At 39.5% G+C, this 69,697-nt stretch overlaps 2 protein-coding genes across 2 annotated transcripts; one reads left to right on the top strand and one right to left on the bottom strand.

The window, feature by feature from the left end:
- The first annotated feature begins 13,066 nt into the window (after window positions 1-13,066).
- Window positions 13,067-27,975, top strand: LOC131223053 (peroxisomal fatty acid beta-oxidation multifunctional protein-like). The gene is made up of 10 exons (XM_058218335.1): window positions 13,067-13,304; window positions 16,214-16,285; window positions 21,724-21,786; window positions 21,881-21,937; window positions 22,144-22,211; window positions 22,308-22,389; window positions 22,484-22,539; window positions 25,457-25,759; window positions 26,115-26,201; window positions 27,847-27,975. Exons 1-10 carry the CDS (start codon window positions 13,211-13,213, stop codon window positions 27,883-27,885), a joined length of 921 nt encoding a protein of 306 aa, XP_058074318.1. The 5' UTR covers window positions 13,067-13,210; the 3' UTR covers window positions 27,886-27,975.
- A 3,088-nt stretch (window positions 27,976-31,063) lies between these two features.
- On the bottom strand, window positions 31,064-56,154 carry LOC131223052 (protein tesmin/TSO1-like CXC 5). The gene is made up of 8 exons (XM_058218334.1): window positions 55,495-56,154; window positions 53,576-53,683; window positions 47,593-47,770; window positions 37,276-37,635; window positions 36,321-36,424; window positions 36,101-36,195; window positions 33,872-34,294; window positions 31,064-31,598 (listed from the first exon to the last, which is right to left on the bottom strand). The coding sequence occupies exons 1-8, from the start codon at window positions 55,701-55,703 to the stop codon at window positions 31,357-31,359; spliced, it is 1,719 nt and encodes a 572-aa protein (XP_058074317.1). The 5' UTR covers window positions 55,704-56,154; the 3' UTR covers window positions 31,064-31,356.
- Window positions 56,155-69,697: the final 13,543 nt, after the last annotated feature.

Genomic DNA, 69,697 nt, shown 5'->3' with positions numbered 1-69,697 from the left:
ACAGTTTTATATGGGATTAAGTGGGATGGGACTGCATTTGGTACTATGCAAATTCAATCATACTTTTGGAGAGAATGGAAAAAGACCGAGATTAAGTTAGATGGATTTTTATTTGATCCCCTTTATCTTAAGTTGGTTTTCAACTGTTTTGTGTTGTGTGCCCACTTGAGTTTGTATTACTTCGTTTTTAATCTCATATTCTAAAAATGAAGTACTAAATGCATTTACATAATAAATTTCTCGCAAATATCTATGTGGGCCCTTCCTGTGGTGGGGCCAGGCAATTGAGGAGTGGAGTCTTGCTTCTCTAGACCATTTTTCTGTTCTTTTTTCTTTTTTGGGGTTAGCTTGTTAGTACACACACTCTATGTTAGCCACCCCCGCTAGGATCCATACCAAGACCTCAAGTGTTGAAACGAGGTATCCCCACTCAGTCTTCCAGTTGAGCTATGGATCTGGGCGTCATTTTTCTGTTCATTGTCACTGTGAATAAGACCCAAAAGAATTACTAGATAGAATAGATGTAACCATTTGATTTGTGGCCCACAAATAAATGGTTCTGAAAACAAATACATCAAACCTTCCATTTGACCCCTACACTCCATTTGGCACTTTAGATTTGGTGGTAAATGCTCAAATTCAAATAACTGCTTTTCGTGTTTTGCAGCTTTGGATTTGGAGGAAGATGGAATAAGAAATACTCATAGATATACTAATTTGATATATAAAAACTAGTTTAGTTAATAAAGTCTAGGTTATGTGAATATACCCAAGAATTCTAAATTTGAATTTTAATGCATTTCAACCAAATGCAAATGATGATTTAGAATCATAAGTGATTTCAATGTATTTGTAATTTGAATTCCAATGCATTTTAAATCCAATCTCTCAAACGGCCCCTTAGAATCCAGACATTTTGATTTATTCAACTATAGGAGTACAACATCTCTACTTGAGTTTTTGATCTCCCTCATTTGTAGGTTTATACCTTAAGCCAAAATGAATAAAGAGCATGGACAAAGCACATACACCACTGAGCTCGGTGATGAGTCAACGTCACCAAATTTTGTGGGCCCCACCATAATGTATGTGTTATGTCCACATTGTCCATCCATTTTGCGAGATCATTTTAGGATGAGTCCAAAAATGACGTAGATTCAAAACTCAAGTGAACCACACAACAAAATGATACAAATCCATCTTCTTCTCTGATAAAGCTATTTGCACATATTTGTACCATGTGGGCTCCACCCGTCCAATTACTCAAATTGAAAATCTATGTCAGTTGTGCATAATTCCTTTTAAATATTTGTCATTACCAGGTAGTTGTCATAGTCATAACACGACAATATAGATCACTTCATATTCGCAACAAAAAAGTGGGCCCACTCTAAAGTAGATATAACAATTTTGATGCACGGAAGGACGTGAGGTCGAGTATCGTCTTCCTCAAGAGGATAACTATTCTGAATCCACGGAATTTCTCTGAACTCCTCACAGAGACTTCTCGAATCCACGAGGAAAGAAAGCAGAAAATAGAAATAAATTCTAATAAATTCGAAATTGATTAATGAATGAATAAAATGAGTTCACAACCCTTTAAATAGAGGTACCAAGCAATGGGACAGAAATCAGAATCAAACTACAGCTAAAACTCTTAGAATTCGTGACTTGCTATAAATAGTAAACTTACTATTTATAGACGGTCGTGATGTTTACTAGTGTGCAAGGTTTTCGGCCAAAAATAGTAAGTGTCCTATTTGGCTTCACCAAACTGTTCTCCTAATTTTTCTAAGATCTTTTCATGTTGGACGCAACTCCTAAGCCCAACGAATGAAGGTTATAATCAAACTAAAACTTACTATTTATAGTAAAAATGAAATTCAAATAGGGAAACAACCATTGATCTGGTGGTATTTCGCAAATCCAGCTTGGGTAACCCGGCGTAGCGGGGTTGGTTGGCTAAAGTAACTCGTTCTACCCCAAAATCATATATTTTACATTAGATAACTCATTCTGGATTGTGAGATACGCCCAATTTAAGGTCCGATGGTCTGGATCACTTCTGTCATCGATTGGATCTTTTCTGATCCATCTTGGCCATCTAACTATCTGCGACCTACTCTACATCAAATTTCCACCGTGTGAACCTATCTTCGTGGAGGGAAAGCTAAACTAAGTTTTGCATGTTCAATGTGTGCTGCATATGAAGGGGAGGAAAATAAATGACTGCAATGGTAAAATAATAAATTCTAAAAATCATATTTTATTTAATTTGTAATTAAATCTTATAATTAGTAGACAACCATAAATTTATATTGTATGATAAAAAAAACATAGAACGTCAAATCAATAGGAAAATAAAATCCACCTAATCAAATAAGCTTAGGGCCTATTTTGGAGCGTGGATTTGGAACCGCTTGGATTTGAAATCCTCCGGTTGTGTGGATTTGGGAATCAACCAAAAGTAGCTATGCATGGTATATTCACGAGGGGGGGGGGGGGGGGGGGGGGTTAAATTTAATTACTAAATCAAATTTAATTATGCATGTAATGTTTGACACAATGGTTGTAATAAGCCTATTGAAATATATGCTTTGCCCAAAAATAATGAAATTCCAAGTCTTAGATGAGCCACAAGTACAAGATCATGTCCGAGTGACTAACCAACAATTTTTAGCCATTGATTTACATAGACAATGTTTGGAAGGTGTTGATCATCATATTAAAGTAATTATAGTGATGCAATTGATAATCTAATTGTTTTTTTTTTTTATATATATATCATTAGTGGGCCATGTGCCCAATAGAATAATATTATCATAACACACATGTTACACATGCAACTATTGAAATGATTTTAGGTATAATCCAAGCTCTCTGTGTATTTCAAACCCCCTCTTAGGGGGGATTTGAAACTCTCAATTACTTTATATTGCCAAACAACCAAGGGATTTGAAATCCCCTCAAATCCCTCCAAATCCATGCTGCCAAACAATCCCCTTTTGGATTCATGGAAAAGAAAAGAAGGGAAACATTGTTTCCTATGAAAATTGTTCTTCATTATTTGCCAAGCTTTTTTATTTTGGAAAGCATTTGTGGGAAATATAATTTTCCACTTTCTGTCTTTGTTTGAAGATATACGAAGTTAGTTTTCCACTTCTACTTTTAAGAAAGTCATTTTTTTTAAAAAAAAAATTTTGCAAGTTTTTCAACAATTAAACTCAAATGTATCACCATCCATCCTCAATTGCCTGCCAATATGCAAAATGAGCCATTATCCATCTTTGGCTATTACCCCACACATGCCACTATACAAATGTGTCATCATCAATTTTCTCTTGTGCCCCCCCATGAGTGTAAAGTACACCACGTGTACTTAATGTACCACTTTCAACACCATTCATCTTCTCTTGTGCTTCACATGTGCTAATGTACCATCATTCATTTTTTCTGCACAACATGCAAAGGATTCCACGTGTTCATGTGCCACATATGACATCATTCATATTTAATTAGTCCAAATATACCATATGTGCTAATCATGTTAATGTGCACAAGTGCTACTATCTAGCTTCAAGTGCTCATGTGTCAAATATACCAATACATTTCTTGTACCACATATGCCCCCCATGGCTTCAAACACATCACACGTGCTATTATCAATCTTCAAGTAGCCCACGTCCTAATCTAGCACATGCTAGTAGCTATTTAGTTTTTTTTTTTTTTTCCATGAAACTTTTTTATTTTATCAAACAACAAATTTGAAAATAGATTTTTTTTTTTTTTTTTTAAATCCCATTAGAACAAATAAGAAAAATAATATTTCATTTCCTATAGTTTGTGGAAATAAGGTTTCTCAAGAAATATTATTTCATTTCCCACACTCTCCATAAATCCAAACAGGCCTTAAGAGAAATTCAAAAGCATCATGCACATGCAAGATCCATACCATTGATACATACCAAGATCCATACCACTGATACATACGATGGACCGGCTTTTTGCGTGTGTGAATGAGAGAGAGAATCTAGCCAATTATCTTAGTCTCAAAATTTGTTTAGGTGGGTTTTTTTAATAGCTTTTCCTATCGGTTGGATGAGCATGCATTTTTCTCTAGCACTGAGATCTAATCCCCAGTGGTTGTGATAATCTAATATGTGATGTTGGAATATACTCCATCCATGATAGGCCCAACAAAGTTCAAGATCTAGCACATGCATGTATGAATATTGAGATTATATCCTACATAAGCGGGCACAACAAGGTTTTGACACAGACATTTTGGTGAGCCCTACAGTTTCCTAAATTGAGTGATAGTATGCGGCTCATCATCGGCTTGGACCTATGACCAGATTAGTCAATCTACGTCACCAAGTCTTAAAACCATGATGAGATCGGAACCATTCATTCCTTTGATCCACTTTGTAATGCTCACCGCACAAGTTCCACATATTGGAATGATTGAGCAATCTTCCAACGATTTTGATTAAATGGAGGGAAGTTTTCGATAAGATTCTCAAGATATAGAATATTGTATGGAATGGCCTTGATCTTTGCCAAGGCGATCAAGATTGTTTCCTACCTAATGGACAGCTATGATCTCCAAGTGTTAATTAACCAGTATAAGGTTTTTGGGTGTGTGATTTATGATGGTCCCACTAACTATTAAACAGAGCTGGATTCAGTTAGCTTGGAAAACCCCAAGTTCAGTGAGGCATTGATGTGGTGAGATTTGATTGGACCATGTGCCCCCGTTGGAGATGGAGCCATGCCAATGGGGATTGTCAAAGACTAGGTCACCTGACTATGGACAGCCTACCGTGATGCATGTGTTTTGTCCATGCAGTAATCCATTTTGCGAGCTCATTTTAAGGCATGAGTTAAAAAAAAATTGAAGCAGATAAGAAGCTCAAAGTAGACCAGACCACAGGAAATAGTGTGGATAATTATGCCTACATTGAAACCTTCGTGGGACCCGCCATGATGTTTAGTTGCCGTCGAACTTGCTCACAAGGCCACATAGACCTGGATGAAGGGGAAACACAAATATCAACTTAATCTAAGACTTTCATGGTCGGTAAGAAGTTTTCAGTGGTAGGCATCCAATCCCCTTTGTTTTCTTGTGGTGTGGTCCACTTGAGCTTTGGATCCGCCTCATTATTTTAGTTCATGCTCTTAGCAAGCTAGCAAAATGAATGGACAAAGTGGATATACACACACATCATAGTGGCCCCATGGTATGGAGTCATATCCCTGGCCACATGGTCTCCAGGCACGTCTTCATGCAACCCGCATAGGGAATATGTTTGAAAGTGATTTGATTGAGTATATTGTGTTGGGGTTGTGTCCTGAAAACCGATGTTAGACCTGGATTGATTGACTTGATGCATTTCATTATTTTTAATTAATTTTTACAGAACATGTTTGTGTGGGGTTTTTAAAAGGTGGCGTAATAGGGATCAGACACATCAGCTTGATAGCCAAGGAAGAGAGGAATGATGACGTCCCCTTAATTCCCATTCACTTTTGATAATTTGCTAATATTACTAATTTTTCTTTTTGTTTCTCTTGTGTAGTACTAAAGTAATCTACAGCTTTAAATATTTCTTAAACTTTTTGTACATATTAAATTGTTAAAGTAATCTACATGAGTCATATATATATATATATATATATATATATAGAGAGAGAGAGAGAGAGAGAGAGAGAGAGAGAGAGAGAGTCATGCTCCCCTGCGCACCTACGCACGTGCGCACCTTTGCACACGTGTCATGGGTGTCTAATTTGAACGTCCATGTGATGCGGAATCCCATAAAACCTCACGTGGGAAATTTTCACCCTGATATAAAATTTTGGTGGGCCATAGCAAAGAAAAATGCAAATCAAGGGAGGAAACTGTTTTAATTTTTCATGGCCCATCAAAGTTCTAGATCAAAGTAAAACTTGGTCCTGGGTTCGCACCAGTTAGTACAGAACTGGTGTGCAGGTGACCATTTCTCTATATATATGTGCACGTTTGCAGATATATTACTAGAATTCACTTAAATTTCTAGTGTGACAAGATCCGGATATCCTATGCCTTTTATAAACCTAAAATATCGCATGCTCAGTTGATACGAGTAATAACATGGGAAGGCCTAGATATAAAGTCTATTAAGATCTAGTGAAACTCATAGCGAAGACCTTTATGCCTGAACCTCGTAGATGAGTGAAGAAGAAAAGTTAATGATTTTGAGTAATTGGTTGATATAGGCATTACTGTATGAAAGTCTATATCCAAATTCTATCCAAATTCATAAGAACCCATAAATAAGACCTTCATACTTAAACGTCATGGAAAAGTTGAGAAGAGAAGCTAATAATTATACTTATACTGATTGTAACCTCTTATGCAGTATGCTTGTGTCCTCGGACATTGGGCCCTAAGGAGGGTGTGTACTTTGTTTGCAATAATCTAGTATAATTCTGGGTTGTACACTACCTTTCACAATATTGGTAGAATGGCTTGACTAAGTATTGTTTTGAAGTTGCCACTAGCCAACATAAATGTTCTAAAATCCACAATATGCTAGAATTCATGGAATTGCCTTGAGATTGGAAAAACCAAAGAATTTCTTACTCAAGTGATTCCCACTTTGATTTGTACCATGGATTCTGAGTAAGCGCTTTGATTTTGTAAAATAAAGATGTTAGGTACCCTTTTTACCGTTTGTGTCAAACACGATCTCTACTTTACCAAGTTGTACGCTTTTAAAGGGGATTTATAAAAAACTTATAGTAAAATACCAAGCTTTAGATGTCTAAATTATAAAAGATAAATTGAAAATGAAATAGTATAAGTACGAAAAAGAAAAAGAACACGGAGTTTTCAATTACCCCTTGAAGGCACATATTTTGATACAGAATATCCTTAAGTGAGGCGACTGTAGAGTATAGTTCACATGATGCCATAGTAGAGCCTACTACCTTAGGTGTTCAAAACATGAGGGTTAGAATATACAAAATGGAAAATGATAGATTGAGATACGACGTTGACTTTGAAGTTGAAATAGAATAGAAAAGATCGAAAAACTATAATAAATCGAAGAACAAAAGCATGTCTCAACTATCTCAGGACTCTTAGGCTCTCTCTCTCCTCTTGGGTCTCTCCTCCATTTGTGAGGGTGAAACCCTCTTTTATAAGCATTTGAAGCAAGGGCACATAAGGTTGAATGGATAAGGTTGAGCAGGTTTGGTCCTCCCTAGCTTTGGGCTGTAGCATCAATGCCAAGGACGGGCAAGTCAAGTAAAGTTGAAGAGATAAGAGCAACCGAGCTTTAGACGGAGCCTAGTGAGCAACTAAGCTTGAGATGAACGCTGGCGAGCCAAAAAAGACCGCGGTCGGTGTTGGTAGCACCGGTTTTGCACAAAGCCGATGCTGGCAGCACCGACTATATGCAAAAAGTTGGCACTTCGACAAAGCTGGCACTCAAGGCCCAATTCTGGCTCAATTGGGACTGTTGGTTTGCCCTCTTGTTGTGATTCTAGCCGCGTACCTGCTTGGATCAATGGACCACCAAAGATATCAAGCCACGTGATCATGTTTTGATTGTGGGGTATCTACAAGAATATATTAATTAAATTAATTAGCCCAGGTGCCCATTATGTGATCATGACCGTTCATTTTAATGATGTAATGATGACCCACTTGAGTGGGTAATTTTATTGGCCGTTCATGCATGGTGGAGCATATGGGGCCCACCCACGGTTGATGGGTGACAACCCCACTTGTTTAGCTCCTTGTGAGAGTGTGTCTTCCCCATTTTATGAGCAGGCCTTCACGATCTAGATTATCGATCATTCAACCATATTGATAAAATACACATTATGGTTAGGCCACAGCATTGACCAATAGCGACTCGGTGCTAGTTGTTCTGAATGCAATCCGCCTCCCCAGTCTGGCGAGCAGATTAGGTGTTGGCCAAGCAACATGTTTGTGGCTGTGTTGCTGATGTGGGCTCAACTTGATATATATGTTTTATATCAATGCCGTCTATGACTTTCTCTAGCTCATTTTAAGGCGTCTCAAAAAATGAGCTAGAATCAATTCACAAGTGGACTACATAATGGAGATTGAATGCCCACCGTTAAAAACTCTCTCAAGGCTATAAATGTTTTGCATGGATCTAATTTGTGTTTTACCTTCAACTAGGTCCTCAGGACCTTATCAATAGACTGGATGACAAATAAACATTACGGTGGGCCCTTGGAAGCTTTTAATGGTGGGACACTGACCTTGGCCATAGAGGTGGGCATTAAGTCAAGTCGGACTGGATTGGGTCCAACTCGACTCGATTCAATTTTTTCAAGAACTTAACCCGAACTCAATCCGATCTGGGACCGAGTCTAGGAAAGCTAACTCGATCCGATCTGAATCCTTACTGGCCTGACCCGAACCAAGTCCAACTCGATCCAATCCGAATCCTTGCTGGCCTGACCCGAACCAAGTCCGACTTGGTCTGAGAAACCGAATCGAGTCGGATCGAGTTGAGTTTGTCCAGTCGATTTGGACTGGGCTGAATCAAGATCGAGAGAGAAAGGAGGAGAGAAAGAAGGAGAGAAATGAGGAGAGAAAGAATGAGAGGACGAAAATCAGGAGAGAAAGGAGGAGAGATGGGTGGGTGCGGCACCGCTCGTTTGGGTAGAGAAAAAAAAATAGAGGGATTAGGGCTTCGTTCGAGTGAGGCAAGTAATAAAAAAACGAAAATAAAAAAGTAAATATTAATTATATAGTACCCGATTGAATCAAATCGGATCGAATCGGTCCGGATTGGCCACTGATCCGAACTCGACTCGATGTACATTTGAATCTGAGTAGACCTACTTAAACCGACTCGATCCTGGCCTTCGGTTCGGATCGGATCGGGTTAGATTTTGCCCATCTTTACTTGGCGGTGTGTTGACGTGGTAAAGTTTTTTGGCCCCGTTATGATGCATGTGTTATATCTACACCGTCCATCCATTATGCTAGAGTATGAGCCAAAAAATGAGACAGATCCAATGCTCAAGTAAACTACACCACCGAAAGCAATGGGGATAATGATGCCCACAAAAAATGAGACATATCCAATGCTCAAGTAAACCACACCACTGAAAGCAATGGGGATAATGATGCCTACCACTCAAACTTTATTAGGAACTACGGATGTTAGTTGGCATCAACATCTTCATAAGGTCACGTGGACCCTGATGAAGGGAAATACAAATATCAGCTTGATCCAAAACTTCTATGGCCTTCAAAAAGTGTGCAGTGCTAGGGGTTTAATCCCTACTACTTTTTGTGTTGTGGTTCACTTGAGTTTTGGATCTATTATATTTTGGGCTCATGCCGTAAAACAATCTTGCAAAATGGATGGACGGTGTGTATATAACACATACATTATGGTGAGGCCCACAAAACTTTGCCACATCAACACACCACCTACCCTGGGACACACCACGGCTTCCAAAATGGGGGGCGTTCAGTGACCACTCTTTTTATACCATGGTCCACTTGAGATTTGGATTGGCTTCATTTTCAGGACCATGCCCTAAACTGAGCCAGAAAAATTGATGAATAGCCTGGATTCACAACACATACATTAAGGTGGGTCCCATGTTAATGAGTTACCTTAGGAAGTGTTTTAGTGGTGGGTATTTAATCACCATGGTTTCCTGTGGTGTGGTCCACTTTAGATTTGGATATGCTTCATTTTTGCACTTATGCCCTAAAATGAGGTAGCAAAATGAACATGGTGTTGATATAAAACACATACATCACAATAGGCCCTCCAATCATGGCACCACCGGATCCATCGAATCCGTGCCCGCCTCCCCGCATTCCAAGTGGATTGCGTGTTACACCCCGACACGTTGGTGGACGTTGGTGGGTGTTGCCCTCACCATGGGCCCACCTTGATGTATTTGTTCTATACCCATGCAATCCAATCTTTCCATATCATTCTAGGGCATGGTTTATATACTCACCGTTAAAAATTTATAGGGAGGCCATAAAGTTTTAGATCAATCTTATATTTGAACCTAGATGAGTTTTATCCCAGCCGTCCCTAGCTGGGAAGGGACAAGGGATGCTTGATTATGAGTTTTATCTGCACAGTTCATTTATTTTGTCATATTATTTTAGTTGTGCAAGCTCAAAAATATGTAAAACTAAGACTCAAGTAGACCACAAAACAAGTAGCAGTGGTGATGACGACACCCAACATTGAAATCTTTCCAAGGCACACCTTGATGTTAATTGCCATCCACCTTATTCATTAGTTTATATAGATGAAAGAAAAACACAAATATCAGCTTCATATAAAACTTCTGGGTTGCTGACTGCTTACATTAGTAAACTGGCTACTAGAGAGTAATCGGTCATCTCCACTATAATATATGTGTTTTATCTAGGTTGCCTTATCTATTTTTACCTATCATTTTATGACATGAGCCAAAAATTAAGACAGATCCCAATCTCAAGTGGACCACACCATAAGAAAATATTGGTAATTGAATGTCCATCATTAAAAACTTCATAGGGACCATTGTAATGTTTTTTTGTTATCTAACATGTTGATTGACTCACGCAGCCCTGAATGAAGGAAAACCACATACCACTTCATTCATGATAAATTTTTAATGGTTTCCATTCAATCACCATTTTTTCGTATGTTATGGTCAACATGAGATTTAGATCTGCCTCATTTTCTGGATCATGTCTTAAAATGATCCAGAAAAATAGATGAATGGCATAAAGGATAAAACACATGCATCATTGTAAGGCTACAGAGTACCCTTGGATAGCTACTGGTAGTAAGCCTCGTCCAAAATTCTGTGGCTCAACAAAGTTTTTAAGGGAGGTGTTTAATCCCCACTGTGTGGTCCACTTGAACTTTGAAAATGTCTATTTTTGAGTTTGTACCTAAAATGATATGGAAAATGGATGGACGGTGTAGATAAAACCCATATATTGGGTGGCCCATCAAGCCCTGCCTGTTTCTAGCTTAAGAAATAAACATTAGGGTGGGTCCTACAAAGTTTTTAATGATAGATGACCACGGTCTCCTGTGTAGTACCCTTTAGATTTGGATTGTTTCATTTTTGTGGGAGGCGGATTAGCCACTGACAGACTTTGCTACTAAAGTGACGTCACCAAGTTATATGGGCCCCACCATGATGTATGTTTTGTATCCACACCGTTCATACATTTTGAGAGATCATTTTAGGGCATGATACAAAGAATGAGGCAGATCCAAGGCTGGAATAGACCCCACCATAGAAAACAGTGGAGAGAGTGACGCCCACTATTGAAACCTTTTGAAGGTCCACCATGATGTTTATTTGAGATCTAACCTGTTCATGTGTTAAAGCAGACATGAAATATTAGCTTGATTGAAAACTTTTGTGGCCCTTAGAACTTTTTAATGGTGAATGTCACTCTCCCTACTGTTTTTTGTAGGTTCACTCGAGCTTTGGATTGACTCATTCTTTGGATTCTGCCCTAATAAGTTCTCTCCAAATGGATGGACGGTGTAGATACAAAACATACATCATGGTGGGGCTCACAGAAGTTGGTGAGTTCACTTCGACAGTGAGTCTCGCTAATCAACCCGTCGGTATCTAATCCGCGTCCTTACCTTAGATTTGGATTGTTTCGTTTTGGACCGTGACGTAAAAGGAGGCGGACTGCGTCCTACCCGAAATCGGATTGCGTACTGAGTTACTCAGTACGCTTTTACCGTACTGAGCAAACTCAGTTGGCCCCACTGTGAATGTATATGGTTTATCCACACCGTCCATCCATTTTTTCTGCTAATTTTAAGGGTTGGATCCCAAAATTGAAATAAATCCAAAGATCAAGTGGATCATGCCATAGGAAACAGTGTGGAATAATGATTTCCACTGTTGAAACCTTCCGAGGGCCTACATTAATATTTATTTGTCATTCTCCTGTTCATGTTCATGAGAACACAAAGACATGGATGAAGAGAAGCCACAAACATCAGCTTGATCCAAAACTTGTGGCCTCTAAGAATTTTTCAATGGCAGAGGTTCAATCATACTATTTCCTGTGGTGTGGTCTACTTGAGATTTGTACATACTTCCGTTTTGGCTTAAAGCCCTAAAATCATCTGTTAATGTGGATGAATCGGAGTGGATAAAATAAATGAGTCTGGATCCTTTTTATCAGGTCAACAGAGAATTCCTGTTATCATAATGGTTTGGCGTCCGAAGCTGTCTTTTTATTTATTTTTATTATTTTAATGATTAGTGACGTGGACTAATGAGGATTAGGATATCAGGAATTATCTGTTGACCTGATAACGGAGGATCCGGAATAAATAAGTAACGGAACTGAGTTACTCAGCACGCAATCCGCTTCCGGGGGTATGGGCAATCCGCGTCCGCCGTAGCAACACGCAGTCACGTGTTCCCCGCCACGTCGGTGACTCGAGTCAGCGAACTGGACGATTCCCATTCTCACTAAATCGTAAGCGGATTGCTTACTGTAAACTCCGTGGGGTCCATCGTAATGTATGTGTCTTATCCACGCCCTCCATCTGTTTTATTAGCTCATTTTAGGCTATAATCTCAAAATTCAAACATGTCCAAACCTAAAGTCGACCATACGAAAGGAATCAGTGTAATTGAACTTCCACCGTTGAAAAATTATCAGGGGCCACAGAAGTTCTGGATTGAGCTGATACTTGTGGTTTCCCTTCATCAAGACCTGTGTAACCTTATGAACAGGTTGGATGACAAATAAACATCACTGTAGGCCCATGGACGGTTTCAACGGTGGATGTCATTATCCCCAATATTTCCTGCGGTGTGGTCCACTTAAACTTCGTATATGCTTTATTTTTTGGTTAATACCCTTAAATTATCTGGTAAAACGGATGTATGGTGTGGATAAGACACATACAACCAAAGTGGGCCCTACAGATGTACTCTGTACGGAATGTACGTCCCACTAATCCGGTTTGTTGCTAAACCGTCCCGAGAGGTCGTGAGCTTGCTCGAAAACGACCGATCGATTCTCATTTTCTTCGCCATAACCATTTCTCCATCTCTCCCTCTCTCTCTCTCTCTCTCTCTCTCTCTGTGGCGAGCAAGAGCTGCAAAAACCCTAGAATTCTGTTTCAGGAAACGAGAGAAAACTGTTTCCTGTAAAAATCTAAAGCAGATGGAGAAGATGGGAGTCTCGATCGATGTCGGATTGGACGGAGTAGCAGTCATCCGCATCCGTAATCCTCCAGTCAATGCATTAGCTCCTCTCAGTAAGCTCTGTTTCTCCCTTCTCTCTCCAATTACACTGGATTACTCTGCTGTTCGCCAATTTGCATTTGGTTTGGTTTGTGTTTGGTGTTTGGATTTCGTCTTTAATTGATCCATGATAGAATTGCATAAGCGTTTTTCGTTTTTTGTCTTTTTCTTTCTATTTTTTCCCAGTTGGTGGAGCAAATGTCTTTTCCTTTGTCATTACCAAGATTACAAATTCACATGTGCAATAAACTAATAATTAAGCAGAATGATCACGTACACCCTACCGTCGACCACATAACGCATGCCTGCTTGTCATGTTTGTATGACGCTGGAGCCATGCAAGAGGTGGGCCCCACCATGCAGATGTGAGAATCAGACCAGTTCATTCATGAGGCAGAGGTCGTGTGTATGTTGAATAGGACTGTTGGAAAGTTTGATCTAAAGCATCTACATTACTTTTGCATGGCGTGGACCGCCTTGTTGACACCCATTTTCCGCGCACAGACATGGACCACCTTGTTTCCATGTGTCGACACTACGGGTTTGATGCTGTACAATCGTACTCGCATCCAAAGATATATTTCACTGCCTTTTCTTCGGCGATACATCTTCTATTATTAATGAGAGCACAAAACCGTACGCATGCCTTTAGGAGATCGAAACGTCGAATGATACGTGGTCATGATTCGTGTGGCATTTGAATGAGGCAACGTACCCAACATGTCTATAAAAGACCTATCGAGGCAAGGATCTTATCATGGATATACTAAAAAAAGGTCGTCTCTCTCAATCCTTCTAAAATGGGAGATCTTCCCAGAGACATCTGGAGCCCTCATTGCGATTATGAAGATTCTGAATATCCGAAGATCAAACCAATATCTGAACGGATGGATATCAATGGATTGCACCCACATTGGAACAGACCGGAATCAAAAGAATGGGAGAACTCGATCGGGTGGATCTAGTTCCACCAGTTCCACAATCAGAAGGGATAAACGGTGGAGATGGCTCTGATTGAGCTATCTTTAGATGTAGCATCGTCCTTAAGATCCTATAGGAGAGCATCTACGTAAAAGTGGAAACTTGAAAACCAACGGTTTTAGATTTATAGAGAGCCCCCTATTCGGAAAATTACAAGCCGTAGATGTAAAGGATCATGGGCCATTAAGGAAACCGATCGAAGGTTTTACCGCCTCGACAACCTATAAAAGGAGCACATGATGAAAAGCTTGAGGCCCATGCCAAATACAATTTATCTTCTTTTATCTATATGTTTATCTTAGCATAGCCTAATCTTAGCATAGATCCCATCACTACAGTACCGTAGGATAAGATTAAACATCCACAACCCTAGGTTGCTGGATCCCAATCAACCGAGCCCTTACTTGGCCAATCAATCTTTCCAGTCACATCCTGCTGACCATTCGCCTAGATCATCTATTCACATAGACGTGTTATGTATTTGTCTTTTTCATTGCCTCTAATTGTTTTTTATTCTATCGATTGTAATGAGCCACATCTACATATTAACAAAATCGGCATTGTTTTAGCCCTTTTTAGTTTATCTGTTCATCTTCGTACTTTTGAAAAATACATTCGTCGTAAGTAACGGTGAAAGAAAAGTTATTAACACAAGGCAAAAAGAATCCATCAGGAAGGACTCACCCCTACCCTTTTGCAAATCGCTTGATCATTGTTACAACCAGTAGTTGAGACGATAGCTGGATTTCCGAATCCAGTCTTACTTAGTCTTTTCAGTGCAGGATTCACCAATGTTCAATCAAACATTGAGGTGAGTACAACTCTAGCACACCCGCTCTTTCTAATCGCACACGTAAACCGAATACAAGCCCTCGATCACATGTGTGGCCTTGTGTTTGATTGAATTGCGCAAACACACCTGATTCATGACCAGCGTGATTTCTTCACAGGTTAGATTCCACAGGTTGAATGTTTTACCCACTCATCATGTTGGCAAATGCGCGAGCAGTGGGTGGTAACCGGCCACTGAGGTGAACGTGATGATTCCTCAGCATTAATTTTAATTATAATTTTGTGTGAATCTAACCTGCACACAGTCTGCCGATCTCCTTATCTGAACAGTATGTGATCTGGACCATTAGATAGGTGGGTCCCATCATGGATTGACCTGTAAGAATAATAGGATCATGTTTGCTGCAGTGGGCAGGTCTTGGATGTAAACTGATGGCATGAGTAGAACCTGTCAGCCAGATTGTCTTCACAATAGCAAGTGTCAAGCATGTTTAAAATATCTTTGTTTTTCTTTCTTTCTTTATTGTTGTTATTATTATTATTTGGTGCGTTTTCCTGGTTCATAGAAATGTTCTTATAGACCTACAGGACCAACAGTGGGGTGATTAAACACTGAATATTCTCGTCGATTATTCTGCCAAGGTATCACACATCCTTCCTGCAAGGCTTTCAGTCATGAGACCAATTACAGACTGCCATCTGGAACAAACCATTTAGATTAAAATGCCTTTCATGTTTAAACAAGAATAGAAGATGGGATTCATTTTGAAGTTTCGCAACATGGTATAAACTCCACTGGACCATTGTCCAAAATATGCATGAATCTTTGGATCCTACCCATTAAAATGTGGCACCTTTCTCGTTCAATGCTAACCATTTGGCAGTAAAATTTCCTACCATCCATTTGGAGGTTGGGTTGGATGGGTAAGATCGTCTGATCAGTGATGTTTTGTACCATAGCCCAAGCCGGAACTCACCGAATGAGTGATCTGGGTCATGGATCTTTGTGCCACATGTCCATCTTTTGTGGGATTTGCAATAAGGAGCATGAGCTCAAGTTGCACCAAATAGATAATTTCTTTGCTCCAGCGCATTACCATTGTTAGATTTTGTTTCACTCTAAACTGAAGTTTGTTTTGTTTGAGTGTAGTTATTGCTGGATTGAAGGAGAAATACATTGAAGCAATGGAAAGAGTCGATGTTAAAGCTATCGTAGTAACCGGTAATCTTGAGTCACTAAACTATTAATTCTTTGTTTGATGCTGTTTTTCATTCAGCGATCTAGAAATGATGCATGTGAAGATGTGGGAGACATCAATTGGCTCGAGATGATATATTCAATTGGTAGATCTGTTGGATGTGGGCTGAAAAATTACTCCGGTTGCTAAATTAGGAAAAACATAAGAAAGATTGAGTAGTGTAGAAAATATGAACTTCAATTCAACACAAACTATACCATTACAAGGAAATCAGATGGTGATTCATATTACATATCCTGGTCTCAATTATATAGAGCTTTGTTTCTAATCAACCATTCGGTTCCCTAAAGGATAACAAAAGCTAACAAAAACCTTTATTAAAAATTGAAGAGTGTTTAACTGAGTTAAAAAGGAAGAACTCCTAATAAAATGGGCATCCTCGTCATTGACAACGCCTTGGAAGTTGCCTCTTGTTATTTTGGAGATTAGAGCTCTCTTTGCTGATAGAAGGATTGTATGTTTCAATTTCTTGACGGATGCATGCGATGTAGCTCTCTTTCTTACAAAAGATGGTGACAGGAGGGTCACTCATGATTGGCTCCTTTATGCTCTATTCCTAGCATAAACCCTTCTTCTGAACTCTAATGAAGTTTAGATTATGATTTAAAATGTTTACAATAAAGAGATCAAGTCCTAATACAAATCACAGAGCACCTTACCCCTTTTTAGCTATAGGGTGGGCTTCTTTTTTTTTCCACACGTGGGCTAATACATTGGCTTTGCCCAAAAACAGGGAATATGAACTGTTTAACCTTCCAAGTAGGAGACAAAATCAGACCAATAATAAGTGCTAGAGCTTTGCGAAGCCCACAAGCATCTGTAAGGCAGCTGATCTACACTCCAAAGCTTTGCTGAGCCCACACGTGCACATGGCACATGTCCCAACATGGCAAATAGGTACAGATCCATTCCATCCATCAGAAGTGTACCAGTATGTAAATCTGTGGCCCAGAGTCAGTTGGGTCCCAGTCAGGTGGGCCATAGTTCATGAAAAATTGTGCAACTGAGGACTTGACTGGAGTTTTCTAACCCTTCCACCTATTTCTTATACTGTGACCTGCCTGCTTGGTGAAGTAGCTCTATTTTTAGGCAATAATATCTAGACTATTGGACCCACTTGATTGATGGCTCGGCTATTTCACGTCTGCCACACTGGAACCTGCGATGGTGTGTTAATGGCATGCATCATACACGTGAATGGGCTTAGCAAAGCTCAGGAGCTAAATATCAAGTCTATATAAATTCTTTGAATGCACAAGCAATATATATTTTAAAGCAACGCAGGGAATTCATTAAAAGGGAAACAGATACAAAAGAAAAAAAGGACCGCTGAGATAGCAGACGACTCCTAACTACCTAAACAGAAAAGATCAGCCCTATTTAGATCTTTTACATTGACTGCCCATTCTAGGACCAACGATTTGGCCCTAGCTCCCACCCTTTTCGCAGAAGATGATCAATCGTTAAAACATCTGTCGTTTCTTTCCTCCCAAACAGCCCACCAAACGGCAAGAATGGCCAAGCGCCAGATGATCGATTTGGATTTCCCAAGCTTGGCCCCATTCCACGCAATCAACAGATTGTCAGTCGACTCCGGCATACACCAGGACACGGAGAAAATTTGACAGAACTCCATCAAAATGCCCCAAATAAAGGAACAGTGAACCAACAGATGGTTCACGGATTCTGCCTGATGCATACAACAAAGACAAATGTTCACCAGCTGCATGCCTCGCTTGGCTAGATTATCAATAGTAAGAATTCTGTTACGAGCCGCAAGCCACCCAAAACATTTGATCTTTGGCGGGGCATAATATTTCCAGATAAAAGGGATTGTCTGAAATTGAGGTTGGGCCGCAGGGTAAATAGCTGCATATAGGGACCGAACTGAGAAGACTGCACCCTTTTCAAGCAGCCACTCAATGGAATCATGTTGCGAAGGAATAGGCTTGAAATTAGAGATGAGATTGAGAAGAGCCGTGTATTCGTCAGCCTCGTTGTCAGCGAGATGTCTGAAGCACTTAATGTCCCTTACAAACTGGTCGGAAGAGAAAGACCCGCAGCTTTTGATGAAGGTCCCTCTGACAGGGGAGAGGCGATAATTGTGCGGGAAGAGGACATTGAGAGGCTTCTCTCCAATGCAAACATCTTCCCAAAAACGAATCACTGAACCATTGCCCAACGCATACCTGCTGTTAGCTATCACGGGATTTTTGGCTTTGAGAATTCCTTTCCAGATATGAGAGGCTTTGTAGGGTACCTTCTATAATTGAAGGATCATTGAAGGATTATTGTAATTGAAGGATCATTGCAAGAATTCATAAAGATATTTGAAGGGTACCTTCTACAATTGAAGGATCATTGCAAGAATTCATAAAGATCAAAGGCCCTCCTGAAAGGCCTTAACTTCTGCTTCCACATGGCTGAACTCCCCAATAGGGCTGTAAAATGATAATTTGGCATTGTCACCCTTATATCAAAGAATTCCTCCTATGCTAGCATCCACCAAGTTCACATTGGCCATGCTGTCAAAATCAAAGGTGTGCTGTAACGGTAGTTACCGTTATGACACAAGCTGTTACGGTCTCTCTCTCGAAAAAAAATAAATAAATAATAATAATAATAATAATAATAATAATAATAATAAAAATAAATAAATAAATAAACCTGTATCAGCCCACAGTTGTTATGGGGCTGATATGGGTCACTTTTTCTGTAACGACCGTTACGGCCATCACGACCCCGTAACACGTAGCGGTTGGCACTGTTACCATTACTTAATAGCTGTTACGAAACACCATGGTCAAATTTCAAATTTGATATTCCCATTAGGGGGCCCACCCAATGAGAGATCACTTGTGTTATATTGCCATTTTCTTGAGATCAGGCACTTTGATGATTACAAGATCTCTAAAACTGAGATTTGAATAAACTCTTTAGATGAAAGAGAACACTGACGAAGGATCCTCCGGTGCAATAGAACATATGGGTGGAAATGGCCCAGTTTGTCCCAGGCTTGACACTCAACGCTAAAGGCCTAAGCCCGACATGGGCCTAATATAATAAGGGCAAGTCCAAGCCCAGTTTGGCTCAAAAGTGAAATCCTTATTTCCCATTTGAATGTTCTTAATCCATCCGTTGAGTAAGTGGGCCACACGTGCACAAAGAAATAGAAATTTAGAGGAACTAAACAAACATTTTACATTCAAGATGCATGTGTGTTGCCTGAGGATTGGAATGACATATTTGTAGGATATAACACATGAACATGTGAAGTCAGGTCAGGTTCGGTCAGGCTAGGACCTGGGTTGGGCTACAATGACTTGAGCCCAAGCCCAATCTAAAAATTGATTGGGCCATGCATGCCAGGCCAAGCCTGGCCCACGGGCTAAGCTAGTAGGTCCAAAGCCAGGCCGGGCTTGCCAGGCTAGTGGCCCCAGGTCCATTGCACTCCTAACACCTTGAAAGTGTTGAACCATGGAAATATCTGATCATTACCATACTCAATATCCGTACTTGTACCAACACTTAATTAACATAAGCAGCAATTAATTATTGACTTGTTGCTAAAGTTTCCCTTCAGTGTTTTTGTCACTTATTTTGTAGGCTGCTTTTCAAGTGTCAAGAGATGTTAGAATGACACATAATTGATCCTGCTTGAAAGCCTTTCAAGGCAGTTCTCAATGAACCAAAGATTATGACATTATGATATTATTGATGCTAAGATCTCCCTAAACTCCAAAACCATAAAACTTTTCCCTAAGTTGACCATAACTTCAATTATCAAACAAAAAGCAGTATGGCCCAATGTTGTCAAAATTGTATTGCAAATCGTAATAGGGGTTGAATCGTATCGAATTGCAAATCGAATCATAAATCATTAGATTTTTTTAATTTTCTTCTTAAAAATTTTTTTATGATCTTCTTAAAAACATGAAAAATATAAGTAATTAGAAAAAATAAAAATAAAAATCATTGTTTTGCCATTAATATGCACCAAGTAATACCATGTCATGATAGTGTTAAAGAATTCTTATCTTTAAATCGTTCAAGAAATTTTCTAAAAAACATACAAGGATCCTTTATTAATTTATGTTCTTGGTAATTTTCTTGAATGTAGAATCACTTTAAAAGCTGCATTTGATTCTGTAGACCAACAAAAACAGAGATTTTGATTTCTAACCATCATTCCACAATACATATAAGTCAACGTGATCATAACCACCCATAAAAACATTCCAGATAAGTCATACATCAATTTGGTGTTTCGACGAGTTAAAAGTAAGAAATCATTTTTTTTTTAAAGCTCAACGATTCTTAAAGCCCCCAACAATTTAAAAAAATAAGATGCAAGTCAAGTGAAGCTTAAAATAAAAGAAAACAAGTATAATTTGAATTGTAAATTAGGATTTGGGATTCAAATCATAAAATAATGGGATTCAAATCGTTTTGATTAAGATTCGACTCAAATCATCCCCACAACACACACACACAAAATAATAACAGTAATAAAGATTTTTTTATTTGACTAAATAATGAACAAAATTTTACTCTTTGTTTAAACCAGTGTTGGGTTTTGCGAGGTGCACGGTGCTCCTTTGCTAGAAATGCGACTCTTCTAGATCGTTTGGTGAGACCCCACACAATCACGATGTTGGGAGATCCAATCGTCTATCTTCTTCTTCTTCTTTTCTTCCTTAAATCTCCCATCTTCACACCTACAAATTTATAGCTTCTCTGCATTTTTGTCCTACATTACAAATAACTTTAGAAACTTCTAGAAAAAGACAACTGAAGGTCTTTGTAGGGACTACATGTCCAGCTAGAAGGGCCATTCATGGGCCCCACCTAACAATACCAATGTCCAACTCCTGTCACTACCATGCGTCCTATCAATAAATTAACTTGCACTTGTACGATTCTTATACAAATTGCGCAATCTTGGGCCGGTTATAAAGGTAACTTGGTAGGCAATAAAATAGGGCCAATTTCACATTGATTGGATATTGTTTGGTCCTTGAAAACGTGCCAAGATGTAGATTAACAAAAATTTGTCTGGTCTTATTGATTCTCATACGTGTGGCTCTGTGAGGGATGTGGGGCCCACTAGGATATGCCACAGACCCATTGTCTGTTTTTTTGCAACCTACAGTTTCATCACATGTTTCTTATGATTTTCCCTACAATAATATTCATGTAATTCTGGTGTTTAAACATTCCACGTGATATTCATTGATGCACACGGTGCAGTTCAGTAGCATTCATTACATATGGTTTTTGGGGGTTCTATAATTTCTTTTCCTTTCTCTCATGTGTTGCTTTTGCAAATTCATCATTGTTTACAGTTGCACGGATGTTTCTATACTGGCCTTTGATTGTGTTTTTCGTTTTTCCTTGAAAGGTGAGGCGGGGAAATTTTCCAGTGGCTTTGACATCAATACTCTTCAGAATGTACAAAAGATTGGTAAAACTGATGCCACACCCGAGCTTATGCTATTTAATACTTTCTTCCACATCTTTTTATTGGTGTTTTATCAGTGTACCTTTGCCACTGACAGGAGACGTATCATTGCTACCAGATGTGTCTATTGAACTTATGGTCAACAATATTGAAGGTGCTCACCTTAGTCTCTATTTGTATGTTTCATGACTTCATATAGTTTTGAATGCTGTGTGGTTGACCATCCAGTTGCAGTAAACATGGAACGAGTATCCAGAAAAGAAATCTCTTATTGCACCTGTAAATCTCCAACTAACACCCATCAAGATCCAAAGCTAATTTGTCACTCCCTGTGCCTACATGTGAACGTTATATTCTCAGATGCTAAAAAGCCTTCTGTTGCCGCTATTCAGGGAGTAGCACTTGGTGGTGGCTTGGAATTAGCGATGGTTCGTGGTTACTGCTACAATAGAGTAGTACTTTTGTTTTCACAATGATGTTCACCAAAATGCTTAATTCCGTCCCTCTTGATTACTGTTTTGCAGGCATGCCATGCACGCATCGCCACACCAGAAGTTCAACTTGGTTTACCTGAATTGACACTTGGAGTTATTCCTGGATTCGGAGGTACTGCTGCTTTCCTTTTATCTCAATTAATATCCTTGTGGTTATTAAATTCTTGCCATGTTATCTCACTAAGGACTCTGTTGTTATTTTAAAGGCACCCAACGCCTTCCAAGGCTTGTAGGGATTTCAAAGGCCATTGACATGATGCTGGTAAGTCTTCCCTCTATTCTAGTTCAGCAAAAAATTATAGACCTTCCACATATTGATTTAGAGCAGTGGGAAAACTGACCATTCTTTTGAACAGGATGCCCTGAGCTAGGCTCTTCTTATAATTTCATTTCTTAATATTTCAGAATTTTTAGAAACTTCAATTATCGAGAAAGCTGTAAATCAAGATGAGCAATATATTTGCAGTTCATTTAAATGATGAATCCTATAAACACAATCATGCACCATATCCGTCCTGCACATAAATCTGAATGTGAAATAACACTCTTCTGTTTTGAAATCTTTTTCCTATATTAGTCGTTAGGACCCACAAAGATAGCCTATATCCAGTCAATCTTCATAGATATGCTTCAGAACTTCAGGTTACTATTATTGATACTAGAATTGAGCTGCCACTAAATGTTTCATAATTTATCCTTTTGTATTCTAAATTTTCTTTCAGTACAAACTGCATTATACACATACCCGTTTCATTTGTTTTAATTGCCTTTGCAGGTTATAATGATTTCAGACTTTCCATTACTTCACTTAATACTACTTATAAAAGCCATTACCGAATCAATCATTTTACCATGTTATCAAGTAACTACCTCAAACCTCGTCATCATCATTGTCATCTTAGCCTTAACCCTTAGCAGGTTAGGGATAGCTTACCTCAAACCATATTTGTATCTATAATAGTGTAATATCAATCTCAACCTTAAGGATGATGAAGTGATTGAGTTCGAGAATCTCATGGGTGTTTCATGATGTTTTCATTGATGTAAACTCTGGAAATAGGAAGATATCAAAATGGTCAGCAATGTTATATTCTCTTCAATGCCCCTCTTTGGTTTATTGCAATCTAGTCTGTGCCATATGGACTCATTTCTTTGGTTTATTTGGTATGAGATGGACTCTAAATGTGTCTATCAATGAAGTCATCGGTAGGCGGACCGTGGATATGTGGCTTCTTTTATCATAATGGGAGATATTTGTGGAAGATGTTTACGATTTTGTGGGGCTTTGGTAGAGCTAGGCAACATCCGGACCAATCCGACAGATCCGACCCGATCCAACGAATCCGAACCGATCCGATCCAAACCGAAGGCCAGGATTAGGCCGGATCGAGTTGGCCCAGTCAGATCCGACCGTTCATCGGATCGAATTCGGATCAATGTCAATCCGGACCGATCCGATCCGATCCAGATCGGGTCTATTAATAAGTGTATATATTTTTAAAAAATTTACTTTTTACCCTAAGTGTGTGTGTGTAAAATTTTTACTCTTTTACTTTTTACCCTACCCACCTGCACCCAAACCGGCGATGAACCCTAAATCCCTCAAATCCTCAAAATTCCTAAAATCTCTAAAATCCCTAAAATCCATCCCTCTCTTTTTCTCTACCCGAACGAGCAACCATCTCGATCCGGCCACTCCACTTAGCATCCTGGCCCACTCATCAGTCATCATCACCGTTCATCCCTAAAATCCCTCCCTCTTTCATCGGTCTCTACCCGAACGAGTGCTGCACCCGCCATCTTGATCCGGCCACTCAACAGCCCAGCCCACTCATTATCACCATTCATCATCTCCATTCATCAGGTAGGTACGTAGGTTTCATTTTTATTTTTATTTTTTATTTTTAGCCTGTATTTTGGACTATTTTTATTGCGGTGGCCCACCATTTTTATTTAAAATTTCCAAAAAAAAAACAGGACCGATCCGAACCGTACCCAATCCGATCCGACTCGATTTCCCTGACCGAGTCGGACTCGGATCGGATCAGGCCAGCAGTGGTCCGGATTGGATCAAGTTAGATGACCCGGACTCAGTCCCGGATCGGATCGAGTTCGGGTTAGGCCATGTAAATTTTGGACCGAGTCGAGTTGGACCCAATCCGATCCGACTTGACTCAATGCCCAACTCTAGGTTTTGGAAAAGAAAGGAAGAGAAGGATTTTTGAAAATAAAGTCTCATCTCTGGATTTTATTAAAGGAAGATTACTTCCATGATTATTGATTGAGCTATCACCAACCGGGGAATGCAGGGGAGGCTCCCATGCAGATGTTACGTAGGAGTAGGAAGCAAGCTTCAAGTGTTTCCCATACAGAGATGGTGAGGATGCCTATGATCACACAGGAGCCACCTCAGTCTGGTTTTCTTAAGCTCAACTTCGATGGGTGCTCCCAGGGCATCCATGGGCCTTGTGGAGGTGTTTTGATAAATGAAAAGGGGAGGTGATGGTGGCTTTCTCTGGTCCATCGACTCTAAGAGGACTGCATTGTCTCTTCATTGCAGTTGTTCCCCGGAATTCTAATTGTAGGAAGGGCATCGCTGCAGGTCTTTCAGTGGGCTTCAGACATCAAACTGAGCATTGGTGGCTCATTTCTTATATCATAGAGATAAGATTAAATTGCTTGGAGTGTCCTTGGGGGTTTGTTATTCCTTAGTCTCAAGGGTTACCAGCGAGGTAGCCATTATGCTTGCTGGAGGTGTGATGAGAGATCACTTGCTCTTGGTCCATTGTTATATATTTTGTAGTGCCTTTCTTTTTCTTGGTTTCAACAAATTTCACTGTCTTTTTTCTTTTTCTTTTTCGAGAAAAAGAATGGATTGGAACATCTGGTGGAGTGGCTAGGGTGAGATATCTTTCTTTTGCATGGGTATATAAGAGAAGATGCCAGGGATCTGATTCCATTTACAATGAAAGAGAATTCCAACATCCCGAGCTAGCATTCAGTGCCAAGGAAATGGCATTCACTGAATCTCCGTGCACAATCAGCAGAATGGAAAAGGATTCTTTAATAGATTCCATGTCAATCATAATTTTATTCTAGAAGCCTGAACATATATTACCTATGCAATATTAAGAAGGTGTGTCGGGCCATGAGTGTAATATGCTAATAATTCTTTGCAGTCATCCAAGTCAATAATTGCCAAAGAAGGGAAGGAGCTGGGTCTTATTGATGCTATTGTGTCTTCTGAAGATTTGCTGAGAGTATCAAGGCTCTGGGCTATACAGATTGCCGAGAGGCGCAAACCTCGGATATCTTCACTTCGTAGGACTGATAAACTCAGTTCCCTTTCTGAAGTACATGAAATATTGACAATTTCCAGGGAATATGCAAGAAAAGCTGCTCCCAATATGCCTCAGTACTTGGCGTGCCTTAATGTGATTGGGGAGGGAATCAGCTTGGGAGGATATGCTGGTGTTTTGAAAGTATGTATGCGTTTTCCTCTTTTAATAGCTCTGTTATATGCACAATTTAGTGACTTAAAAGGAAATGGTGGATTATTATCTGATTTTTTTTTCGAGTACCTATATGGAAGAATTCAAAATTCCTGATTCCTATAGAATGACCAACCACCAGCCATTTTGCTGCTTGGGTCATGTTTATGCTGTTTCACTGATCAAAAAAAAAAAGAAGAAGAAGAAGAAGAAGAAGAAGAAGAAGAAAAGAAAAGAAAGAAAAGAAAGAAAGAAAGAAGAGGAAGAAGAAAAGAAAAGAAAAACAGATGCTTCTGTTTCCAACTTGGATGGTAGTATGGACTAAAGCAAGATCTCTTGACTCCAGGAGGAAAAATTGTTCAAGGAATTGGTGCTGTCAAGTACTTCAAAAGGTCTTGTTCGTGTCTTCTTTGCACGACGTGCAACTTCAAGGGTATTTCTCTTATTGTCTCATTTAGCTTATTTTTAGTAGCTTATCTTCTATAGACGCATTTAGTTTTGTTTTTTCTTGTCTTTTTTCCTTCTTTTCATTTTCAGTTGGCAGTATTTTGAAGGAAAAATTTCTGTTCTGTTTATGTGGAAACCTTTCCTTTTGATTCTTTATGTTTGAATTTCATGCAATCATTATCCTATTGACTACTTTTTACCCTCATTGGGATTGATTTAGCTTTTATTGTAATTGGGTAGATATAATTCACTTATGTCATGAGTCACGACTCTGTGGAACAAGGAACAATTTAGCCACATATGTTAGCTGGTCTGTCGCACTCAATCGCCTTTTCTTTTTGTATTGAACAATCTCTCTTCTCAGTACCATGTGTTGTATATTCTTAATGCTCAGGGGGCTGTTTTGGTAGGGGATCCCACATAACCGGGAAGTCTAATCCATACTTTGGCGGGTCCCATGTCCTCCATGTTCGATTTCCCATGCTAAAGTGGTGATTTCTTCCACATAATTGCACAACTGAACTAGTGACGTTTTTTTTTTAAAATTATTTTTTTCTAAAATTCCCTAATTGCATGTATGCGGAGGAAAGTGCCGCTCTAGTGCAGCAAATCTGGTGTGGAGGGCATGGGGCCCACCAAAATCAGGATTAGAGTTAATCCCAATTTGGTAGGATGCTCTCCCCAAGCAAGAACAGAATTCTGGTTCACTTCATGATCGTGAGTGATCAATGAAGCTCTTACAATTCTAGTCAAAATTCCCTCTCCATATGCTTCTTTTCCTTCTATTAGGTTGATAAATAGTTAACATCACATTGATTCAGGATGAGGTCCCTATTTTGCATGGACTTGCTATCAAAAGGAGCTGCAGTTGTGTAGACTTAGGTCCTGTTTGGATGCCTTTGCAGTTTGCAAATGCTCCAATTGGCCACCACCCTACATGCAAATGAGATGACAATAGGCTAACCTTAAATCATCTTATTGGTGAGTTAGTATGGAGCAGATATTGAACTCCACTGGTGAAGACTACAGGAGTTGCTCTAAGCTTATTTTGAATGGAGGGAATGTTAGAAAGCCTGTAAACTCACCCTTCCAAAAAAAAAAACTGTAAAATTTAATTTGGAAGCAAATTGGATTTATTTGATCTAAAGCCGAATTCGTGAATTGTGGAGCCAGGAACGATAATTGTGTAGATACTGGGGTCTAACGAGGTCGTTTATGATCAAATCAGTTAGAGAATTGAGTGAAAGGAGTCAAATACATGTGAATTTGTTATTGATTTTTGTGAAGAAAATAAGTGCATTTTCAAGATGTTTTTTCACACGGACTGCTTGATTCCTAGATTCCATACCTTTTGGTGTTTTCACCGGATTAACACCTTCCATGGCCACAATATCAGCCATTTACCTCGTACCTATATTTGTAGTGTATATGCTATGTTGTTTGATGATTTGGATGTATTTTGAGTTTGCACACGCTTAAGCAGCTTCTGATGAAACTAAATTTCTTTTCTTTCTTATTGTACCGTGTAACTAATTTCTTCAATTATAATGTATGGTTTCTTTGCTAGTAAATAAAAGATTGTTGAAATTGCATCTTTGTTAAAACGTGCTAACATTCTCATTTTCCTACAGAGCATACCTTCTTCAGAGTCCCAGTGGGCACGCCTGTGACTAGAGCTTCTATTGTGTGTATTCTGGTGCGTGCTGGTGTCCCCCTATAAAGCAACTAGCTATATACAAAAATAAAATAATCATTCGACATTCTCTCTTGGGAGACCTGAGAAATTCCTTCCTTTTCCAACCCTTCTGTAATATGGTCTTCGCCTCCTTTTGGTGGCCATGTTTTCTGTTTCTTCATACTGATTTAGTTCCTTGGCCATTCTGCGATATAAATTGGCTCTACACCTCTGTTTCCAAGTTGAAAGCTAAAGCTATTTATAGACCAGTGTGCTATCATGAACGGTAGGCATGCACCCGCACATACATATATGCACTTTCATGCGTCTCTTTTTTACTGAGGTTTGTGAACCCAAGGAGATGAGGGATTTAACATAAAGTTACTAAAGCTGTTCGACTATGCTTGTTAAGTGTTTGTGGAGATTCGGGAAGGAAAAGGAAAGCCTATGGTAGAAGGATATCTCCTGCAAATATGGTGAGGAATTAAGGCAGTGGCTTACTACAGCATTATCTAGATACAGTGCTTTAGGCTTTTGGAAGTTGATTCTTCATGTGGTCAATTCCTTTAGGGTTTGTTTGGATTCATTGAAATGTAGTGTTGGGTCCTTGAATACCCAGAGATGAGACTGCTCTTCATCTTCCATTTATCAAAAGATTTAAGAGCATCGTCAACCTTCCAAGTGGTCACGGAATTTTCAACATGGTTCAACTTCCACATAACCGCTACAGATATGATGGGCCATTTCCAAACCTGATATACATGGCCTGTTTCATCATCACCGTTAATTCATGGAAGAGATCATAAGGCAGCGCCAAAGTGGGCCCCTCCTGAAAACAGTGGGTTTGCTTATCTTGTTTCAAAGAATGGCAGCACTTAAGGAGGCTTGTGAAGGTAAGGTCATTTGGGTTCAGACCCTGGGCTGTCGTTCCAAAAACCAGCCCAAGAAACTTGTCAGAATCTCCCCATCTGTGTTTGGGCTCTCGTTCCTGAAAAGCCCAAGAAACCCATCAGAATCTCCCCATCTGTATTTGGAGTCTCATTTAGGGCTGTTCACGAGTCAAGCTAGCTTAAAAAGCTCGCTTGACTCAGCTCGAGCCAGCTCGGATTGACTTGGCTTGAATGGCCGATTCAAGTCAAGCCAAGCTAGTTATTTGAAGCTCGAGTTGAGTTCAAGCCAAGCTCGACCAGAGGGCATTTCAACTCGACTCGACTTGAACTCGACTCAACTCGGCTCGATTAATAAATATTATATATATATATATATATATATAAAATATTAATATAAGTTTTAAATTTAAACTTAAAAATAAAAAAATAAAAAACAAACTCTAGAGTCTCTACCCGACCGCACGTACCCCCTTCCCTTTCCCTTTCTTCTCTTTCTCTACCCACTGCTTGAACTATTGAAGCAGCCCGATCCAGCAGCATGGTTTAATCTTTCGGACTCCAACAGATAGTTGATTTCAATCTTGAATCTACTCTTAGCGAAACCAAGAAATTCGAGATCGTTCTTTTCGATTGTTAGAGCCTCAAGGATCCAATGATCAGATTGGCTAGACTCTATACTTGATTTCTAATCGTTACGGCTTCTTCTAGACTTGGATTTCGATGAAGAAGATCAAGCAATAGATCGATGTCTGACAGTTCCTATCCGCTAGTTTGTTTAGTTCATCTTTTGATGACAAATTTGAATTTTTCACAATGGAGGAGGGTCATGAACACAATCCATTACTCTCTCACCCAACAAGCTTGAGCTCAACGGCTTGACTCGACTCAACCACTAGCTCGACTCTTGGCAAACAAGCCAAGCTTCAATGTTGAGCTCGAGGCCAAGCTCGAGCTCGAGCTCGAGTACATCATGGACAAGCCAAGCCAAGCTTGGCCCACCTCGACTCGACTCGGCCCGATGCCCACCTCTAGTCTCATTCCTGAAAACAGCCCAAGAAACTCATCAGAATCTCCCCATCGATGTTTGGGCTCTCATTTCTGAAAACAGCTCAAGAAACTAATCAGAATCTCCCCATCGATGTCTGCCCAAGAAACTCATCAGAATCTCCCCATCGTTTAAGCAAGTGCAATCCAAACAGCCTCTTTCTGATCCTTAACGGGGCTTCAAAATCGTGAATTCTTGTCGTGAATCACACGCATGCCTCATCTTGCTGGTCGATAATTAGTCATGTGATTATCCTCAGCCTCACACGCCTTGAATATGTGAAAGCAGCCCATCCAGAGCATTGATCTGATGGACCCACAGGGGACAGACCACGTCCTGAAAATCTATCCCCTGGAACAGTCCAACCTTTGATTGTTTGCATGCAAATACAGTTAGCTAAACTCTAACTACAACGACGGTCCATGTTCCATGAAAAAGAAGGGCAAAGGTCGGATGGCTGGAATCCTTCACTCCAGGAGATCTTTGAGAAATGGCCAACCAAAGGGGGCTCATCGAAACAACAATCTGGAAGAACAAACCGTTGCCACCAGGCCCACCACTAACCCATAGCACTCGGGAGTCTGGAGGTCATGACGATGAGCTCCATCCAATCCAATCGAACTACAAGCTCAAACCCATACCCATAGGCTTTGGTTTGGAGTCCTTGGACACGTTATTCTCCAGAATTGGAACTTTCAAAGTCATTTCTGAAATGTATTGAGATTCTAATCCAACTACAAGCTCAAACGCATACCCAATCGAACTACAAGCTAACAGACTGCTGGTTTGTTCTCAGCACACACTCAGGAAAAGCAATCTTTTCAAAGAGAAAGGGAAAAGATGGTGTGCATGTACCAAGTGTTCCCCGTCAGTGTGGACATGTTGGTCAGGGGACACTAAATTCCCTTCATCCATAAATCGAGTATCAGCCATTGATCATTCGAGTGCATTGACCAGATACAGGCTCGAAATGGGGCAACTGGGCAATGCAAGCCTGGGTTGCTGGTGAACGATACTATACACAAAAACTGATATTTAGATCTTGATCCTCAGTGAAGGCCATTTGCATGGAAGTCATGGGGCCCACCTCTTCGTGATTCAAATCCATTTACAAGCTTTTGATCAGATGGCTGTGATTGTCTGTAGTGGTCATACTTGCATGTGGCCCATCATATGTCGAGGCCCATCCTTATGAACTGGATACGATACCAATAGGTAGGCCCCACCTCTATCGTTGCTGGATCGAAGAAAAATTGCTGTTTCTTTCAGTCATGCACCATATCCTCACAATCAGAAAGGCTACAAGCACGATCATGCACCACTCTTTAACATAGGAGGCTGTGAGAAGAACTATTTATATAAAAATACATTAATGATCAGAAAAAAATGGGTCCGATCATGATCAATTCTTTGACCACGATCGGATTTCGAACAGCAAATCGCTAACTGACAGCAGCAATGGCTGCAAGATCAAACTGTAGCCAAGCATTAGCGGGAGAACAACATGCTTTCAACCTATTCCCTCTTCATTCTACATCTCCACATTCTCAATCTTCGGTTTCAACTCTCCATTTTCAGCAGGCCGTCCGATCCTTGGAGGCAGACAACTGTTAGATGCAGCAGCCATGACAGTTACTGCTGGAGATATCTCTGGAGTAACTGGAGCTGTGAGCCTTGCAATGCCATTACCGACGGGTCCTGAATGACTTGTACTGACAGGTCCTGAATGACTTGCAATTTCGGGTTTTGCAGCCAATGAAGAAAACTTTGCTTCTGTCATTAAAAAGGAATGAAGAATAATAAATTTCCATGAAATCTCACAAAACAACAGGGTTATACCTAAGTAAGATGATCACAGAATCCTAATAGAGCGACCGTGAATTTCTAACGCCTCTTCCAAACGACAAGTACAACTGACTTCGATTTATGAATAAGATTGGGACAACGAGAAGCAATAAAAGGTTTAAAGTATTGTCCGAAACTGGTATGTACTCCTCGATAGGAATCAGTTTCAGACATAAACAATCCAGATGTATCAATCCACTATGGGGCGATACAACCTGGTTTTGGTGGTGAACAGTACAATACACCAAAACCGAATTTCAATCCTTGAATGACACATTGTGATATTTGTTTCAAGGCGCCAACAACTCCATGGTGAAAAGCCTGCTCTTCAAAGTTGATTACATAACCAGTGAGAAACACAACTGCTGCTCGCCAGAGTAGGATTTCTAATCCTACTATTACCACAATATGTCAATGTACCACACGTGAAAGATCCAGGTTAGTAATCAGATGGGCCCTGAATTAACTTAATATGATCATCTGATGGGGCACAGACTACAAAGAATGATTTTTGAAGGAATTGTTCACGGTTAGCAACCGACATACATATGCATCTCGCTTGAAGGACTGACGGTATTAAAAAATGGTTAGTTACGGCCGTAATGGCCATTATGAAATGGTAATGGTGGTGACTGTTACACGATACAGTGTCTTAAAGCCCTATTTGAAAAATTGGCTGGAGCGGACCTGTAACAACTGCAAAGAAGATTTCAACCATTACCATTATTGAATGCCTGGAGCCCACCTTTGAAAGAAGATTTCAACCATTATAGGGCTGTAACCAGGGGTCGTTATGGCCCGTATCGTAACAGCCACCATTACCATTATTGAGTACCTTGGCCTGACCTGATTTTCATAAAATGGCACACCCATGCTAGTCTCCACAGTGAATTCAATATTGAACGCACACACCAGGTGGCGAATTGGTGTGTAGGGAGACATGGAGGGTAGGATTCATAACCCTACTCTCAATGAATAGACAGAGCCAGGATCAGATGCGATATTTTGATTTCGGTAAATGGCTCTGGTCTATTAACCAAAAAAATGAAACTCGCTTATGACAGGTGAAGCATAATGAAGAAATACATTTCTTTATGTACCGAGTTGGACAAACATACCCTAATACTATATAAGCATTTATGATTTAATTAAAGATAAGAAAAGACAATTTTAGTTTGTTTCTTTTACTAACAGTCATGTTGAAGTCTGCATGGCATGTGCCCAATGCAGCGATTAGGGAAAAAGGGACGTGCTCTAGTGGTACCGGTACACCTTCGTACGCTTAAGGTGGCATGGGGCAAATGTGTAGCTCATGTGGTGTACGTATCACATTCAATCAGTCCATATGATGCATCCTTTCAGGCTACCAGTAGGTCCCAAAAATCAGCTCGATCCAAAACTCTTGGGGGACAGCACAAGGAACAAGTTGTGAGGGGATGCTCACCCTTGATTCTCACCACACCCACTGCCCACCTGAGTTTCAGCGTGTCCTCACCCTTCATCCATGGCAGATGAAGGTCTGGACAGCCTGGATTCTGTATACACAACACAGAGGGCCCCCCACGTAAATCAAGGGTGGGTATCCCCTGTTGAGTTGCCCCCTGTGTTGTAGTCCACAACTTTCTGTTTGGGCTGCTTCTGGGCCCTTGGGGTAACATGAGGTGATGCATCTGATGGACTGGTCAGATCTCATGAATGCATCATGTGAGTCGCACTTCTGCCTGGAATGTATCACGGGAAAGCACCCCAAGGAAAAAGGTCAGTACTCTTTAATTGGCAAGACTGACTGTATACAACTGATTACACACAAAGGTCCATCTGTTTTATGCCTTTAGAGTTTTGTTTGTCGTTTTCTAAATATATTTCCAAGGGCAAAATGCTTGCAAAAAGGGCCATAGGTAAATAAGACGGTAAGCAATAAATGTGGGAGAAGATGTATGTATCTGCAGACATGCATGCATGTACCTACTTCGCTGAAAAGGCCAGCAAAACAATTTGACAAATCAGCAGTAGCGGGTCTTGAAATGTAAAAGAACTCTGTAAACAATTCAGAGCCTCTGGATGGTTTTTCCATTTCAAGGGACGTGATTATGAAAACTAGAGAGCTTCGGTATACTGATGCCCAACGGATTCTCATAACCTAAGAGCAACTACCCACAATTTTGAAATGAAGAATCTAAATTAACGTTTTGAGAGGTTACCTTTTATTCTTCCACAGGTGATGAGCTTTCGAAGGCACTCCCGGAACTCTGTCAAGATACACCTTTCCTGCTCAGCATAGATCTCCGTCATTCCCTGCCCATAGGGATTCTGGAGAGGCATGCTGCGCCCATGGCCTACAGCTCCTGAAGGTGACGCTGATACTGTGAACGTGTCTTGTTCATCGCACATGAGTGCAAGGGTTCCAGGCGACATTGGCCTTCCTTTCTGTGCATCGGCGCTATCCGAACCAGATGAATCTGCACCTGCCTTGTCTGTCTGATTCACACTGAAACGGTCATCGGTTGGCACTTTCCGAATATCTGGCTCTTTAGGGTGATCATCACAATCTTGTGTCAAAGACGCGAGAGAGCTTTCAGTCTTATCTTCTCTATCATCTTGTTTCTCCACTGGACCCTTGTTTTCTAGATAATTTTGATTACATGTGTATCAGATAGGTGTTCGATCAGCTTGCTAATTGTAGAGATTCATAGAGAACCTACTTTTAGAAACTTAGAAAATATATATGAAAAGCATGTGGTTTCAACTTGACCCATGGATTCAAGTACAACTTAAAAGTTTCTAAGCACTTGATAATTATTTGCTACATATACATAAGAACTGCAAAGTCTGGATATGGGAGTTATTTCCTTTTCTGAATTTCTGAATAATTTTTTGTACTTTTCTTTTCTAAATTACTAATTTTTTAAAGCTATTCAAGAAAATAACCATTTTTAAAATTGTGAAATAATTCAAATTTTGAGAAAAGAAACCAGATAATTATGTCACTATGATATACTCCATAGTATGGCTCTCTCAACAGTCATAAACATTTGGCTGCATCCTTCAAACTACCTTTGTGTAGTTTGTATTTATGTTCAATAATCTGCAAAATTGCATTGATTGTGATCAACCTATGTAATGGACTATTAGATAGTGCTTAATTGTAATCAATCTATGTAATTCTCTATTACATTGTGCCTGAGGGAGTTTTGTCCTCTCATTGCTGGTCCCCTGCCCAGATAGAGGAGGTTTGTGTCAGGTTGGCAGCGGGATTCAAACTTATACCAGAACTTTCATCATGAATCCGAACAATATGGCATTCCAAAGCCCTTGATGGAGTGGAATGGCGGAACGGGATCCATGTTGCTGAGATAAGGCTTAGATGATGATGATGAATCTGCAAATTTGCAAAGTGGGAACAAAGAAGCATTTCTATGATGGAAGGCATCTCTTTTCTCATCAACTCTAAGCATTAAATGTGTGTGTAAGCGCATGTGCGCGTGTGCGCGCATTGTTATAATAAACAATAGATGTCTTTTAGCATCATTTGTCCAAATTTTAATTCATACCCACTATCGTAGCTAATTAAGGAATAACTGAGGGCCCTTGAGATTAGATTTCTTAAAAATTCATGTGTTCCTAAAAAAGATAAACTTCAGTGAACACTAGTGAGAATCAATACTAATAATCTTGGTGCTAAGAAATTGAATTAGGTGTCCCTTTTCCGATTTATGTGTTCAACTTCACCAAGTTAATGAAAACACAGCACACTCGTCCAAGGTGAAGGAAACTGGTAGCTAAATGCACCATAGGAAAGGAGGAAGATATGAAAAACAAACTAAGAAGGGTGATAGGGACCTATATTGCCTGAATGCCATGCTAAAATAGGTGGCTAGGAAGAGAACAACATAGGGTTTTGACTCTATCCAGCTACGGAGAAAAAAAAGAAAAAAAGACCACTTTTTAGGGCCTCTCTGTTTCCGCTCAATGACAATGAAGTAGAAGGGATTATCTTAAGATACGTAGAGGTGGGTTAGAGTTTGATTTAGGGCGAGGTGGTTTTAAGTGGACTTCCATAGACTTTCCTTTCAACAGGTACGCTGGGCTCAAACCCAAGACCTTAGTGCTGAAAAGTAGACTGTCTACTGCTACCCAATTTTCATCAACTATTGTTTTCCAGCTACCAAAACATAAAATAGTTCCACAAATCAGGAACCAAACATCAACTCAGCCAACATTTTATTTTTTTTAAATAAAAATAAAAATCTTTCACAAGCAACAAGTTTGTGGTATTCAGTGCTCAAAACCCAGCAAAACTTAGCCAAGTCCCATCTCCAAGTTATTCAATTGTTTTATACTATGTATGTCTGATTGGGCTAAGAATATTATGTTGAATGAAATTTAAACAGTTCATATGCCTGAAAATGTTTCCTTTTGTCAAAATGTACCTGCTAATGTCTTGGCAGCTTCTCCTGATACAACTACCAAAAGTCTGCAGAGCTCCTTCACATCATCTGGTTGGACGATGTCTGCTAAAAGAGACCTTTGGCAGAAACAAATGCAATCAAATTTAGTTATTAGAAGAAGAACCAAAGCTTCATGGAAGTCAAAAGGAGAGAGTATTCCTTGATTCGACACAAGATTAGAAGATTGAACAACAGATGATACCTGTATGTGATTTTCGAAGATCCTGATGCTGCAGGATTTACGGCACGAGCTAAAGGAATAGGAGACAAGGAACAGGAAGGTGCAGTGGCCTTCAGATGATTTATCTGGAATATATAAGAAACCAACAGGCAACTGTTTGAATTCCAGTGGGCACACAAATACATCCATGCATGCCGGTGCATATACAAGTATGGACTAGGTGGAGCAGATTCAAGTGCTGGAGCAGGGAAGTGTCAATTTCAAAAAACTAGCAAGTCCAAATGCCCAGGAAGTGGGACAGGGAGTGCATGTCCCAATCAGAGTTTGAAGGTGGAATGGCACCTTGGTAGAAGAATCCTACAGCTAACTTTTGCAATATTAACCACAGTAAATAAAATGGTCCTGACACTAAGTGAAGGGGGTAGGTCCTGAGACCAAGGATTAAAGTATCGTCCCAAACCAGTAGGTATGACCCAATATCTAGAGGCGGGTGTAGCGGCCAGATATGAGCCTGAAACGGGGCGATACCTCCCCATATTGCTGGTGAAAGATACAATGCACCAAAACCGAATTGTATACCTTGCTCCTGACCACTTGGATACGGAGTAAAGTGTTAACTAATTTTCTCCCCAAAAGAAACAGGGTAAAAATGGCAGTGCATTTTTACAAAAATAATAAAAATCGTAAAATATGCTTTTTTACATTTAATTTTAGCATCACCATCTCCCAATTAACCTCCCAAAAAAATAAAAAAAATAAAAAAGAAAGAAAGAAAGAACAAGCTTAGAAGTTCTAAACAGTTGATCTTATAACTCAGGAAAAAATTCCGCATATTGAAATATTGATAAATAATGCTTCGAGCATTAAAGTATGTTTTTTTGAGTTAACTGCATGAAGTAACTAACCATTAGTGAGAGTTGCTTATCAACCAGCAAAAAGTTTCTCTTCAGTAAGGATCTGAAGAATCAGAAAATACCTGAGAGAACTGGGTAAGCCTGTGAATGGGTGTATCCTTGACTGTTGTGCCAAAAAAAATTTCCTGGTTTTTTCGCTTTTTAGTTGCTGGAGGAGAAGCATAGCCAGAAGATCCAATAGCCCCAGTAATAGCAGCATTAGCAGCCTGCTGCATGTAGCTCAGAGCACTGCCATGGTCACCGTGGAAGAGAGCCCGCCTCTCATCGCTACCCTCGAAGTTCTTGCAGTCTATGCATTTACAATTTTCAGAGCAAAGAATGTTGGCTTGGAAACACTCACAGTACTTCTTGAGACACCCTGACTTCTTGCAGTGACATCCCTTGTTGTGTTTTCCCACCAGCGGGAGTTCTCCTGCCTCCTCCTGGATTATTCCATGCCAGTCCATAAGCACATTAAAGAATAGATAAGCATACAACTGATTTACAAGAAATTCAGCAACAAACAGGACATTTTGATAGAGTTTCCAAATAAAATTGTCAGCTTTTGGTATGGAAAGAAAAAATAATAATCAATGAGCTTATGAAATCAAAGAAGATCACGATCCTTTAGCAGACCTAATGACGTTCCACTGTGCTCGGCCAAAAAAGAAAGGTAAGGAATGATAAGCATAACAATCATTTTAAAAATAAAAATAAAAACAAAACCATGCTTCTTGCCATAACATGCAGATTCTCAAAGAATTATAGTCCAAGAGGACTTCTGTAATTTCAGAATGCAAGTGGTGCTCCAAGGTGTTGTCTACTTTGGACCAAGGCGATGGGAATATTGCACCTCGATACAGATAACTAAAACGGCTCTTTCTGAAATGGAGCAGTGTTTTTTCCCTTTGAACCAAAAGGCCATCATAACAAAACGGTTAACAATTTATGACAAAAGATCCAAGTTATTTTAATCCTTTCAAATCATCTTTTAAAACTTGTCATTCCTACAGATCACGTTAGACCATTGAATAGGAGAGGTCCAACATGGATTGCACGTGAGTCCAATATCACCCTAACAGGATGATCACAGCCATCAAATAAGGGCATGTAAAATGGACATTGCATGGTTGTGATTCAATCATGTTTATTTTGGGATCATTAGCAATCTAATTCCTGATATCCAGCAGTCTTTGTTTATCATAGGTGGGCCCCCCTTGGGCACCACCATTGTTCCGAGCATCAGCAATATTATCGATAATATCATCGATATTGTCGGCATTGCCAGCTCCACAATACTAATAACACTAGTAGTATTGGAAATTCTAGGTACCGGTGGTATATTGCCGATATATATTGCAAAGTATCGCCAATGTATCATAATATTTTCGATTGTATAAATTCTAGATGTCGCTTGTATCACTAATGTATCGATATTGCCAAGAATCTATATATTAAAAAAAAAAATCCACTTCAAATTATTTTTTTAATGGGTGCATGGATGTATGATGAAATGAATGTTTTTATATGTATATGTGTATGCATGCATGGAAGGATGGATCATGGATGGATGGATGGATGTATTTATGGATGGATGGCTGGTTGGTTGGCTGGTTGGATGGATGGATAGTTGGATGGATGCATGCATGTGTGTGTAGGTGCATGGATGGATGGATGAATGGATCATGCATGTGTATATATGTACGCGTCATTGTATGTATGTATGCATGCATGCATGGTTGGATGGATGGATCATGCATGTGTGTTTGTATGTATGTATGTTTGCATGCATGCATGGATGGATGGATGAATGGATCATGCATGTGTATAAATGTACGCGTCATTGTATGTATGTATGCATGCATGCATGGTTGGATGGATGGATCATGCATGCATGCATGGTTGTATGTATGTTTGCATGCATGCATGGATGGATGGATCATGCATGTGTGTTTGTATGTATGTATGTTTGCATGCATGCATGGATGGATGGATCCACCATTTTTCTCATGCTCCTCAATGTTTTCCCGAGTCAACAATACATACTTTTAGGCCTCCGCTAGAGGGAAAGTCAGTTTGTATGCATCTTTTTGCTACTAGTTGATTCCTAAGATGCAAATATGTGTGAGTCCACCTTATAAATGATACTCATTAAATCGAGGCAGGAAAGTTTGCAAATGCAAGAAGGTAGGACTAGCAAATACGCCACTGGCATTTGCTTGAGTATCATTGAGAAATTCTACAATTTTTGTAAGAACGTGGAAATTTTGAACACATGTAGGTACATGAGTGTACATTCATCCATTTATTTTAGCGTACATAATTAGAAAATATTTTTTTATCAAATTCAAAAAGTAATGAAACATAGATGCGCACAAGTATACATGCACTCATACCCACTAATACACACCTATCCACCATGAAAATCAGCATGCACTCATATGTTTTAGTATACTTGACTGATCATCAAACTGATTGTACATTAGTCTGCACACATGATTAGGGTCCTAACTACCCAATTACTTATAACTCATCATCTAACCGTCCATCACGCTCACATCTGCCTATGGGCCACCCAAATTCCAAGGCAAACCGTTCACCGCGAAGACTGTAGAGTATATATCAAATCTATCGGTTAGCTTTCACAGTAGATAGATACACACTTTACATTGAACCACGGATGGGTATGGGCCTTTGAAACGCATCGGGACCACTGTCGAAGGATCATATGTCAATATTGGGCTCGTTGGATAGAACACGTCAAATGGTGGCCGTGGTGAAATCTCGTCCTGATTGGACAGTGAAATTTAGCTCTAAGCATAATTTGAGTTTTTAGTGTAGAAAGAGGGGTCATTTGACAAAGGTGTCCAATGACATCCTAATCTCAATAAGTATCAATGTTGTAAAAGAAAAGTGCACACACACACACAATAAAGAGAGAGAGAGAGAGAGAGAGATTAGACGCAATGCATCTTTTTTTCCAACATCTAATCTCTTCTGGTATATGCAGTATCTTTTCTTCTTTTCTTTTCTAGAAGAGAAGATGCATTGCATATAATCTCGTCTTTTTCTTTATTTTTCATAACATATATATAGATATAGAGAGAGAGAGAGAGGAACGCTCAGCTACGCACCAGTTCGCATGTCATTACGTGTGAACCTTCCTATCAACCATTGGATAAGGTAAACGGTCTAGATAAAAGGGCTCTTAGCGCGAGCTTGAAAAAGCGAGTTTCCTTCCCTCGCACGCCTCTTCACCCTATTCTCTAACTCTCCAAAGGATGTGGCGGAAGCATTTTCACATGAAATTCTTCCGCTGGGATGCTAGGTGGGTCCCACCAAGATTCTACCTCAGTTTTGAGATAATGCCCTGAAATGATGAGGAAAAATGGATGGACGGGGTAGATTTCTCAAAAACAACATGGTGGGCCCCACCTAGGTTTCCAGCGCACAAAAGGCCTTCACAGGAAATCCCCGTTCGAAAAAATCACGTTGCAGATTTCCTGCAAAAGCCTTTCACAGGAAATTCCTGCGTTGGAAACCTAAGTGGGAGCCACCATGATGTTTTTGAGAAATCCAATCCATCCATCCGTTTTATGAGATCATTTTAGGAGATGAGTACAAAAATGAGCCGAATCCAATACTCAAGTGGGCCGAAAACGTGAAGATTGAACTTACACAGTTGAAATATTCGTAGGTCACAGTAGTTTTGAATCAGGATAATATTTGTGTTCTCAGCTAATCCTAGTAGGAATGACGTTATGAATGGTATAGATGGCGTGTAAACATCACTGTCGACCCCAAAGGAGGTTTCAACGGTGGGAATTTCGCATAATAATTCTCACCGTTAAAAATTTTCTAGGGCCCACCGTGATTTATATTTGCCATCCAACCTATTCATAAATTTACATAGATCTGGATGAAGAGAAAACACAAATATCAGCTCCATCCAAAACTTCTTTGGCCCCCGTGAATTTTTCAACGGTAAGGGTTTAATCCCCACTGTGTAGCCCACATCTATCTTGGATCTGCCACATTTTGGGGCTAATAGCTTAAAATGATGGGAAAAAATGGATGGAGGGTGTGGATAAGACCATAGAAAACATCACAGTGGCCACTCAAAGCTACCGCCTGTTCCCAGAGACGGGCGAAGGTAGGACGTGATATGCGTCCCTCACCTCCCTAATGACGGGCGCAGATTAGCTACCAATAGGTTGAGTAACCAGACTCCCTAATGAAGTAACATCACCAAGTTCTGTGGGCCACACCATGATGTGTGTTTTGTATCTACAACGCCCATCCATTTGGAGAGATCGTATTAGACCATGATCCAAAGAATGAGTCAGATCCAAAGATCTAGTGGACCCCACCACAGAAAATAGTGGGGAGAGTGACGCCCACCGTTAAAAAGTTCTAAGGGCCCCAAAAGTTCTCGATCAAGCTAATATTTGTGTTTTCCCTTCTTTCATGTCTGGGTTAACACATTAACAGATTGGATCTCAAATAAAAATTATGGTGGACCTTTTAAAGGTTTCAACGAAGGGCGTCACTCTCACCACTGTTTTCTATGGTGAGGTCCACCCCAGCCTTAGATCTACCTCGTTCTTTGGACCATATCCTAAAATGATCTCTCCAAATGTATGGATGGTGGGGATACAACACATACATCATGTGGGGCACACAGAACTTGGTGACGTCACTTCAGTAGTAAGTGCGGCTAGTCAACCTCTGTCAGTATCCAATCCGCGTCCGCTAATGACGCACGCAATTTGCAAAGTTCGTTGGAAATCTAGGTGGGGCCCACCATGATGTTTGTGAGAAATATATCTCGTTCATCCGTTTTTGGAGCTAATTTTAAGACTTGAGACCAAAAGTGAGCAGGATACAGTACTCAATTGAGTCGTACTAAAGGAAAAGGAGGTAGGGAAATTCCTACCGTTGAAACCTCCTTGGGGTCCTGAGAACACAAATATTATCCTGATTCAAAACTTCTATGACCTACAAATATTTCAACTGTGTAAGTTCAATCTTCACGTTTTCGGCCCACTTGAGTATTGGATTCAGCTCATTTTTGTACGCATCTCCTAAAATGATCTCATAAAATGGATGGACGGATTGGATTTCTCAAAAACATCACGGTGGGTCCCACTTAGGTTTCTAGCGCAAGAACTTCCGGCGAAAGGCTTTTACAAGAAATCCGCAGCGCGATTTTTTCGAACGGGGATTTCCGGCGAAAGCCTTTTGCACGCTGGAAACCTAGGTGGGGCCCACCATGATGTTTTTTAGAAATATACCCCGTCTGTCCATTTTTCCTTATCATTTCAGGGCATTATGCCAAAACTGAGGCAGATCCAAATCTCAAGTGGACCACACCACAAGAAGCAGTGGTGATAATGATTCTCACCGTTAAATATTTTTTAGGGCCCTCCGTGATATTTATTTGACATCTAACCTGTAGATTAGGTCATACAGACCTGGATGATGGAAAAAAAAAAAAAAAAAACAAATATCAGCTTGATCCAAAAATTTAGTAGCCCCAGGAAGTTTTTAATGGTGAGAGTTCAATCAACACTGTGTGGCCCACTTGAGATTTTGATCTACCTTAGTTTTGGGTTCATACCATAAAATTATTTTTAAAAATGTATGGACAGCGTGGATTTATCACTAACATCTTGGTGTGACCCACCTAGCATCCTAGCAGAAGAATTTCATGTGAAAATGCTTTCGCCACATCCTTCGAAGAGTTAGAGAATAGGGTGAAGAGGCGTGCGAGAAGGAAACTCACTCTTTCAAGCTCGCGCTAAGAGCGCCTTCATCCAGAATGTCTACTTTATCCAACAGTTGATAGCAAGGTTCACACGTAATGACGTGCGAACCTTAGAGGTGAGAAATTTGATGGATAAGCTTATAGTCATCTTTCATATATATATATACACACACACACACACACACACACACACACACACACACACACACACACGCACGCACGCACTTTTCTTTTACAGCAAGGGTACTTATTGAGATAAGGATGTCACTACACACCTCTGTCCAATGACCTATTTCTACACCAAAAACTTAAATCGTGCTTAGAGCTAAATTTCACCGTCCAATCAGGATAAGATTTTACCATGGGTTGTCATTTGACGCGCTCTATCCAACGAGCCCAATATCAACATATGATCCTTCGATGGAGGTCCCGATGTGTTTCAACATCCTGTACCCATCCGTGGTTCAAAACAAAGTGTGTATGTGTCTATTGTGAAAGCTAACTAGTAGATTTGATGTATACCCTACGATCTTCGTAGTGAATGGTTTGCCTTGAAATTTGGGTGGCCCAATAGGTGGATGAGAGCATGATGGACGATTAGATGATGAGTTATAAGTAATTGGGCAGTTCGGGCCCCTCCTCATGTGTATAGACTAATGTACAATCAGTTTGATGATCGGTCAAGTATATTAAGACATACAAGTGCTTGATGATTTTTTATGGTGGATAGGTGAGTATGAGTGCGTGTATATGTGCGCTCGTCTATGTTTCATTACTTTCTAAATTTGATAAAAGTTTATTTTCTTATTACACACACTAAAATAAATGGATGAACATATATTCATGTACCTACATGTGTACAAAATTTTCAAGTCCTCACAAAATTTCCCCATGTTTCCTCAATGTTTCCCCGCGTCAATGTTACATACTTTTAGGCCCCCATTAAATTAAAACTTATTATTTGTGTCGTTTTTTGCAATTATTTAATAACTAAATGTGCAAATATTTGTATTTTAGCGTCTCCTGAAGTTTCATTTAGAAATTCCACCATCTTTCCCATGTTTCCCCAATGGTTCCCCTAGCCAGCGATACATTTCCAGGTAAAGGCAATAATATCAGTGATATCATTACATGTTTCCTTTTCCCCAGCCAGCGATACATGCAATGATGCTGATACTACAAACACTGGGCACCACATAGAAAATCACATCGTAATAAGGTAAGAAGAATTTATACAGATCACAAGTGACAAAATGATACAGGATACTATGTAAATGCTAATACTAGACTTGCCCCACAAACAAAAGCTGAATGGTAAATAAGTTCCATGAGTAAGCGAGGCATCACACAGCTTCAGAAATGTCCCATGAAATAAGAAAGCAAAAAAACAAGGAAGACTTGAAAATCGAATGAATTAGGTAAAATTCAACCCTTCCTCAAGCTTGGCATTACAACTACACACGCCCATGAATTGCTATTTTGTTGGCATTTACTAAACCTAATAACTCAGTAGCTAAGGTCATATCAGTGAAAAGAGTTCAATGAGTATGCTTTAAAATCTCAAGGAAAAAAAATGGGACTACTTTGGGGCATCAATGTGGTCTCAATTGTCCGACTCAAGTGCGAAAATTAGAACGCATGCCTGAAAAACTCTTACATTTGAGAGATCCAACATACACGGCCCAAGAAAGGAATATGTAAAAGGCCTCTAACAGCACCCTCTATGCACTTTTCAAGTGAGCAAAGTATACCTCACGGGCTCGTTGTATCTTAAGAGCTCGGCAGTTAGCATGGCTGTCACGAGCTATCTTCAGACTTGTTCATGGGGTCGGGGGTTGGATCAAGCCTTCGCTTTTAGTAAATGACAAACTTGTGCCTAATTCACCAGTTGCGGGACAGGCACACCCCAACTAGTCCAAAGATGCCTTGTTGCCAGCCCTATTTAAGTGTTAAGGGAGAGACTTGATGGAAGATGTAGCAATTTTGATACAAGACATGAAAATTAAATATGATATGCGAGATTTCAGGCTTAAGATCATGTTAGTTCAGAAACAATTACACAAATTCCATATCCCACATGAAAGTCCAAACATTCAATTAAGGGGAATCTATGCGGGTCCAGGCCTACACATGATAGGGCTGGATCAATAAAAATTATGAACCAAACGATACTCAAAGATAAGAAATAATCATCCACACATGCATAGTAATCAGTCCTTAATCCAAGGGATTCACCAATTTCAAATCAAGGAACCCTGGGGTAAGAAAATGGGCATTTAATTGAAGATTTGAGTAATTTAGGGTTAGGTTTAGGAATTTTGGGTGAAAGCGGAATGAAAGAGCAAAGAGAGACGAACCAGAGATATACCGCACGCGTGGACAACAACAATGGCCCAGACGCACATGCGTGTGATCTCGGCCGCACATATGTGGGGCCCACTATTCAGAAAAATGTCACCTTGGCCCAGGTCGGCCAGGGATGGACTCCAAAATCCCCAAATCTCAACTCGATCCAATGTACAGTTTGTGCTTGGTGCTCCGCCGAAGTTTCAACCCTGCTATACGGCCAGATTCTGAAATTCTGTTGTGGGGAGGAGAATTGCTGCAATAGATGATTGATTCGAAGTGTAGATGATGGGGTGAGATGAGAAGAAGGGATGATAGAAGATGGGTAGTAGAGATGGCGATGGATGGGGGTGAATCGGGATAGATGTGACTTCGCACCACGGTAGTTAACCCTTGGATGAAAGGAGGGCTTCGCATCCAATTAGGCTTCACAACTCAGAGTAGGAAAACGCAAAATTTTTATTAATCTTCCATCAATTAAAAAAAAGATACAAGGGATGCCTATTTATAAGAAAACCCTATACCCCAAAACTCGCGTCATGTGCGCAACCTATTACTTAGCGATGAAGTAAACCAAAATAAAAACTAATCAAAGAAATCTAAAGCATCTATGATATTCTAAATAACATTAATAAGCAAAACCTAAAATATGAAATCAATCTGACTAGTAAGCCACGATCATGAGATCCCATGATGGGTTTTTCTTGACTAACGGGCCCACTCTTTTGAATCAAAACTTCGTCTTCCAAGTAGGAGGACCTCCTTGGACGTCGTCATCGATCCAGATCGACGGTGGGGCCCTCCTTCTAGCGTACGTGCGTAAGGGGGCGGCGTGAGTGCGCGTGTGCGCGTGATGTCCCCATCAAATTTGACCCCCACCAAGGTGTCATAAATTCCCCTGAATGCATGATTGATAGGGTGATAAGAAGATATTTTGTAAAAGCTCTGATTTAAGTTCTTTTAGTATTGAAGAAAGATGATATGGAGTTTTCAATGATGAAAACAATTTCGACCCTCTTTACTCTTAATTCTTTTTATGCCTGATTCAACACAATAAAATGTACTCTTGATAGTTGAAGCAATACAACAACTGGAGTGGAATCAAGAAGCTGTACACTACTGGTATTTAGTCGGTATACAGAAAAAACCAAATAGATAATGTAAGTAGTAAGACATTTTGTGGGTCCAAGGCAAAATATGAAGCCTATAAGATTCCCTTGTGGATAGGGCAAGTTTGCAGAGGTCGCTCATGCCATCAAACACGGGTAGCCAAGATTGGAACACCCCATGGGTAGATGTGAGTCATGTGACTCTAGGTAAAATCACTAGTTTAGCTCGTTAAAAAATGGATCAAGTAATTAAATAATATGAGAAAGTGAGATCCATAAAAATTGCAAAAAATGAGAATGAATAAACCATAATTATATGACCAACATGAATGAACATGGTGTATACAAATGGTATGCTGAAATGGTTATGTGAAGGCCATTAACCTAACAGTAACAGTGGTAACCGTTACCTGTTATGGGGTTGAAACGACCATTACAAAAAGAGAGAGACAGAGAGACCTATAACAGCCCCATAACCGTTCATAAAGGGGCCAAAAAAAATTTTCTCATTAAAAAAAGGCCATAACAGTTAGAACACCTTGTGTATATATTTATATATAGGACTAGGGAACATGTGCATGAAAACCCACCTAACATAATCCAAGCTACAGCAGGTTTACACCTTAAGAACCACGGATGTCCTAAATGATATAAGCCCAAAACCCTCTTATATAGACAAGTTTTCTGGATTACATCATGAAATACATGGAAAATGTATTAGTAAAAATGTGGCACACAAATGGGTGCTGTATCATACAAATAGAGGAGTGCCAATGATGGGATAACACTGAAAAAAAATATATTAAATATGCATATCCCTGGCAAAGATTGCATACATCCTATAGGCTATAGCTCCCATGAACTACCTGGAATAAGAGAGAATGCAGAATTCAAACATAACTAGATCTCTTCCTGGGTAAATCAGGTATGCACCACTAGAAGAGTGAACATTTTGTCTTACTGCATCTAATGAAAAAGCAGTATCAAAGTAGAATGTCATTCATATATATATATCAAGCATAAGCATAATTCAAGAATAGACTCTCGGTAGCCAACATTTGACTCATACATTGAAACTGCACGCATTTGACAAAATAAACACTCCAATCCAAAAAGAAACGATAACAAGAAATTTAACCATGTTGAACAATTGTGGCTCCAACACAAGGATTACATACCCTCCTATCCCGAGTTACATGTGGGCTGCTAGCGATCTTCGGTCGGAAAGCATTCGGATTGCGCTCTAGAGTAAGTTCAATAGCCTCTTGCCTTGCAGCGTCATTGTCAGGATTATTGTAACAGTTTACACAATTGCATCCATCACAGTAAACTCCGGATGCAAAGCACTCACAGTACCTGACCATCCAAAAAGGCAATGAAGTGGATTATAATCTTCAATGAGGAACATCACTGCATTGATGCATGTATTATCAACATACTATTAACATCAATTGATTTTTTTTCCTTTTGAACAGTAACGTCAATTGGATACTGCAGAAAGAACTAAAATAAATCTCAAAAGTAAAGAAACCAAGCATCATTACATTCCCATACAATTACTTGGAACTCATTCACAAATCAATGAATTTGATCGCTAGCACATTAGAAGAAAAAGGACAAAAACACAATCGCGAGGGTTCCACCTGGGTCACCATGCAATAATGGCCTGCTATGGCTCTATTTATTTGGTTTTAAGCATTTTCCAAGTTGGCAGCTCATTATTAGATTCACAAGGGATCAATTTGTGAGAAGACATCTTCATCGAACCCTCATCCAGGATTCTACCATCTTGTGCAACTCTAGAAGAGGAAAGGGCGTTCGCTTCTTGGCAAGGTATTCCATATCGGTAACAGTAACCGTAATGATCACCACCTTTACCAATACGGGTATCGAGTGTAACAGTTGATTTATTTTATTTTTTTTAATTTCCCAAAAAAATTCTGAAAAAAATACTTCGAAAATCAAGAATAATGAAAATATCCCAAATATGCATTCATTTTTTTATTTTGAACATGTTTATGATGCCTAACAGTCCACTCTTTGGTAAGAGTGCTGTGTCTGGTTGTTTGGCAAGTTTATGAACATGATCATGTGTCTCCAATATATGCACATCACAATCAAACATTAGAACTAGAAATCGGAAAAAAAAAAAAAAGGCATAAATACCACTTTTCATTTTTTTTGAAAAATGGCCATCAAAGCTTTTATTCGTCCAAATCGCTTCAATCTAAAGTTTTAATCCTAAAAACTATAAATAAGAGGGGTCGAAATCTGTTGTAGAATAATCTAGGAAAGTTTTTGGAATGAGAGAAGTGAAAAAAATAAGGAGAAAATGGATTTAAATAGACAAAAAAAAAAGTTGTCGCTTTTCGATCGTTACAGGGCATAACGAGTTACGAGGGTAACGGTCATTATACCCCGTAACAACAAATGCAATCCCAAAAAACCAACTGCCCCGCTTCGCCCTCGTAACGCATGATGGTCACAACCGTTACCCATACATATCAACCTTTACGGCCGTATCATAACGAAGACGAAACACCTTGCTTCTTGGTCAATTGCACCTTTTTTAGGAAAAGGTGTGGCTATTTTCAAGCTTGGCAATTCATCACAATAGTGACGCCTGAATTTCATTACTGATTTTTAGGGCCTGCTTTAATTGAATTTGAAGGTAAACTAGGGGAATGCAAGGGAAAGCAAAATGTTACATAAACGGTAGGTGAATTGACATCAACACTAGGGGAAGCAACACTTTGCACCTATTTGTTTTGCTAAAGAAAAGTATAGGAAAATGCTTTTGCTTTGCATTTGAAAGTGATTGGATTGCAATCTAACAAAGGGAAACCCTTTTTCCTTTAAATTTCTCATTTAAAATGTCAAATAAGAGGAAAACTCTTTTCCCCCATTTGACTTACAAGAAATAAAGAGAGAGAAAAAGTTTCCCTAAGGGAAAGGCAAAGGCAAACAGTTTGTCATAGAATCCTACACTTTCCAAGTAACTGCAAGTGTCTTTTCAATGTAAACTGATTGCTTCTCCCAATTTACCCTCAATCCAAACAAGCCCCTAGATCCACTAGCAACTCTCTAGGGCCAAAGAAAGTTCTATGTCTGTGTAATCACATTACTTGTGACTTTGTGGAGTCGCACATGAGGAACAATGCTATTTTAAAGAGACATAAAGTGGTGCCGCTCACACTTTAGGGAAGCACCTCCTTCCCTTTCACTACACTATTTCTATGTTTGCAAGGAATGCTACCATCCAAGGCTAGAACTACATAAGCTACCCCTCCAAAAGGATGAATTGAGCTTAGTAGGGTTGTCAATGGGTTGAGCTTATCGATTTTTCAGCCCTGCTTTCAGCAAGGCTTGGACTAGTGCGGGCCAAAACTCAAACCTGTTTGTTAGTCGACTGAGGCAATGATGTAGGACAATTAACCACTTACTCTAAAAGCTCGAACTGTTAGAGTATGGCGAATTAATCCCTTTATCTCATAGCCCATGCCCCACATCTCATGCATTAGGACCTCAGCCGAACTCCCTTCGTGAGCCCCAAATCACATGGGCCGCCCACCTCGAGTGTGTCCCCGCATCTCACGGGCTACCCCACTCGAGCCCGGTGTGAAATGCGCATTACTCACCCCTGGTAAGGAGTCTCGAACACGAGACCTCCCCCGTGGGCCCCAAATCGCATGGGTCACCCACCCCGAGTATGCCCCTGCATCCAACAGACGACCCCACTTGAGCCCAATGTGAAAATGCCCATGCATTAGGTAAGCTTAAGCTATGTCTAAATACACATTAGACCGGCCCTAAATTCAAGCCCATTATTAGTCAAGCCAAGCAGGCTCAGGTTGTTTCTAAATGGAGGAACTGGATTCAAGTATGTATCCGATCAACAAAATATTCAGTCTTGGCAAACGGAGCACCGAAAGGATTTTTTTCCCTTATCTAGAGGATTATAGTAGGGCTATCCGTTATCTTCGTATTTATTCATGGTGGTGATGGAGGCTTTTGGAAGAATGATTGAACAAGGGGTGGCAGTGGGTTTAATGGAAGGTTTTAGGGTGGATAACTTTGATTTTCAAATATCTCATTTGCATTATGCGAATGATACGTTGCTTTTGTGTGTGGTAGATGAAAGGAAAGTTGATAATCTCCAAACAATAATAACCTTCTTTGAGGTTGTTTCAGGATAAAAAATCAATATTGGTAAAAGTGAATTGTTGGGGGCGGGTCTAAAAAGGAGGAGATTGAGGCATTTGCAGGCCGTTTTGGATATAGGGCAAGTTCCTTCCCATCCTCTTATTTGGGACTTCCCTTATGTATTGGGAAGCCAACTAAACATTTATGGGATAAAGTAATTGAAAGATTTGAAAGAAAATTTTTTTCTTGGAGAGGCAAATTTCTATCTTTAGGAGGAAAGTTAACTTTGATAAAGTCAGCAATGTCAAATCTTCCTAGTTTACTTCATGTCAATATTCAAATGTCTGAAATCGGTCGTCGCGAAGTTAGAAAAGATTAGGTGGGATTTATTTTGGCATGATTCGGCAGACAAACATAAGTTCCACTTGATAAAATGGGAAGAACACGATCTGGAGGTTATGAATGGGGCTTTATTGGGAAAATGGGTTTGGACGTTCGGGGTAGAGGAAGGTTAAGGTAGTTTGTGGAGATAGGTATTAGGTAGAAAATATAGTGTTGAAGAAGAGGGGAGGTGGATAAAAGCATCGTCTTTATATAGATCCTCCTCATTATGGAAATCGGTAAATCTTATAAAAGAAGAGGTTTTGGAAAATGTGGGCTATTCTTTTGGGAATAGTAAGAAGATCCATTTCTAGGAAGACATCTGGATTGGGAGACATAAGTTGAGTACCTCATTTCCTAAATTAGCAAGTATTGCCTCCGACCCTAATATATTGATAGAGAGGTGCTTTTCTATCCACGATGAGGAAGTTTTTTGGGCTCCTCCATGTAGAAGAAATCTTCATGATGAAGAGTTAGAGGAGTTTTTTAGGGTTCTTGAGCTCCCTACAAGTCAAAATCCTATACCCTTGGAGGAAGATTCTTTGGTTTGGCTTATTGAAAAGTCCGAAAAGTTCTCAGTGAAGTCTTTTTATAAGAAGCTAATGGAGGGACAGGATGCGCAGGCAGAATGTCACACAGGTCATGTATGGCACTATGGAGCTCCATCCAAGGTGGCTACTTTTTCTTGGCTGGTGGGAAGAAAAAAGGTTCTTACAATTGATAATCTCCAAAGGCGTGACATGATAATCCCAAATCTATGTCCACCATGCTATAAAAATGAGGAGTCGGTTGATCACTTATTTATCCATTGCTCCTTTACATTCGTGATTTGGAATGGCTTCTTCTCTCTATTTGATTCTTCAAGGGTTAATTCGAGCTTTGTGGATCAATTCTTTTGGGCTTGGCATGGAGGGGCTCAAAGTAAAATTGGGAAATGAATTTGACGCCTAAGTTTATTGGCAAGTCTTTGAAGTACATGGTTGGAGTTGGAGAGAAATGATCGATTCGTTAAGAACCGTAAGGGATGTCCGTTGGAAGTTTTTAAAAGGGCAAAACAGCATGTTCATAAGGGATGTCCGTTGGAAGTTTTTAAAAGGGCAAAATAGCATGTAAGAGATTGGGCGATTGTGGCAAACATTCTGGCCGCTAATCAATTTCCAATGAGTTGGTCAACTCTTTCTCTTGCTTTTTTGTTTTTGTTGTAGTCGTTGGCCTTTGGTCATTCTTTTAATAAACTGTGTTATCATCATCTTTAAAAAATATATATTCAATAACGGTAACAGTGGTGGAAAAGCCCATCATCGTTACCATTATGATACGGGCTAACAACCGTTACAAGGCCATTACGGGCCTCTTTTTTTTCCGTAAGGGTCGTTATTGTCGTTATGACCCTATAACGTGTAATGCTTCCCACCATTGCCGTTACATCATTAATACCTTGCATCAGACTGGACCAAAATCCAAGCTTGTTTATTAGTCAAGCCAAGCAAGCTCAGGTTGTGTCTAAAAGCCCGTAAGCCCAGGCCGGCCTGGCCCAACCTATTTAGGGTTTCAAAGTGTGTGTGCATGCATGAGTGTTGCTTCACATATTTTGTTCCTCAATAAATCAGTAGCCTAACTAATATCAGGCTAGCCTAGATTTTGGGCCATGGTACATGCACAGTAGGGCACAGTCAATGAACAGCTCGAATACTGCAGAAAAGTGGATGGAGAGGTCAGGCTTGTGCTTGGGTCAAGCACAATTATCTGGAGCCTGTATGTTTTAGCCCCTCGCAGGCCGGTCAGGCTCACAGTCCTGGGTTTGACTTTACAGGCTTGGCTTGGACAGGCTTCAACCTGGACCATTGACAACCCCATAGCTTAATATTAAAGGTAGCATAACCCTAAAGATGGCTCAACAAGCAGTGTCTTCGGTGATGTTGGGTTCACCATAGTCCAATGCAGGTCCTCAAAAGGAAACTTGACCTCTGTTAAAATCAAGACACTACCATAATGGATGTCTTGTTCCTTTGGGGTACTACAGGAGAATGATTGAAATGATGCACTTCATTTCATTTAATCAATGTCTCTACCTGAGCTTATTCAATGGAGGACTTTCAGCTCTTTTTATGGTGTTTGAGACATTCTTAATGTAACAAGCAAGGCATAATTACTCGATTAGCCAACTCCTTAGTTGAAAATATTCCTCTTTGGCATGTTGGGTTTCCTGAGCTCTTCATTTTGAGAGTCCATTACTCCAGGAACATGCATGTATCTTGGTACGATCTTATAAGGCTTCTCAGCTTCTCACCAATTGATTAACTAATACATGTGCATGTGTGTGCATGTGTACGGTCTTATAAAGCTTCTCAGCTTCTCACCGATTGATCAACTAGTATACATGCGTGTGTGCACAAACGAACCCACAAACATGCACACAAACACATTGCAGAGTTCAGATCTGGTATCCACATTCAACATATTGGGCAAAAACATTTACAAGTATATATCTAAAAATATAGCAAGGTGGCTCAAATCATAAGTATATTTAAACATCCTAAAAGTGGTGAATACAAAAATATGTGCATCAACTTCAGTTGAAATTCAAGTCTTTCGAATGCCATAGTAATAATTCATATTAAGAGGTTATGTGCTTACAACTTCAAGCATTTCGAGTGTTTGCAATTGCATTGTTTTTGTTTCTTTGGAGTACCATCTTTTCCTTCGAAGCTAGGCTGCGGTTGTGGCCTTGGGAGTTCAGGCTTTCTGAAGAAATACATAGAAGCAACAAAATCAGACACAAACAAATTTCTAGGACAGACAATATTCAAATTGCCTGCAGAGGGATGTTCACTTGAGTACATGCTAGCATGTTTACATCATTACATGTGTTTATTCACTTGTCTATAGACTCGTTTTCCAAAAAATTCTTATTCTGGAGTATCAGAGATGTCAAAGGAACCTATGAAAAAACATTTACCAAGAAAAATTGGCCCTCATTGTATTTCCTGTAACTCCAAATTGCAGATGCTTTATTGATAACAGAGTTTTTTTATTTTTCATTTTCTTTTCTATTTTACTTTTGTGTCAAGAAACTGGTATGAGGCAAGTGGAATCAATTCGTTGATACAATAGTTTCTACTTAAACTGAAAGAAAATGCTCAAACATGCAAAGCACATTTCTAAAGTTAAATCACAGTTTAACATCTCACAGTTAAATCACATTTCTAGAGTTAAACTACAGAGAACAGAAATAAACTCAATCCCATATTTGAAAAACTACTCAAACTAACTCATCTAGATCAGGGCTCACATTGAGTCTAAGAATGACTTACTTTTCTTAAAATCAGGAAATAAGGGGTCAACAACTCCAAGAAAACAAGACTAGGGTCCTCAAAGGACTTGGTCAGGTATTTTAAAAAAATGAAAAACAAACAACATCATCAACCTTTTGAACTTAAAAAACTTGCTTTAGGATATTGGATGAGTTTCCAGTTGACTGGCAATCAACCCTATTGACTGCAAGTGTATTGTTGTTCTAGAAAAACCCACACAAGTGGATAGGCAAGGATCCACAATGGCGATATACGCACCAGATCCTAGCCCCCCATCACGTGCGGCCCGCCACGCTGGCCCCTAAGGCCCCTAAAATTGGCCAGTCCAGTCATTAGGCATACCCGCAAGTGTACGTTGAATTTGGACTCTCAGCCATGTCTTTTCTATCCATCCAATGTTCACTGTTCACACAGTGTGTCCCACCTGATGATCGGACTGGTCTATTTGTGGGGCGCAGTAGCTACATAGTGGGGCTCATCTGATGGAAGGCTTGGATCCCTCCTATGGATCCCAGGCAATCCACATGAGTGTTGGGTAGCAAAGCTATGAGCTCCAATCTGTAGATTGCTTTAATTTCTAATCAAACAATCGAAGTGGATTCTTTTCACTAAAACTGTGTTTAGTTGCACCAAATTTTGTCAAATACCATGAAATTTTGCACCGAATTAGATTAATTAATCATGATATTTGACGATATTTGGTGCAATCAAATGGACCCTAAACCATGAGAGAATATTATGGGATAAAAAATAAAAAATAAAAAACTGTGATGCACCATATTATCATCCAATCCCCCAATTTCAAATTTCAAATAATTATATATATAGAAAGGGGCCTGCTATTTACAGCCGCCCCTTTTATCTGCATACACCCCCGTTTAAATTTTGGGTATTAGAATAGTACAAAAGTGTACTATTTAAATTACAAAAATGGAAAAGGGTGTGTGCAAATCAAAAGTGACTGGCTTGAACATCAACTCCCCTGAAAGAAAATACATATTTACAATTTAAGATCGACAACTGCAACTTCTCTAAACCATCTAAAAAACCTCTTTTCTTTCAATCATTTCAAATCAACTATTAAAGAATTTGATTTCAGCAATAGCTCTGAAAATCCATTTCATGCACCAATCAAGATCCAAAAAGATTCCAGAAAAGGGGAGAACGCAATATCAAAAACCCTCAATTAACCAAACAGTTTCGTAAAAGAGGCGAATTCTGAAAACTGAAAGAAGAACTTACACAACGGCAGCCGGCAACAAAGGACGGAGAGCTGGCTGCGGAGGCAATGGCTCCGAAACGACAGCAGCAGCAGCCGCACCACCACAGAACGCCGTGAAATCCAGCTGCCTGGCGAGCTTCTTCGGCTGGAAATCAGATGCAGACACTGGCACCGACGGCACTGATGCCGGCACCGATGCTGGCGCGGCTGATTGTACGCCTTTCTCCATCACTTCCCGAATTCGGCAATCGAGAAAAAATAAAAAATCAAATAGCTAAAGAAAACGAATTTCCGACTGCGAGATTTCGCCTTCCGCCGGAAAAGAAATCCTCGGCGCGGGAACGCATCATACGCGTCGAAACTCCTGAGAGATTTTGAACCGTCGGATCGGAGATCGAAGGAGGAGAGGGAGATTGAGAGAGGGGGATGGAATCGTCCCCTGGAAGGAGAGTATTGCCGGAATCTAACGAATGTCGGCCGGAAATATTCGCCGGGAATACGGAATCCGGCTTCGATCCGTACGGAAGGAGAGAGAAGAAGAGAGAGAGAGGAGAAAGAGAGGATTTTTTTTGCTGCGAAATTGAAAGGAAGGGAGAAGAAAGCTTTCTTTCCTCCCTCTCTGGTATTTGAAATTGAATTGTAATATTGGACGGACGGATGGGGACTCGAGGTTTCATCGGACGGCTTTTATTGCATGGATGAATCTGACGGATGAAATTCATAGGAGATGGGATGGTTGGTTGGTGGCCGTCAGATTCGAGAAGGATAGAAGGAGTTTTGTAAAGCGAAGTACTGAGGCGATTCGCGCTAGGATTTGAAGTGGAGATTCTCAGTACACGTGCCATATTAGCACTCGTGTGAAAAATCAGTGCTAAATGGTAAGTGGGACCACCTTGATTGCACCCTGGCACAGGGTGCATTCAAGGTGGCCCCACTTATAAGTAAAGAACTTTAGTAACCGTCCGTTTTTTACTATCTGCGTGGCCAACTTGATGAATGGGACGTCCTCAAAATTCATAGAGGAAATCCGACATTTCAGAGCCACATGATGAATGAATAAGATCTGAAACATGTGTTTTACATATGCACGTGTGAAGAGACTCGGTTCTTCAATGTCTGCTCGCGCGAATGGCTTTTGCTTCTTAAGGGAAGTGGAGAAGGAATTTTAGTTTATTTTTAAAAAAAACAACAGAGAAACAAACAGGTACTGGTGGTAGTACCATAAGTTATAGTACTATACATTTTATCCTCAAAATTTAAGTTTATATTTATAACCTAAGACGTTAAAATAATTTTCTCTAATAATATAATAATAAAATGAAAATAAATAGATCTAATGAGCATGTATCCATGTGGATAAGGGGAATATGATCTTATTTTCTACCGTTGATTTTAAATTGTTATTAGATGATTATTTTAAATACATAAGATATTTATCATAAACATGATATTTTATACGGATCTGATTTTATATAGATAGTACTTATTTCCTAATATAAGGTGCGGTACCGTATGTTGTTGGTACTGCAGGAAGCATTTGATCGTTTTTATAAAAAAGCGTGGCAGAGATTTTCTTAGCACAAGCTTATTATTCTACTCTCGTATATACTCGCGGACAAACTTGCCAATATAGCACGTTTATATAAAATCCGATCCGTGTTTCTAGTGGGGAATAACATGAAAGTACTATAAGATATAAAAATTAAGCTATTTAATTAATAAATATAAATTATTTTAAATAATTTCCAACCGTTCATCTCGAAAGCAGAGATTTTACCTGGATGATGAGATGGACAGCCCTATTTTTACAAAATTCATGTAAACTGTCAGATTCGTGTGATTCACGACTCGGATTCGTGTGATTCTTGTGCTTGTGGCACGAGTATCGGCATGTAGAGGTACGTTAGAGCTGCGTGTAGGATTGGCAAATCTCGGGGTTTGTTGATCGAAATATTTGCCGCTAAAACGACGAGGGGTCATACTGCTTATACTTTCTATTGAGAGAAATTTAAGGTAATTCCACACACGTGTGGAGTTCCGCCATGCACGTGAAAGCACACGTGCCAATGTAGAGTGCATGTGCAAGATCGTAGCTTTCCATCAGGGTGATGTAAATTAGGCTACAATGTTTAGATCATCTGGCCTAAATCAGGCTATTTTCACATCTAGGGTGGGCCACAACAGTCAAAATGAACGGCGAGAATAAATTGTTTTGACCGTCAGTTTACTTTGCTCGTTGCGACCAACCAAAGGAATGAAACGACCTGGTTGTTTACGCATAAGATCAGGAATTAACATATGTTCTAGCTTTGTGGGTCCCACCAGTGATGGGCATGTCAAATCCAGACCGTGCATCTGGTCTGCTTCCTCGTGTTCCCTGTACTTCTCAAAAATCATCTTGCTCCAATACTCAGGTCAGAAACATCACGAGGAACAGTCTACGATCACACTTAAAACCTACGTACTCACGTGATGTGGCCCACCTGAGTTTTTTGGCTGCCAGAGTATTTGTTGGTTTGTCCCTTAAACCTGGCGAGACTGACCTGATCAATGGATTGGATTGCATCTCACCATTTTACTCCATTGTTCCTTTGGTGAGGCCCACATGAGCCATCGATGGGGTATATTGTTATTTATTTATTTTATCTACTCCGTTCACCCATTAGATAATTTTAGAACCTAAGCCTAAAATGGAAGCATACGCAGAGCTCAATTAGACCACACTACAGGAAACAGTGTGATTCAACCCTATCATTGAAAAATTCTTAGAGGCTACAAAAGTTTTAGATCAACCTTATGTTTCTCTTCATGCATCTCTTTGTGATATTATTAAGATGTTAGATGACAAATAAAAATTACCTTAGGCTTTAGGAAGGTTTCAACGGTGCAAATCATTATTCCACACTGTTTTGTGTGGCATGGTCCATTTGAGCTTTGGATTTACTTCAATTTTGGGATCAACCCTTAAAATTATTAGGAAAAATGGAGGGACGGTGTGGATAAGCCACATACATTCACAGTGGACCCAACTGAGTTTACTCAGTATGATAAAAGCGTACTGAGTAACTCAGTACGTAATCCGATCTCTAATATGAGAGGCATCTAATGGACGGGTTGGATGGCAATCCCACATCAATGTGGCCCCACATAGCTTAAATGTATGATAATTATTCACGTTTGAAAGCATGGGAACTCAGGACTCGCAGAAGCGCTCCAGATCGGCACACGTGTCTGCGTGTATATTCGCAATTCTCCACCCGCGGGTGGAATTAGCACAGTCGTAATTATGAACTAATTACCAACTGTTGCATTTCGTTTGCCACGTGGTCGGTGGATTTTAACGCCAAGGGCACGTGTTCCATAAATAAACGGTTAAGATTCACTCTCACGGATCGGTTGTTGAGAAAAATGAATTGTCTGGGGTGATGATTCGAAGAAGGATCCAATGTCATCAATGAGTTTGTGACCAAGCGCTCACCTACCGTGCACGTGCCACTTGTATGAGATCAGGCCCTTTCATATGTTGGGGCCAACGACACCGGTTGAGTGATCCTGACCACTTATTCGATGGCGAATTATGACTGCAAAAGGACAGTTAAACGAGAAGGTAACACGAACGGTCGAGATTTAGCGCAAAGAGATCCAGTTCCACCAATCGGATGTTAGGAAGAAACGATCATGGCCCATCGACAATGGGACCCAACGGATTACACAGATATGGGAGCGGATTCGGTGTTACCCTTACCGTGGGGCCCACATTGATGATTTTTTTTTTTTGTATATCCACGCCGTCCATCCGTTTCTCCAGCCCATTTTAGGACGGAGTACTAAAATTTATGTAGATCCACGTCACAGGTGGACTACACCCCAGGAAACAGGGGTGATCGAGTGCCTCACCATTAACAACTCCAAAGGGTCCATCGTAAATGTTTATTTTCAATCCAACCTGTTGATAATGTTAAAAATATCTAGATGAAGGGAAAATACAAAGACAAGGTTGATCCAGAACTTTTGTGGTCCACAAGAATATTTTAATTGTCATTCATCATTGCTACTAGTGGTGTGTTCCAATTTGGATCTTCTTAAGATTAGGATCGCATCCTAAAATGAGATGTAAAACAAATGGACGGATTGGATATGAAAAAAATACATCAAGGTGGGCCCCACACGGTTTGCGTAACACCCAATACGGTGTTACTCCCCTCAAATATGCGCCACCTGTCGGGAGATCGAGTGCTTGAATGCTTGGAAATTACTTTGATGTTAGAGTTTATCATGCTAAGCTTACAATGCTTCTGTATACGCAATCTGAACCGTGAAAAATGTCCCCAATATGAATATCACATAATATAAAAATCAAGACGATCCACATCCAATGTGGGCCACACGATTAAAATAAATGGATGAAATACGAACTGACCCTATCATGCAGATGTGGTCCACCTGGGATCATCACAACTTTCATTTCAGGTGAGATAAACCATGGCCCCGCCATTTTCACGGCTCAGATTTACTGTGCATAAGACACACTGGCGGGAAAAAAGTGATGTATCATGGAAAGCTTAGCATACTATGGTTGCAGGTGATGATTCCTTCTTCCTTTTTGTCTTTTCTGTTTTTTTAATCTTCTTTTTTTACTTGATCTCGCTGGAGCACGAATTGCCGGTGACCGCCTTCCACAGGAAGTCCCTGTGGTCGGAAGCTATTTGGGGCCTACATAGATTTTATTGAGAAATCCATTCCGTTCATCAGTTTCTAAAGCTAATAATAAAACAGGAATCTAAAAATCACAAAGATCCAGAAATCAAGTGGACCACGGTTCACTGAACAGTGGGGATTGAACGCTGTAATATGGGAGAGCGATCTCTCCACAGACACGGTAGGGTATCAATCGGGTCCACCCGTGTACTGGCGCCAGGATGGATGGCTGGCGTCATAAAATAACTTCACGAAAAGAATCTATCCATTACTTTTTCTACGGTTCAAACCCGCTGCATATTTGACCGTTGGCTTTTTAGCTTTGCACCGTTATTTGAATTGTCACAGATCAGGTGGATAGGATTGTGTGACAGGGATGAATTTTTAGATATCAGCTTGATTTAAATCTTTTGTGGCCCACATGAAGTTTTTAATGGTCAATCACCAACGTTTCTTGTGATGTGATCCACCTAAGAGATGGATCGGCTTTATTTTTTGTATTATGCTGTAAAATGAGTTGACAAAAATGGATGGACGGTATGGATATACAATACATACATCAAGGTGGGTCCCACTAATGAAAATCACCCACAACAACACCCAGGTAACACCTTATCCACTCCTCAACTCAATTGCATAAACAGTATCCTAGAGCCTTTGGCCTTTGGACAAATGTTTTGGTGAATTAAAGATCTAGATCATTGATTCAGTGGTACCTAATGCGGTGTAGAGGAACCATACCAATCCATCTTAAAGTTAGATGGTTAAAGTCTATTGAGGTGATGATACTGTAGGAGATTATGTGAAAAAAATAGCTCAATGCCAGGATGATAACAAGCTTAACATCTCTACCTTTGAGGTATCTTAGATCATAAAATTCATTTTGTAAGACATGGATTTCCCTTTTTCCAATTTGTCCATCTGGTTGTGGAAAGTGGGATTAAATGAGTTTACTAATAAGCTTTGTTTCTGCTGGTATGTTTGGAGGAAGAAAAATAATTATATTTTTAAAAATAAACTCTTTTTAATTAATATACATTTAGATTATATGGATGGGAGACTTTCATTGCTTAATGCACAATTGGTTCTATTTCAACTGCTTGGGATCTTCCAAACTCTCTTTTACTATCTGCTCGTTCTTTTTTAGCTCGGGTGGACAGTTAGATCACTTCTAGACATGGTTGGATCTTCTCTTGCATTAAAATGTGTCCACGTTTATTGACCTTTTATATTTTTACCCGCCCTCTGCAGTCTTTTTTTTTTTTTAACACGCGCACACACCCCACACACTCAAGCCATAGTAAAATTTCACCACTTATGGGTACTCGAACCCTTGACTAGGTGTTGAAACTCTTGAGAGTCTACCACCAGAGCAAGAGTAAGGACCGCCCTTCGTAGTCATTTGAGGTGCAGTATGCCAGTATCTGAGGCGAATAGCCATCAACATGGAGGCAAATGCTTTTTTGTTCTTTTTTCTTTTTTTGTCTTATTGAGTTCCATACTACTACTATTAGTGATTTTTCCCTTAAAGTTCTAAGGATTCAATTAGTCTGCCATCATGCTCAAAGATGTCCTCCTAGCCCCTGCACCTCTCCGTGTACTTAGGATATTATTACCTAAGCGGCTTTGGAGGATAGGTTTATATTATCTCTAAGCTATTTCATGCTTTTATTTTTGTCTTATCAAGAATGCACTAAAATTATTAGTGGTTTTTCCCTTGAAGTTCATAATGAGGATCCGATTGCTTTGCTATTGTGCCTTGAGATGTCTTCCTGTTCCATGCACCTCTTTGTGCACTCAGAATCTTATTACCTAAGCCACTTTGGAGAGCATGTTTATATCATCTCTACGCAGCGTCATGTTTGTTTGTCTTATTAGGTCAGGCACTGCTACTATTGGTGGTTTCTCCCTTAAAGTCTAGATTGGGAATTCAATTGCTTCATTGTTGTACACCAAGAGATGTCTTCTTGGCCCATGTGCTTCTTCTCATGCCTAGGATCTTGTTACCTAAGTTGCTTTGAAGGATAAGCTTGTATTATCTCCAAGTAGGGTGTGTACCCATTTCAAAGTTGTTTGCCATTTCTATAGGACAAACCCCATGCATTAACATCTCCATGGAGCTTGCCTCTCACTTGCTTGTGTCTACCATCAATAGATTTTGAGGTTTTACTGGCTTTTTCGTTGTATGTTGATTTTTTGCTCTCTTTTTTTTCCTGAGTTGAGGTATGGGCACTGAAATTGCATGGATTTTCTACCAGAACATGTGAAAGCTTAATGAAGTTTGAAATTGTGGCTAAGTCCTAGAGGAGGTGAATAAAATCACTTAAATTTTATGTGCAATTAAAATTAATTAACATTTAGACTTCCTAACTAAGTGGGTCCAATTGCATAGATTACAAATAATACAACAAATTGAGAGATAGATATTTTATGTGTGCGTGTGCTAACAATCAAATGCTTAGTATACAATCTATTCAAGCATTCATATAATTTAACCAATTAAACTCATAAGCACGAATAGAAATGTGCTCAAATCACAATCACAAACACAATAATATATAGTAGTTTGTTTACTTATATACTCCATTCCTGACGGACACACTCTCCTCGAGTGTATTTGATTTCACTATCTTAGGAGCTTTTAATAGGTTCACCCATAACTTTTGCAAGTGTACACTCCCGCATGATACTCCCATGGAGACTTATACACATACTCTTGTCAAAGGCCTGCACAAGAACTTAACAAATATACATTCTTGTCGGAAACTTACACAAAGACTTAATACACATACACTCTCATCGGATGCCTACATAAGGACTTAATTGAGTTTAGGTCACAAACTATGTACTTAATGTTACACAAGAAAAGAGTATTCAACGGACTTTAAAATTGACAACATATTTGTCACATTAAGCCACGTTGTAGTGCCTTACTTGAGTTGCATCTTCACTCTTGAATCCGCTTTCTCTTGTGCTCTCCCGATCTTTGAAGTCAATCTTCTCTTACTTATTTGAATCAACTACCGGCAATTATCTTCCTATGAGATACCAAGATAACAGGAGTTGGGTTGAATCTCCTGCAACTAATAGTTTTAGTTGGTTCATAGTACGGATTTACATAAATGAGTGTTTTATAAAATGGTTTTAAAAAATTTATTTATAAGTTTATATCTAATCTCTAGAATAATGAAGAGTTCATATAAGTCTTTATAATGAAGCCTAAAATGCTCATTAGAGTAATTAATAATAAGAAGGGAACATAAATCTCTTTGGTTTGGAATTAATAAGAGGGATAATGAATTGAAAATCATCTAAGCTTCAGTTGCACCAAAAACCTATCAATTTGCGCAATGACCAAATGCCATTTTATAAAGAAAATGTTTCAAACAATTATAAAATGACTACTTCAATGGCATTGTTGATAGGATCAAGTGAGTCTTCGATATGATTGAACTGCTTTGGATTCAATCGAGAAAATCTAAAAATATGTAGTTAAGTTGCTAGATTGTTTTTTCCGATACTGTTGAAGGGATCTTTAATTATACTGTGTCCTATTGATAAGATCCATATCCACTCGAAAACTGTTAATTTGGGCTACTAGTTTTTAGTAGCCTAGTGCCTCTAAATTCTATCTAATTATGATCAAATTCATATCCAAAGACTATGAAATCAGTAAACAAAAGTTTACTTATTAGGTAAATGATCACCTAGAGACTACAATTGTTTTGGACTTAAAAAGGGTAAAATGTTAAGGTCATCGAGACACTTCAATTTACTTGTTTTTTCACTCTTTGATACTTCAAGTCACCATGTGTCTTCGGTCTTTAGCTTTCAATGACTTGATTGACTTAGTGACACACTAACATGTGTAATTGACAAACAAGTCTACTTATATGCTCTCATTTTAATCTAATATTTTCTTGGCAAAAGGTGTAGGCTTGCGCTTCTACCCTTTGACTTTTTATAAATTCTTTTATCTTTTTAAATGCTTGTGAAAAATTCATTCCATTCAACCATTTTGCCAAATCATGTTAAAGCATAGTTAAATATGAGGTAAATCTAAAAATTAAGTGAGCCATACGATAAGAAACATGAGCTTTCTATCATTGAAACATTCATAAGGCCATAGAAATTTTCGATAGGCTAATATTTGTGTGATTTCAAATAATCCCGTTACAAATGACTCAATGAGCAGTATGGATGACATGTAAACATCATTGTGGACCCAAGGAGGTTTCAATGGTAGGCATTTCCCTGCCTACTTTTTCCCATACCATGTCCCACTTAAGTTTTGAATCTGCTTCATTTTTTAGGCCCATATCCTAACATAACCTAGCAAAGCAGATGAACACGGATGAACGCGGTGGATTTTTCAAAAGTATCACAGTGGCCCCACCCACATCACATCCAGTACGTAGTCACTTTTTCCCAAAATCTGGGCGGTTCTTGTTTTTTCTACATAACCGTCCAATTTCGTGCGATCCATAAAAGGGTTAGGATTGTTTAGTCAGGAAAAATATGATAAATCAACCGTAGAGTTGTAGGGCCAATCAGATCAACGATATGGATCGGTTATTTATGGGCCCCACTTATTCAAATTCAAGGGTTGAAGATCCAATGTGCATTGTCAGTTTCACGTTCATATAATTCTGGAAAACGAGGTTGTTGGAAGCCGATTACCAGCGAGTCCGATTGCGTATGATAGAGCGCAGTAAGTGTTGTTTACAAGTGGCAAATTTCTGAGGGGCCACCAAGATGTATGTGTTTTATCCACTCCGTCCATTTTGTCGGATCATTTTAAGGCTTGAGCCGAAAAATAAAGCGGATCTAAAGCTTAAGTGGATCACGCCACAGACAGTGGGTTAGCACCCACCGTTGAAACCTTAATCTCGCCCACCGTGATGTTTATTTGCCACCTAACCTGTTCATGAGGTCCCAGAATAAAGGGAAAACACAAACATCCAAAACTTTTATGACCCTTCAAAGAAGTTTTTAACTGTGGGCGTTCAATCATAACTGTTTCATGTGGTGTGGTTCACCTAGTATTTTGATCCGGCTGAAAAAATAAATAAAAAAGAATGGATAGCATGGATAAGACACAGACTTCACGGTGGGTCCCACGGAGCCTACCAGGGTTGGAAACGGATTGGCTACTCCCCATGCCACCGGCTCTGTGGGCCCCACCATGATGTATGTGTTCATTCATGCCGTCCATCTATTTTTATAGATCATTTTATGATATAATACAAAAAAATGAGGTATATCCCAATCTCAAGCCGACCACATTACAGGAAAAGGTGTTGAATGAATCTCAAGTATTGAAAATTTTTTGGGGTAACTAATAAATATATTGGATGTCAAATAAACAATACAATGGACCTTAAGAGGATTTTAATGGTGGATATCGAATCACTATTGTTTTCCTGTGTTGTAGTCCACCTGAGATTTATATCCCGTTAGTTTTTGGGATCAACGCCTAAAATGATCTATAAAAATGAATGAACAGCATGGATGAAACACATACATCATGTTTGGGCCCACAGAGCACCAACCATCAGCCACCAGGCTAGTCGCAGGGGAGTAGCCAATCCGTCCTATGCAATCCCCTTCCGAGGTTCATAATCTCGAGCAAAGGATGGCCTAGATATGATAGTATCCTGAGCGTCAAGTATGGACTAATGGGCCCCACAATGAGTTGATCCAGATCGTTGCTCTGATGGTACCAACGTCGATAGACAATGCCATAAAAACTCTCTAGATTTAAATCCTTATCTGTCCAATACATGGACCGTTGCTGCATTGTCTTCCTAACCATTTATTTGCTGGCCTGAAATAGAGGGGCTCTTATTGTTCAATCATGATAATTTTGGATGAATCGGCCAGCCACTTCAAGGACCATGAGACCAACGGTCTGGATCACTGATCCAATGGCCCACTGGTATAATTCAAGGATCAAGAAAAAGTTAGTTGGAAGGATTTTGGGTGGTGTACATTGTTTTTTATAGTGTTGGCCCACCAGATGAATGGATTGGCCTATCATCTGATCATCGTGGTGGGTTGATGTGACATGCAAGGGAGAAATGTTCCGGTGCTCACTCAAAGCACTATAAGTTGTAGTGCTCTTAATTGAATTTATTCACTTCGACAGTCCAATCAATCAATTTAAACTGTCCACTAATCCTAAAAGGCATCCATCGTACAAATATACCAGTGGTGCGGATGGGGTGTACACGAACCGAGCTAGCTCGTTTAGCTGGCTCGACTGGACTCGAAGTTCGGTTCTACTCAGTTCAAAGCTGAGTTTGAGCCGAGTCAAGCTGATTTTTTAAGTTCAAAATTGAGTTCGAACTGGTCCTTACTTAACTTGACTCAGATCGTACGTAGCTCGAGTCGAACTCAGATCAAACCAACTCAGTAACCCAGCAACTTTGATACAGGTGTCTGACAAAATGACTAAATGAAGTATGGCTAGTGGTAGGGAAGGCATGTATTTGAAACAAATATCTTTTTTTTTTAAATTTTTATGTTACTCAGAAGGTGTTTGTTAAAATACTTGCAAAACATTTGCTAATGGTTTACAAGGATTTTGAATGTACAACCTGAGTGTTTGTGAAAATGCCACACAAGTGAAGTCAGACTCAAACTGGCCTGAGCTATTGATCGAACTGGGCTGAGTTTGCCAATCAAGCTCATGGACCAAACTGAGCTGAGTTTAAGCTGAGATCAGCTAATGGCTGAGCTGAGGCCGGCTCGACTGTACATAGGTACGAATAATCCAACCCTTCTCAAACAGCTACGAAGGCGCGACTCTGATCATCGGGCCCACCTTGATGCATGAATTATATATCCATGCGGTATATCTGTTTTCTTCAGATTGTTTAAGGGCGTTGTCCAAAAAAATAAAGCATATATAAATTTCAGATGAACCACGCTACAGGAAACAGTGATTATTGATCATTAAAAACCTTTTGTGGGCTACAAAAGTTTTGGATCAATCTGACTCTTTTTTCATTCCATTCATCAGGGTCTGTTTGACCTTATCAACAAGTTGGATGGTCAAAAACATTATGGCAGACCTTAGGAAGTTTTTAACGGTGGTCATTCAACTATCACTTTTTCCCGTGGTGTTGTCCTGCGGAAATTTGTATCTTCCTCCTTTTTGGAAGCGGATGGGCTGGTTACCACACACCAGCTTTACGTCAGCAAGCTCTGTGAGTCCCATCACGAGGTATGTTTTATATCCAAACCCTCCATCCATTTTTTGAACTAGTCATAAGGCTTGAGACGAAAAATAAGACAGATCTAACGATCATGTGGACCACACTGAAAAAAGCAGTAGGGGATTGAATGTCTGCCATTGAAACCATTTTAGGGTACACAGAAGTTTTTGATCAATATCAAAATATGTTTTTACTCTACATCCAAGTCTTTGTGACCTTATGAATATATTGGGTGGAAAATAAACGTCATGGTAGGCCCTATGAAATTTTTAACGGTGAAAATCATTATCTCCACTGCTATTTGTGGTGTGGTCCACTTGATCTTTGAATATGTTTCATTTTTTGGATGTATTCTAAAATGATATCAAAAAATGAATGAACCGTGTGGATATAATAAATACATCATTGTGGGGTCATGTAACCTTGATCTCCTTTGTACCGTTGGTACAACTCGGAGCTGGAGGAGCGTCAGCGTTAGTCGTCCAACGACACGTACCTACATCAGCTATATAGCCAGTGTATGGTACACCAGCCAATCCGCTTCCTTCATTTTTTTTTTAAATGAGTTTAAAAAAATACATGGACCGCATGGATATAAAATGCATCCCTTGAGGTGGGCCCTTTGGCAGGTCCCAGCCAAATGCACTCTTGTTTAGCCTTGATGGTTATGATTGCTTAGCACAAGTAATTCTTTAGATTTATAGGCAATACTTGATGTACCACTAATAAAAAGAGTGAATAAATTGGTGATTGGACTCGTTTTGGATAAATGATCTTGACCGTCTATACTAAAGGATGCTGATCAAATGGTTAATACTTATCAAATTTGTGTAATGTTTTCATGGTAACCCATGAAATATGCATTGCACTTATTGAATGGCTTGGATTATAAGATTGGACTGTGAAACTTATATATAATTTTTGTTGCAGGGGCATATCCATCATCAGTTGAAGCTATAGAGGATTGCATTGGATCTAGTACAGCCCCATAGTGAGAGATATTTTTATTTTTTATTTATGAAAAATACGTTAACACTTTGAAAGAGTGATTGATGATAGGTAAGCTCTCAAAAATTATTTAAAAATTGCACACGTGCAATATAGAATTTGTTTAGATAAATAGGTAAAATTTTCAAAACAAACTCATTATTCATTAGATAGAAAAGATTATCAGGGATAAACCTATTCCAATTCCAACAGCTCATATTTGGATAGCGGGGTTCATCGAAATAGTTCCTATCAACCTATCCAAGTATATTAATATTGATTAGATTCAAGATCTATTATTGAATAGCTCATTTAATGATAGTTTTAGGTCAGGTTGTATCTTTTTTAAAACACACATATTCACACTTTATAAGGTCAGGTTGTATCTTTTTTAAAACACACATATTCACACTTTATACGAGCAATTGAACTCATCATCTCAAAATTAAAACACACTTTATCTACCACTGAGCCAACATGAAGACCCAAGGCTAGGTCAGGCTGTGTCCTTGAGCCCTTTTAAGGTTAAAAAAATCTGACAAAATGAAGCATGGTTAAGAAGTCGAACCTCAACCCGACCAACCCGATAGAGTTGTTACCCGAATTAGATAAAATTAGTTTTAGTGGGATAGGCAGTGATACTTGAAATAAATTTCAATGGTGGGCTTCCACGGATCCCAAGGGAGTGAGTGGCCCACCATGATGTATGTGCCTTACATTAGCACCGGAATTTCTTGGATCTAGAATTTGAGGTTTTTGGAAAAATCTGACTAGGAACAGAAATTAAAAATATTTTCTTATAAATTAATAAAAAAGATTTAAAATCTTAATATATTATTATTATTATTATATAATATATTAATTTTACTAATTTCTACTATGTCATCCGGTATGATTTAGTAAGAAAATCCAAACCTGCAGAAATATTTGAAAAATGTCATGATTATTGATCAGTTTAATTCTCATGGAAGCATGTGAGATTTTCTAATTTTTGAGATATTTGTCACATGTAGCCCCTCCAAACGGTGCACCCAACCACGACGATCCACCAAACAAGAAAGCTAGTTAATTTAATAACCAGAGAGGGCCACACCATAAAGAAAACAATGTATAGAAACCAAAAACCTCCAAAATTCACATTTGGTCCACCTGATGATTAGATTAGCTTGATTTTTGGATTTTGATTGAGTCCAGGCATTGTAAATGAGTGTTTGGGTATCAGACCAAGGAGTCCCAACACATGAAGAGAAAACATCGGAACAACGAAACCATGGTTTGCAAATTGGTTTTTGGGTATCCAATTTGATGCGGGGATGCA

The sequence above is a fragment of the Magnolia sinica genome, chromosome 13, assembly GCF_029962835.1.
Source record: "Magnolia sinica isolate HGM2019 chromosome 13, MsV1, whole genome shotgun sequence".
Classification (NCBI taxonomy): Eukaryota; Viridiplantae; Streptophyta; class Magnoliopsida; order Magnoliales; family Magnoliaceae; genus Magnolia; species Magnolia sinica.
This window is presented reverse-complemented; position numbering and strand designations above follow the sequence as displayed.

Bases quoted from the DNA above. Each gene is read 5' to 3' on its own strand.
- LOC131223053 (XM_058218335.1), top strand. From the start codon at position 13,211: ATGGAGAAGATGGGAGTCTCGATCGATGTCGGATTGGACGGAGTAGCA. The intron at 16,286-21,723 runs GTAATCTTGAGT...TTTCCTTGAAAG, and splicing joins TAAAGCTATCGTAGTAACCG to GTGAGGCGGGGAAATTTTCC. The intron at 21,787-21,880 runs GTAAAACTGATG...TGCCACTGACAG, and splicing joins TCAGAATGTACAAAAGATTG to GAGACGTATCATTGCTACCA.
- LOC131223052 (XM_058218334.1), bottom strand. From the start codon at position 55,703: ATGGAGAAAGGCGTACAATCAGCCGCGCCAGCATCGGTGCCGGCATCA. The intron at 37,636-47,592 runs GTATGTAATCCT...GGAATAATCCAG, and splicing joins ATGTAACTCGGGATAGGAGG to GAGGAGGCAGGAGAACTCCC. The intron at 36,196-36,320 runs GTATCATCTGTT...TTTCTGCCAAAG, and splicing joins TCTTCGAAAATCACATACAG to GTCTCTTTTAGCAGACATCG.